Source organism: Pinus tabuliformis, chromosome J (genome assembly GCF_031772625.1).
Source record: "Pinus tabuliformis cultivar Carrire ecotype Pingquan chromosome J, CPIR1, whole genome shotgun sequence".
NCBI classification, from domain to species: domain Eukaryota; kingdom Viridiplantae; phylum Streptophyta; class Pinopsida; order Pinales; family Pinaceae; genus Pinus; species Pinus tabuliformis.
Genome location: NC_142295.1, coordinates 1,086,930,910 through 1,087,002,998, shown reverse-complemented (window position 1 = coordinate 1,087,002,998; position 72,089 = coordinate 1,086,930,910). Strand labels below are relative to the sequence as shown.

General features: G+C 37.5%; 1 pseudogene; it reads right to left on the bottom strand.

The window, feature by feature from the left end:
* Window positions 1-30,732: 30,732 nt before the first annotated feature.
* On the bottom strand, window positions 30,733-51,082 carry LOC149230783 (importin subunit beta-1 pseudogene; annotated as a pseudogene).
* Window positions 51,083-72,089: the final 21,007 nt, after the last annotated feature.

Genomic DNA, 72,089 nt, shown 5'->3' with positions numbered 1-72,089 from the left:
CATCCTTCTTTGTGGTTGCCTAATAGGTCTGTTGTTTTCTTCAATATAGATGTGATGAATACAAGTCTTAGGATCGATTCCTTTCATGTCAGTGTATTCCCATGCAAAGGCAGTGGAATGTTTTTGCAACAGTTTAGTTAATTCTTCTTGTTGTGGTCTTTCCAAGTTTCTGTTAATGTTCAAAGTTTTTCCTGGAAGGATTTCAACTGTAGAACTACCAAACTCTTCCATTGAGAAGAGAGACATCTGTCTAGAGGAGAGATATTCAATGTCTGCATCTATCTGAAAATGTGTAGAGTCATATTCTAAAGATACTTCAAAATTTTCTAATGTATTTAGAATTTGACTGTCTTCACTAATCTCAGAGATGGTTAAAACAGGTTGAATAGTATCCTCATCATCGACCCACTCATCTTCTCCTATTTCTGTTATTGCCTTTGCTGGAGGATACAAGTTGAATTTCTTGGTAGAATTACCATCTGATATATACATGTCCCCAGACCTACAACTGATGAAGGCATCAGCTGTTGCTAGCCAAGGTCTTCCTAAGATAAGAGGATGTCCTCCTAGATTGTTCTTGGGAGTTAGAATCATAAAATCAACTGGATATTCCCAAGAATCTAGAGAGACTGGAATGTCTTCCAATACACCATCAGGTTTAATGATTGATCTATCTGCAAGTTGCAGCAAAGTAGGTGTAAAGAGAAGGTTAGGAAGCTTTAACTGATCCATGGTCTGTCTACTCATGATGTTGATAGCGGCTCCTAAGTCAATCAAAGTATTTGGGATTTCAACCCCATTAATATGAGTTTTGACAATAGGACTACCGGGATCCACATACTTTTGCATGGTAATCTTACCCATCATAATGTCTGCAATTTTTCCAACTAGATGTATCCTTTTGGTATCTCTGGTTCTTTTTACTGTTTTCTTCAAACTCAACTCCTTTATTGTCTTTGCTAGAATGGGAATTTCCTTAATGGCTTGTAACAAGGGGATCTTGATACAGACATTCTTCAATTCATCTAGAAAACTATAGTCAGGCAACCAAATTTGCTTCTCCACTCCTTTGTCAATTTGTAATCTTTCAGGAAAAGGAGGTGTAGCTAAAGATGTAGGTTGCTCAACTATGGGAGTTGTAGAGGTTAATTCTTTTTCTTTTTCTTTTTGGATATTTTGGTTTTGAAGTGATACTTCAGAACCTTTATTGACTTTGAGAGATTCTTCCTCAGAAATGCTTGGTTGTTGAACACTTGTAGAAGGTTGATCTAGGATTCTACCTGATCTGAGTTGTACTTCATTGAGAGGAACAACCATATAGGTAGGGAATGGTTGACCTTCCATCATGTAAGCATTTTGAGGGTTCCTATTATTTGGATTTGGTAATGGCTGAGAGGGAAGTTGATTTGACTTCTGCTGGGATTGAAGCGAGAGTTGAGAATTTTGATTTTGTGGAGGAGGTTGTTGTTGTTAAGGGTATGGCAATGATAGTTGTTGACCTTGATTTGGAAGTTGTGGAGCTTGCTGATTCTGAAATGATGGAGGATATTGATAGAATTGAGCAAGTCTCCCATAAGGATTTTGCATGCTTTGCATCCATGCTTGAAAAGCATTTTGAGGTTGAGGCCAAGATTGTTGCCAAGGATTCCAATTTGGTTGGGATTGAAAATTTATAGAGTTGTTAAACCCTTGATTCTACTGCCCTTGCCAAGGTCTCCTTGCAATAAAACAGAGAGATTCAAGTGTACTTGGATCCTCTTGAAAGACTGCTTTGAGGCCAGGAATTGAAGGACAATCCTTGGTCTCATGAGTTTCTGAGCAAATTACACATGTTTCTATAATGTGTGCATCCAAGGGACATTCCCTTAAAGCATGTTTCTTTCTACATTTCGGGCAAAAGATGGCCAAAGCCTAAGCTTATGCTTTTTGTTTATTGTGAATCTTAAGGGTATCTAGTTGTTCACTAAGACTCCCTAAGATATCAGTTTTGAATTCATCAAGCATATTGCCGATTTCAGCCCTACTTACTGATCCTGTTGCAGATTTATTTGCTCTAAGGAGAGAGGGATCTCTAGGCCCTTTTTGAGTTTTCGATTTGCCCCTTAAGAGATGGATACAGAGTTCTGCTATATCATTGAGTGAAAGTTGAGAAATATCCCCTTTCCCCATCATGTTTAAGATATCTATCCATTCATCCCTAATGGCTTTTAATAAGAGGGCTTTTAAGGTCTCTTCATCCAAGCTACTCATTTTTGCTCTTTTCAAATTATATTGAAATCTTTAAAGTAAATCTTCTAAGCTCTCATCTTCTCTTTGCATCATTTTAAATACCTCGTCCTTGTGATTAGTAGGCATACAATAGTCCAAATACCTATCCAAAAAGGTTTGTTTCATTTCATCCCAAGACCTAATGGATTGAGTGAGTAACCCCATGAACCATTTCAAAGCTTGATCTTTTAATGTTGAGAGGAACAATTTGAGTTTCTGAGTATCATCCAGATAGTCATAAGTTCGACACACAACTTCAAATTCAAACAAAAATGTTTTAGGGTCCTCAGTTCTTAACCCATGGAAATTTGGGAGGACAGATGGTGATATGTTTTTCATAGTGGCTCGGGAATCCTCATTAACAATGGGAAACCCAAATGAATTATCCCCATCTCTATTTCCTCCTCCAATGGGACCTCTACCTCCTCCATTATTATTGTTATTTCCTCCTCCTCCTCTACCTCTACCTCTACCACTACCACCTCCTTCTTCCTCTGCCATGATGGTTCTCCTAGGGATTTCAAAATCTTCTGGTTCCTCTACAAAGGGTGAATGAGAAGAGATTTCTCCTTCTTCTTCAGGTGATTCTACTTCCTCAATTACAATTGGTCTTCCTGTAGGAGAAAGAGAAGAGTCTCTTCCTGGTTCAAACTCAATAGAAGGTGTAGGAGAGTCAATTCTTGGCTCTTGAATTTCAGGAATTCTAGGACTAGGAGTTTCGGTTGGAGATAAGGGAGGTGTCTCTTGTCTATCCCTTGAAGCAGATGGACTTGTAAAAATTGAACTTCGAGCTCTAGCTAAAAACCTTCCCCTAGAATCTCTAGCTCTATGCATACCATTTTTTTTATTTTTCTTCAAGTCAAGTTAATAGTTCTTTTTCTGATCTTCCAGGTCACTCTAGGTGCAAGAAGAGAGCATACTCAAGAAACTACTAAATTAATAACTTTCTCTTTTCTGATCCTCCAGATCACTTTGAAGTGCAAGAGGAGAGCATACTTTGATAGGTTATCAACTTCTTTCCTTGAAATTTTATGTTTTTTTTTTTTCTAAGAATATGGCTACTTAATTTCACTTCCCCGGCAGCGGCGCCAAAATGTTTAGTCAATTTAGTGTTCCTAAATTGATATCATTAATTGTCAACCCAGGGCTCGTAAGCTGATGAAGTGAAGGTGTACTATATGTACTTAAGCAACCTCTTAGAGCTTTTTGTCGTTTGGGGTGTTGTTTGTGGTTAATTTATCTTCCTAAGATGGAGTGATGATTTATAAACAGATGAGTGATAGTGTGTGTAAGGTGAATTCTAGATGAGTGAGGGTGTGTGATTAGTGGTTTCTAACTACTTGCTGAAAAGGAAAAGCTTGAAAGAAATAAATAACTTGCAATGAACTGAAAGCAAAGAACCACTTTCTAATGGCATTAGACACCATTCATGCTGCTGCAAATAAAAAGTAAGAAAATCACTTTAAAAACCAATGATAATGTTTATCTCTTCCTAACTCTCTGCTTCTAACACATAGTACTATGTAAAACACGATTAGGAAGTAGCTAAAGATGAGTTTAAAAAGTGATCAAAAATGAGAAAAATCTAATTTAAAGACTAGTTATAATGTTCAGCTCTTTCTAACTCTCTGCTTCTATCATATGGTACTATGTAAAGCACGATTAGAAAGTAGTTAAAGAGTAGTCTAAAAAGTACTCAAAGCCAGCTGTAAGTTATTAATATTCTGATCTCTAAAAAAAATAAACAATTTGTGATAAAGAGACCATTCATATGTTAGCAGACAACTTTGAGAAATTAAACTAAAAATCAGCTATGAAAATAAAGTAAAGGCAGCAACTTTGAATCTGTCAACTGAAACTACCATTAGATATAAAGCAAATACATAAACACAAAAACAATCCCGGGTTAAAAACCTGCAAAAGAACAATACTGATCAGCTTAAAATAAAGGCTGGAAATGAAATGACATGAAACCAAATGGTATGCTATTATACATGATGAAAGAAATAAAGATTGTTGAAAGCATGAAAATGAAACCAAACACTATGTACACGGGCTGTCACAGATGGGGGCCCTCCATCCACGCAGCCAACTTGAAAGATCAGCTACTAAAAAGTGAACAGAACAGTCTTCTTTTATAAAAACAGCATGTCAAAAATACAGTGAAAAGTGCTGTAGGAACAGCCTTCTTAAAACAGAGTTTTTATACAAAATCAGCGCAGCAATTACAATAATCCAAAAGCTAATCTACAAGCGTTGGCACACGCTTATTTATAAGCACAGAGGCAACTACTCTCTGCGTGAACTAAGCAACTACAGCTTAACCTATTAACTACGCAGCAACACGCAGTCATAGCTAATTAACTTGTGCAGCAAACACGTAGGTAACCCCGTGCACTTTTAAGGGAAACGGTCATCATGGGAGACAAATCTATGCTCGGATCCTGTCTTTAGCTGTCCTCGTGGCAGGGAAGAGGTGCCAGCGACAGTTCCGTGTCCCAACTGCTCACGGCTCCCGTGCCACCATTCAGAACTTGACCGTTTGACTGAGGGAATACCTGCGTTGACCAAGGGCATACATGACTGGTTTGGCTCAACCAATAGCATACGATCCATGTGTACATCCAACCTAACATGCCCATGTGGCTCGTTCCTTGAGAAGACACGTGGAGCATATCAAACAACAAAAAGGCTGCGGAATCATCAGATGGCTGCGGAATCGCTGAATGGCTGCGGAATTGCCAGACAGCTGCGGAATATCTGTAAATATGTCAAAATCTAAACAAAACAGTCACACATTAGCAAAGTTCACTTGATCATGCTTAAAGACATCTAATGTAATGATCTGGGTAGGTTTACAATGAAAATGAGGCAAAAGAGAGGGATAAGTGAGGAAAAACAGTAGGTAATAATGAATGATGAGGTGCAAGTTAGAGGCTCTACACTCACAAGCAACAATGAAGCAGAATAAGATATGAGTATGACTAATCACAAGGAATCCACTAGAAATAATCATGTAAGTGTTGAACAACAAGGAAACATGGCTCCTCCAAGAAGTAACTTTAGAACGTTGATATTTCATTCTAGGTTCATGTAACAAAATTATTTCTTTGGGTATTGTTTTTTAGGTACTAAGTTTGGGAACAAACTATAGGATTGTTAGACCCTTGATATGGTCAAGTATAGAGGATATGATTAAGTACCTAGATGGAGACATGTGGACCTGATCAATAAAATTCCCAGCCATATCTACAGATATTGAAGTCCCATGTTGAATGACACATATGTCACAATCAAGGTCATATAGCATCAAATTTCAAACTCAACTCTAGATGGAACAACAAAGAAGGATTTGCTATCAATGATGGTATATGGAGAATAGGTCAAAGAGTACCTATATTAGGTCTAACTCCCTAGATCTAATCCTTGGAGAAAGTTTCTTCAAGATCATAATTCATCAAATCAAAACTTGAAGAAGCATCTATTGTATGAGGGAAGTGATTCTTACATTGATTATCATGACACGATGATGATAAGTACGGTTGGTAGCAGGCATGTTCGATCTACAGGTTTCCAATACAATGACTCTTGCATACTTTACTGATGATATCTCATGTGTAAAGAAAGGATAAGTGAAGTTGGCATGTTCCAGGATCAATTAGAGGATGCAATGATGGAAAGCACAGTGGATAACAAAAGAATGGTCTCAAGAGATATTTTAACAATATAGCAGTGAAAGCGTGGTAAGGGGGAGTATAGGAACAATTATAAGAAACTATGGAAGCATGGTCTTAGGGGGAGACTTTGTAAGAATAACAATATAGGAGTAGGAAGGAAGCATGATTTAGTTAGGTCCATAGGAACATCCAGGAGAAGGCTATGAGTGGATATTTATGTAGGATTATTAGCATGTCAATATTCAACAAATATCTATGACCCTTTTCCATTGATGTCAAGGGGGGGAGATTGCATACATTGATGCAGACACTCACATTGACTAAGGAAGGCATTTAGGCATAAAGAGATACATAGAGTGACATTGACATAGGAAGGCATTTGTGTAAAGCAAGTTTGTGATTGAATGACATTAATGTTAATCAATGTTTAATGGTGTTGTTGTCAATGAAAAAGGGGGGTATTTTTTCACATTTTTTTGTCTTTGATGACAATAGGATGCCATTGATGTCAAAGGGATGTATGGGATAGCAACAATACAACCTATGATGACTAAATAAGCAACAAGACTCTCGATGAATCAATATGATAGGTGGTTCTCTTATAGGTTCTCATCAAGAGTAGTTGAATATGGTTGAATTTATTTTAGTGTTTGATGCATTTATGATTTCTTAAACATCTTACAAATAACATGGTTTTTTGGGTTATCATTGGTACCTTTCCAACAATATATCTTTCTTAGAAAAACTCCTCTAGGATGAGAAGTTATGGCGAGATAAATTTTCAGTATTAAATTGAAGGAACAAACTTTAGGGAAAAAACACAAGTATTAAATCAGTTAACTAGTGCACATGATCAGAGCCTATCCATCATTCATCAGGGGAATCTATGGCCTTGGGTGCATAAAATTTCCAATTATTTAACAACGTTAAATGGCATGCATCTCTCGAGCCAATCAACAACACTTCTACTAGTTCAATGGATAGATGATGGTGAATATGCGCAAGGTTTATTCAACCCTATCAAACCAACTAGATGATGACACATGGAAACATATCATTGATGATGTCGTGGACATATTCATGAATGACACATGGCACTATTTCATAATCAACATGACACATTATCAATATGACATCATCTTGGTGAAGTGGTGCCACTAGACACTGCCACTTGGCATGGTGATTTGGCAAATTTAGATTGGTAGAAAGTTTGAAAAGAGGTGACATGCATCACCCTCCCAAGCCACCATGTGGGATGATGACAACATGTTGAGATCATCATGTGGAGGACGAGTGACCCCAATTCACATGGGGCGGTCACATGGTCGTATGGGGCCAAAATTAAAGGTGCTATGGTCGGTTCAAGATCATGGTCACATGGAAACATTGAGAAGGATTACATGGTCAACCTTGTCTATGGTACAATACACAAAATTTTGTTTGTGAGCCCAAAACAACATGGCCCCTGGTCGGCTTGACCAATTCTCAGTACCACTCACATAATACATATGGGAATCCCCGCCCATCATTCAATAGAAAAGACTTAGTCACTGGAATGAGAGAATCTCTACAGAAGAATCCAAGAAGTGTTTGTTCGCGAAGGTGTTTTTTCTTATTATTTTAGTTCCAAGTCTGGAGTCTAGCCACTATTGCATGGTCTTTTTCACGTAAATGTTTGTACAAATGAAAATGGGTTACGAATTTGTGTTTGTGCGAAAGGTAGTTAGCGTGGTGGCTATCTCTATGTCCATGTAGACTTGTATGGGCAACATCGATCTTGTTTCGAAGGCATGTTCACGTGAGAGACAGATGGTATAACCATGTTGGTTCTATCCCCATCCACGTGGACTTATGAGAGGGACACCATCCCTATTCCGATGAGACACAAAGGGCTATTCATATGAGAAGCTACAAGTAACAACACGATGGCATTGTCCCTGTAAATGATTGGGTGAAGGATTGTCTGAATAAATTACTTAATTGACATGGAACCCATGGACACAGTGTGACACAATAGTGGTTTCACCCGACACACATAATACAAAACTATATGCATAACCAAGTATCACAAGTGACATTGAGGCATTTGAGTTGGTAAAGTGTGCATCCTATTCTCATAAGGTCGCTAGTTTGACTCTTGCAAGGTGACAGGTCGGTTCAAATTTTTTATTTTTTAATATGAGGATGTCATTTGTTGCATAAATAACATATTGATGGTATGAAAACTGTAGCATCTACACTGTATTTTGGAATTTTTTCGAATGCACCTAGAAAAGGGAAAACTATAGCATATTTAACTTAATGTAGAGTTCTATATGGTTATTTTGGGTTTTGGGAGCATTATTTGTCCAAAATGAGTTTTGGAAGAAGTTGGATGACCAGGGCTCATAAATGAATGTAACTAGAGGGATATATTTCTATTTTGACATTTATTTGATGGCCAAAACCAATTGTATTAGTTTCAAGGGTCTATGAGCATGTTGCAGTCATTTTGGATACATGATGTAAACAAGTTTAGAGAAGGGGTTTGAATGACCATATTGAATAATTGGTTGAAGCAGAGCATCGAAAATAGTATGACAACCAACAATAGTGATTGTTGGACCCCGTTTTTGTCTCTACTCATACACTTTTCATACTGCTTTTTGCCCTGGTTTAACCTACAGTTGAACTCTTTTCATGTATTTTTGACCTCCTTGTGCCTGGACTATACCCAATTCTTATCCAAGGTAAAAGCATTACAAATGGTGTTGTTTTAGCTATTTTGATGATCAATATTGGGAAGTTGAATGTGTGCTTGTTTGTTTACTAATCATTATGGGTGATAGATGTGAATTTCTCTCACAGGGACCTAGGACTTCAGTGTCAAAAGAAAATTTTGCACTTAAAAAGGAACTGCACTTAAGGCAACAATCCAGAATTGCACTCTAGGAAATTGCACTTGAAGACTTGCACTTGAGGATGAGCACGATGGTTAACATGACCTCATCGAATTAAACAATGCATAGCCAGCTTTCAGCCTCCACAACGGAATTCAGTGTTATCATTTAGAACTTGTATGGCAAATTGTTGGGTGCTAAGCCTAGATTAGAATGGAAATTTGATTGGCATCTCCATGATCTGATTTTTACTAAATTGTAATATGTAGAATGGATTATAAATCCTGTAGAAAAAATGTAGAACCGAATACATGCATACATACTAAAGGATTCAAAATCTTTTGTTATTGTTCTACGGATTTCATCGAATGGAAATTATCTTGGCTTTGGTTTTGTGTTGAGGGAGAAATTGTGTTTGCAAGAGCTGTAAATGTTTAATATAGTCATCTGATTCTCTCCATTTTGCTGTAAGTTTCATACCCGGGACAATTTAATTCCGTAGTTAGTAGTCGATTTGACTGCTCTAAGTTTAATTTATTCCTCTCAATTTTTCTAAAAGGAATTTAAATTTGGTTTCCAGCATTTGACTGATTTGTTTCCATAGCTCCAAATTCGTTTTGCTTACCTAATAGCGTTTTGGGATTTGTGACATATTTTGTTTTGATTTATGAGTGAGTTAGTTTTCAGAAGACTGGATTTGGTTAGATGGCAAAAGAGTAGATTAATTAATATTTACAGTTGATTGGATTGCACAGTGCTTTACAAGTTGATCTCAAACAAAAACACATTTCTTTAATTTCTCTTAGGCATTCTTTGTTTCAAAGCGAGTCAACGGTGAATGTAGTAGCCTATGTTCATTACATCTTCAACCCAACATGTTCATTCTTTACTTTCGATTTAAATGCCTTTCCTAGCCTCTGCTTGATCGTTATATTTCTTGCTATATAGAAGCGTTGCCCAATCATAGGCGCAACCCAAGTCACAAGCCTGAATTAAACAACAAGTGCATTTCACAACGATCATCTCAATTCCTCCATAAAAGTCCGATTATAGATACTGATATGAATTCAAGAAATATTGTATGAATTTGGTGTGTGAGGTTTATACAGCAAGAGGATTAGAGTCACAGAGTGGAATATCAACTGATCAATCTCATCAAATCATTAAAACTTAACATAAAATCCCAGAACTGGAAATTGAACTTGGTTTCATAATAATTGAGTTGCTGAGATAGCTAATCCCACTTTCGATTTTCCATTTATAACTTGTAGAGCATGTGTTAAGCCTTAACAAAATTGATTTCCAGAACAAAATTTAAGAATAATTAGTTACTAGAGGATCGTTTCTTTCTTTGATTGATTGAATCAGGTAGAAGACTGCTTTTAACTCAAATTTCTATTATTTTGGAAACAGAGTATAAGTTTGGAGAGTCATAAGTTTATCAGTTTGCACACAAGCTTTCATTGGGTTGATAAGGAGAGTTGGTATTTCGTTTAGTTTTCCTTCCATGATGATTGAATGCTAGAAGATTGTATTTTGTTAAGTGAGGGTTTGATAGCATATTTGAAGTTATTGTGTCTTTTTAATTTTAGGTACAAGATTTAGATTTGTACTTAGTCAAACAAGCAAGAGGATTGAATAGGTTTTTAGTTGGAGATTCTTCCGAGTTGTGTCCAAAAGTGAAGTTTATCACAGAGTCCTAAAGATTTGAAGTTACCCTTGGAAAGTTTAGTTTCAAGTTTACTTGCCTTACGAACACGCTTGAAGTATATTAGAACTTGCAACTTTTCATTCAAGAGTAGGATAGGTAATAAAATTAGGGTTTCTTAGGGTTTTCATGAGATTTGAGTTATTTGATAAGGTGTTTTAATTAGAAGTTTTTTCTTAGCATATATCTTGTGATTCAAATTGGGATTTCATTTAAGTCAAATTCATTAAGAGTTTCAAGTTAAAATTTTATTATTGATTCTGCTTGTTAGGGTTTGATGAATTGTGTGTTAGATTCAGCTAACTCATTTCATAAAGGAAACCATTAGAAATCTGACCAAGAACTGAATTTAGAAAGTGCAGTACAACTCGTGTTTACGATCCCAGATTGACATATAGATGCAGGGAAATTAATACACCCATTAAATCTCTCAACATTTTGGCGTCATTGCCACGGAAGTTGTAATTTCTTATTCAGGTAACTATTATTATTAGAGTTTCAGGATCTTGCAGGATTATCAGAGGGTGGAGAGTGTACGTCAAGATGTGAGTGAAGATTCACGTATCCACTTTTGTGGGGTTGCTCCAAAGTTTGACGGATCACTGCTTGTTCTTTAGTTTCTATTTCCTTTATCTTTATGCGTAGGAGTACAAGTAGACCTAGAGATAGCAAGGGTAGATTTATTCTAGTTATAAATTTCTTGAAACCTTTCGATAAGTTAATATACCTCTTATTAATGTTGCTAATCAATATATAGGACTGAGACAAGAAGGAGGAAGTGTTGATACTACCTTGGTTTCGGATCGAGAATTCTTAGATCAAGGAGAAAATGCCATTCAACAGGTTGTCTTTTACAACACTGAAAGGATCAAGGTAGAAGAACCAGTAGAACTACAAGATAACGTGGATGAGCAATCAACCAACATCAACTGTGTTCGAATACCTCTTGTTCACACCATAATTAGCAAACCCCTTCGGGTGCCCATCGCATATATGGACCACCACGACAGGGAGACCAAAAAAAATGAAGAACACTATGGAGAGGGAGAAGGCCCTCGATGCAATGTTAACTTCTTTGGAGGAAACAACCTGGAAGGACCAAGGGGAGGCCCAGATGAAGATGAAGAGGAAACTACCTTTGGGTTCCCTATCCTAGATGTGACTCGCAACATCAACATGAAAAACATCCCAATGACATCTCTTCTGCGATTCTACGGTAAATCATCTGAAGATCCCGATGCATTTCTTTTTGAATTTGATATTTTATGTCACAGTTATAATTACTATGAGGATGCACATAAAATTAAATTGTTTCCCGCCACTTTAAAATATGCAGCCCTTAGATGGTTCATGAGTCTAGGGGATCACACTATATACTCATGGGATGACATGAAATCAGTCTTCCTTCTTAATAATTATCAATATTTTTGTAAGAGTGGGGACATCAATGATATCCTTAGGATGCAACAAATAGAAGACGAAAACCTAGAGGAGTATCTTGAATGATTCCTATACAATTTTCACAAATCTCGTGGGTCAAACTTAGACAAAAAGACTGTCAAAATTATGTTCCTAAAAGGGCTGAGGGATGACTGCATTGAAACATTAAACCTTCTTAGCGGTGGGGACATCTATAAGAAGCCATTTGCTGAAGTGGTCGAGCTTTGTTGTACATCTTATAGGAGCCAAGCTAAAGTAGGCAAAAAGCTTCACGAACTTAAAGATAATTCTAGAGACTATGTGCTAAAGAAAATTGTGGCTAATTTTGTTACGAGAGTCGAGCTGGGAAACCTATTAGAAAACTTTAAAACTGACATAATCAACACAATCAGTGACCAGCTAAAGACTATGAAAATAAAAAAAAACAAGAGGTTGAAAAAGCAGCCATGGCAGTCTTTTGTCCCAAGTGTAGGCGCAAACATCCAGATAGGGAATGTCCTTTAAATGCCATTGGAATTTGTGGGATCTACACTCTAGAACACCCGACCAAGAAGTGTCCATCACTTCCTAGCCTACAGGTTATCTACAAAGGGAACGTTGAAGCCATTGACCAATCTCAAGCCACCAAAAGACCATCTGGAGAGGCCAAAGCCAAAATGTGTTTCCAGATCCAAATTCCCAAGGTTATGGTCAAACTCAACCTTGGACCTTCCAAGCATATTATCCTCCTTGGGCTACTCTACAATGGCAAAACACTCCCTGGAACCAGAATTGGAGGACAAACCCCTATGCCAATGCCTATTAACCCCAAACCCAATTCTATGCACCTTACCCAAACATGCCAAGCACCTCGTATAATCCAACCATGCAACCCTATCAGCAAGGGCATAACCCTAACATGTATCAACAACCCACGCTACCACCACCTCCTTTGCATCAGTTGTTACCTGCACCTGCTAACCCGTCATCCTCACAAGCACCTGCTACCTTGAACCCACCCGACCTACACTGTTGCCTGCGCAACCCGTACCTAACCCAAGTCATAATAGGCTACCTCAACCTATGCAAAACATTGATATCCAGCCTTTTCCTACATATATGATCACTGCCATTCCTATGAATGAAATCCAATTACGATCAGGAAAGATAGTTAACAAAGGAAAATCAGTTGTTGTTATCTAAGAAGAGGTACCCTCCACATCATCCGAAAACCATTTTCAAAATGAAAAAACAACAACAACCACAAAAAGAAGAATCAAATGAACCACCATACCTAGAAAGACTAATTGTAAAGAAAGAAGAGATCTTGCTTGAATATGATTTGGAAAATGAACTAAGGAATGTCTGCATTAAAATTCCACTTTTACAAGCAATTAGAGACATTCCTATTTACACCAAAATTGTCAAAGATCTCTGCATTAAGAAACCGGGGAGGAAGGGGCATAAGAACCAGAATGTCAAAATCATAAGCCAAATGTCCACTATGATTTTTGATTTGCCTGCGAAGTACAATGACCCTGGGAATCCCATTGTCACCATTGAGATAAACGGAGTACTTCTGCCAAATACCCTTGTGGATCTAGGGGAAGCAATAAATGCAATGACCTATGAAACAATGACATCTTTACAACCACCTGGACTTAAATCCACCCCTATCCTTCTAGAAATGGTAGACAAATCCATCGTCAAACCAATGGAAACCTTAGAGGACATAGTAGTCATTATTGTTCTTGGCAATATCCCATAGATTTCATTGCCATTTCCCCAAAAACCTCTAGGCATGGACACCCTGTGGTTCTAGGACGACCGTGGCTGGCAACTGCTGATGCCGTCATAGAATGTAGGAATGGAGAAATGATTATTTCTAATGGTCCCCACAACCAAACTTTGTCTATTCTTCCCCCTGCTCAGACAACTGTTGAAGTATCATTATGGCTCGAAAACCCATATGGAGAAGAAGACTGTATGTTTCCATTGTTGCCATTAGATCAATATAGAGGTCTCCAGGAGAATTCTGATGAACATGTTTTGCAGCAGCTTTTAGCTGATAGCTCTTGTATCGATTATCCTATCTCTTTTAATGGTTATAAGCATGTGTTTAGTGATGAGTTTAAGGAAACCTTCCATCCAACTGTCTTTGCCTCTTTTGCAGCAATGGAGGAAAGCCATGAACCCACCACAGAACCTGTAGAAAATTTTGAAGGAAAAATCTTACATATCGGTACAGGATTGACTGTAGAACAAAGGCAGCAATTGATGAGTATGATTCGCGAACAAACTGGAGCTTTCACCTAGGATTACTTGGACATGAGGGGCATACATCCAGACACCTGCATCCACCATATCTATACAAATGAAGAAATGAGACCTGTTTGGCAACCACAAAGGCGTATGAACCCAACATTAAAAGACATTGTCAAAGATGAACTTCAGAAACTTTTGGTTGCAGATTTCATTTACCCCATTTCTGACAATAGGTGGGTGTCACCTCTGGTAGTGGTTCCAAAGAAGAACGAAAAGTGGGTGTCACCTATGGTAGTGCATTGTAGTGCTAATTTATCTTGGATCAGGGATATATTTTATACTAGGCCATACTTGATTATGAGGCGGTGTGTGCAGGAAGATGAAATGTATAATGTGTTGAGAACCAGTCACAATGAGCCTTGTGGTGGCCATTTTGCCGATAAAAGGACTGCATACAAAGTTCTCCGTACTGGATACTATTGGCCTACACTTTTTAAAGACGCTAAGAAGCTTGTTTTGAGTTGTGACGCTTGCCAGTGGATGGGGAGACCATTTGCCTCCGATGAAATGCCTCTTCAACCACAAATTGCCATTGAACCTTTTGAGAAGTGGGCATTGGAATTCATAGGGCCCATCTCCCCAATATCAAAGAAGAAAAAAGATATCTTCGTGTGCACTAACTATGTCACCAAGTGGGTGGAGGCTAAAGCATGTTATGCTGCCACTGAAAAGGAAGTAGTAGAATTTTTGTTCGAAGACATCTTTACAAGATTCAGTGTGCCTCGTGAAATTGTCACTAACCAGGGTACACAATTTACATCAAATTTGGTCAAGGCACTCACAAAGCAGTATCAAATTAAGCATCACAAATCGACTCCTTACCACCCCTAAGCTAATGGGAAAGTGGAGTCCACGAACAAAGTTTTGGAATCCATCCTCACAAAAAATATTCAACTGCATCATATGGATTGGGCGGATAAGTTACTAGAGGCACTATGGGCTTACTGGATCACTTGGAGAAATGTGACAGTACACACACCTTACGAGTTAGTCTATGGTAAACAAGTGCTCTTGCCCATTGAGTTCCAAGTAAAAACATTTAGGACTACCACCCATTTGGGCATGAATCTAAATTAGGCTCAAGAGCAGAGGCTGATGCAATTGAATGAACTTGACAAAATCCGACAAGATGCCTACCATAGAACTGCATTGGTACAAAACTAAAGAGTGCGATGGCACGACAAAGTTATCAAGAAGAAAGTCTTTCGCCCAGGTGACTGGGCCCTGTTATATGATAGTAAGTTTAAGCATTTTAAAGGTAAATTTTATACCAGATGGTTAGGACCGTATGAAGTAACTGAAGTTTTTGATAATAGTTCAGTTCATATTTGTACTATCGATTATGATAACTACTTATTTTGTAGTAAATGGTCATCGACTTAAAGTTTATCACAAACCACTTTCACATGATCAGTTTTTGAAGGAAATATGAAAGGATCCAGGGTTGGAGCTGATTCATGCAAATGGCCAGCTCCTTGCTGGTTCAGTTGATTATATATATATATATATATATATATATATATATATATATATATATATATATATATATATATATATATATATATATATATATATATATATATATATAAACTAGTGGGCTGTTATTTTTCATATCTACAGGTGGTTCTCCCCAAAATCCACGTAGAATAAAGGAGGAATTCACCAGGAGCAAGTTTATTCCTTTATCCAGGCCTAGTGGATTACTTATAGAAAAGGAACCTGTGGAGTCTTCTATGAAGGCCTTCAGACTCTCTAAACATGAATCTCCCGAGCATTGACTGATGCAGGCTCGCAAAATCATATGGAATTGTATTAGTCTAGGGATTCCTTGAGTATATAATTGTTCTTTTCTGGGCTCAAGGAAATGTTTATGGAAAGGAAACCCCCTGGAGTCTACTATGGGCAATTCAGACTCTCTAAACATGAATGCCTCAAGCACAAACTACTTTAGGCTCACTAAAACAATAAAATAGTGGTAGTTTAGGGATCCTTTGGGCATTGAATTATTCTTTTCCGGGCCCAAGGGAATAATTATGGAAAAGAAGCTCCTTGGAGCTCTCTTTCTGGACATTTCCAGCTCCCTAAATAAGAAATGCCCCAGGCAATTGTCATCTCAAGCCTGGTAAAAAACCATGAGATGATAGATAGGGTTCTAGTGCTATCCCACAGTAGATTTGATGCCAATTTGTCAAAAGAGTTGCAAATTTGTGTTCTATTTCCTATGTTTAACTAGCTGTGTTCTCAAGTACTTAATGTTGGGCTAGAGCTTTCTTGAGAATCAGTTTGTTTCAATATTCTACAATATTTGTAAAAATATGAATGTTCAAGTGCTAATCCTAACAACAACATCATCAGCTTCTTAAAACATAACAGTCTCTAAAATTTTTATGTAAACTCTGCTGCTAAAGCACCAAGAAGTCCTCTAAGATGATTGGATCTCTCAGTTCACTGCAAAAATTGATGTTCTTTGCACAATGAGGAAACATGTTCAACTGATGGATCTAGAAGGCGTTCATACTATCTTCTATACCCAAGATTAGTATAGTAACACAGGTATTGCACTTAACTTACCTAATTTGGTCTTGGATAGTTCTAATGTTCACCAGATGTAATTGTATTTTACCTGATTTCCTAGAAGTCCAGTCTCTATTCCTATTTTCACCCCCACTTCCTAACGTATTCCTGGATTTGATTAAACCATCTTTCATTTTATTTTCCTCATGATTATGATCCCTACCCTTTCTGCACGTATAATCATAATTCAGCATGATTTCCATTGATGGGCACGACATGCACCGATCTGTGGCTGGACGCAAGGTATTATTCTTCATATACGCACAAGTGTTGGTATGATTGGTTCCGTTGAGATGAGCAGTCTTTGGTGGAGATCGAAGCTAAGGCTATTCCAGATTAGCGGTCCTTTTCTGTCTTTTTCTCACAGGTATGATGCGTAATGATGACCGATTGACACCTCTCACTCTAGAAGGTGGCCAACGTATTATTGCTCTCGATGCCCATGACTCCATTATTAAATACATGTTCCATTCCCTCATTTTTAATTGATGATGTCGTAATTATGAAATGCATGTTCCCTTCTCGATTTTTAATTGTTGCACCATTCTTATTTATTCACAGTCACTCCATACAAATCGTTCTCACCACAAAGGTGTCCGGTAATTCGATTGGGTGTTAATACTGGAGTGACATTTTCTATAAGAGAGTCGGTTCTTTGGTTCAGTTTATCACTTGTCTGAGCCAGCGCATTCTATAGGAGCACTCAGAATTTCACCATGGGAGTAGATAAGCACGAGCCGACATTTGGCCAGTTCTCACGGACCCTTGAATATCAGTCTTGTAAGGCGGTCATTGAAGAGAAGGGATGGACAATTTTTCTCCAAAAATTTCAGGGGTATAATGATGCAGTTGCTTTGGCCTTTGCCCAAACGTTTGATGGAAAGAGAGCCAAAGTTGGAAACTTGCAACTCAAGATTACAGAGCAGTCTCTCAATGAAGCAATAGGGCTACCTTCAAGTGGGGAACATTTCTTCAAGGGCAGCCAATTACACATTCCCAATGGTGCAACATTTCTAAAACTGGCTTATTAGTCACTGAGCTGGGCCAAAGGAGTCTTGCGTACCTACATTCAGGATCAATGGCATCCCATGTTAATTATGATCCAACATTTCTTAACCTGCGAAGGGAGGTACGAAATTATTTTTCTATCTCATATCAGGCTCTTGATGCATTTTACAGAGGACTGCTCCATAAATATTTCACATTTCTTGAAATTAAGCCTCCACAAGATGGCCAGGGGAGTGCAATCTGAGGGTAAGAAACCAAAGACTTCCCTCTACCATCATAGTTTGATTAAAATTTTGATTGTGGCTGAACTGAGTAAGAGAAAGAAGTCTTGGGAAGACTTTCTCATAGAAAACTTTCCAAGAGAAGAGACACAGGTCAAGTGGAGACAGAGGCCTGTGGGTAGAACCTTGAAGTCTAGGAGGGAAACCCTTGCACCTACCTCACAAACCACCCCCACTTCCCCCACTTTTGTTGCCCATTTTGTGTCACCTCCTCCCAAGAATCTTAAATTTTTTTATCCTTCTTCTAGCCAGGCTGTTGAGCCTTCAAAGATACAGTTAGAAAAGAAGCAAAAGGAGAAGAGGGTAAGGGAGACCTTAATTGAGCCAGCTGAAATTCCATCAACAGGTTAACAAAGTCACCAGCCCAAGAACAAGGTTCGGAGAACCTTGTTTCCTGCTCAAAAAACTCCAGCTCCTACTATAGAAACTCCTATAGAAGGTAGAAGAAGGACTCGAAGCATGAACAAACCTCCTCACACCTCATTTGCATTTCGAGCTACCAGTCCTCAACAAGTGTTTGTAACCTCATCCCCAGAGTTCATTGCTCAATCCCCATCATCTCTCCCTCAGTCTTCTTCACCTCCATTTTAGTCCCAAATTCCCGATGATATTGCTCAGGATTTACATACTTCCACTCAGCGTTCAACTAATCAACAACAATAATTCTCTTCACCTAAACATAGTGCAAGTTAGATGCCTAGAGGAATTACTTCCCAACAATCCACAGCTCCAGCAAGGACACCTATTTTTGAAGAAGAGGAGAACCTAAGAATTAATTTGATCAAACTCCAGAAAAGGATTGATAAACTCAAAGATCAGGCTCGTACGTTTAAGGTATTGTTTCACTGTGTCAAAGGAGTGAATGATCAGTTGCGTGATAGTAACTTGAGACTCTTCGCTCAAAATGATGCCTTGAAGAGAAATAATATACAACTTTTGACATGGAAAGCATCCAAAACTCGTCCTGCTAAAAGGATCAATGCTAAAAAATTAGCCAGGCAATTCACCAAATGTTCAGTGCCAGTGAAAAGTGGGCTTGAAGTCTTGGTCAAGGCAGCTTGCCAGACACTTAGGTGATTCGATCTCTTTTTGGGTTGAGATGCATGAGGACATGCGTCACCTCAAGTGTGGGGGAGATTTTGGACCCTGTTTTTGTCTTTACTCATACACTTTTCATACTACCTTTTGCCCTATTTTAACCTACAGTCGAACTCTTTTCATGTCTTTTTGACCTCCTTGTGCCTGGACTATACCCAATTCTTATCCAAGGTAAAAGAATTACAAATGGTGTTGTTTTAGCTATTTTGATGATCAATATTGGGAAGTTTAATGTGTTCTTGTCTGTTTACTAATCATTATGGGTGATAAATGTGAATTGCTCTCATAGGGACCCAGGACTTCAACATCAAAAGCAAATTTTGCACTCAGAAAAGGAACTGCACTTAAGGCAGCAATCCAAAATTGCACTCTAGGAAATTTCACTTGAAGATTTGCACTAAAGGATGAGCACAATGGTCAACATGACCTCATCGAATTAAACTATGCATAGCCAGCATTCAGCCTCCACAACAGAATTCAGTCTTATCATTTAGAACTTGTATGGCAAACTGTTAGGTGCTAAGCTTGGATTAGAATGGAAATCTGATTGGCATCTCCATGATCTAATTTTTACTAAATTGTAATATGTAGAATGGATTATAAATCCTGTAGAAACAATGTAGAACCAAATACACACATACATAAAGGATTCAAACTCTTTTGTTATTGTTCTACGGATTTTATCGAATCGAAATTATCTTGGCTTTGGTTTTGCGTTGAAGGAGAAATTATGTTTTCAAGAGCTGTAAATGTTTAATATAGTCATCTGATTCTCTCCATTTTATTGTAAGTTTCATACCTGGTAGTGGCAAGGGCCCACCATCACTGGGAAATTGAATTCCGTAGTTAGTAATCGATTTGATTGCTTTAAGTTTAATTTATTCCTCTGAATTGTTCTGAAAAGAATTTAAATTTAGTTTACAACATTTTATTGATTTGTTTCCAGAGCTCCGAATTTGTTTTGCTTACATAACAACGTTTTGGCATTTGTGACATTTTTTTTTTTTTAATGAGTGAGTTAGTTTTCATAAGATTGGATTTGGTTAGATGGCATACGAGTAGATTAATTAATATTTACAGTTAATTGGATTGCATAGTTCTTTACAAGTTGATCTCAAACAAAAACATATTTCTTTAATTTCTCTTAGGCATTATTTGTTTTCAAAGCGAGTCAATGGTGAATGTAGTAGCCTTTGTTCATTGCATCTTCAACCCAACACGTTGATTCTTTACTTCTGATTTAAAATTCCTTTCCTAGCCTCTGCATGATCGTTTTATTTCTTGCTACATAGTAGCGTTGCCCAATCGTAGGCACAACCCAAGTCACAAGCTTGAATTACACAACAAGTGCATTACACAACGATCATCTCAATTCCTCCATAAAAATCTGATTATAGATACTATCTGAATTTGAGAAATATTGAATTAATGTGGTGTGTGAGGTTTATACAACGAGAGGATTAGAGTCACAGTGTGGAATATCGACTGACCAATCTCATTAATTCATTAAAAATTAGCATAAAATCCTAGAACTGGTAATTGAACTTGGTTTCATAGTAATTGAGTTGCTGAGATAGCTACTGCCACTTTCGATTTTCCATTTATAACTTGTAGAGCATGTGTTAAGCCTTAACAAAATTGATTTCTAGTACAGAATTTAAGAATAATTAGTTACTAGAGGATCGTTTCTTTCTTTGATTGATTGGATCAGGTAGAAGACTTCTTTTAACTCAAATTTCTATTATTTTGGAAACAGAGTTTAAGTTTGGAGAGTCATAAGTTTATCAGTTTACAGACAAGCTTTCATTGGGTTGATAAGAAGAGTTGGTATTTCGTTTAGTTTTCCTTTCGTGATGATTGAATGCTAGAAGATTGTATTTTGTTAAGTGAGGGTTTGATAGAAGATTTGAAGTTATTGTGTCTTTTTAATTTTAGGTACAAGATTTAGATTTCTACTTAGTCAAACAAGCAAGAGGATTGAATAGGTTTTTAGTTGGAGATTCTTCCGAGTTGTGTCCAAAAGTGAAGTTTATCTCAGAGTCCTAAAGATTTGAAGTTACCCTTGGAAAGTTTAGTTTCAAGTTTACTTGCCTTCCGAACATGCTTGAAGTAGATTAGAACTTGTAACTTTTCATTCAAGAATAACCTAGGTAACAAAATTAGGGTTTCTTAGGGTTTTCATGAGATTTGAGTTATTTGATAAAGTATTTTAATTACAATTTTTTGCTTAGCATATATCTCGTGATTCAGATTGAGATTTCATTCAAGTACAGATTCATTAAGAGTTTCAAGTCAAAATTTGATTATTGATTCTGCTTGCTAGGGTTTGATGAATTGTGTTCTAGATTCAGCTAACTCATTTCATAAAGGAAACCAGTAGAACTCTGAACAAGAACTGAATTTAGAAAGCGTAGTACAACTCGTGTTTATGAGCCCGGATTGACATATAGATGCAGGAGAATTAATACACCCATTAAATCTCTCAATGAGTGATTGATAACAATGTTGGTAGTATAATGGTTGCAGGGTATGTGGTAGTGCAATGGTTGCACATTTTATGGAAGTATGGTGATTATAGGTTGTGTGACAATGTGACGGTTGCAAGTTTTGTACTGATAGATCTTGGAGGTTGTGATTGAAATTTGTGACAGTCCTTTAATAAAAAATTCAGTGATATATAATGGCATTGGATCCAGTTTGAAAATGAGATAAAATAAAGCTCCATAAGGAAGTTGAAGAAGGAGGTTGGTGCCTCCACTCAAGTTGAAACCACAATTAGTTTGGATTCTAGAGTAGGTTAGAGCCCATTTAAGTCCTGAGGTTGTGATCTAATGGCTATGTGTGGAGGTTTAGTCCCCACAAGGCCCACGGTCCAATCCCGGGCATGAATCCCGGGCATGAATATGTATGCCTGTGAGTTGTTATAGGCGCAATTTCTTTAGTTGAAAGAAAAGGTTAGAGCCCACTCATTCTCAAGGTTGGAGTGTTGGGCATGGAATCCCCCCAAGGCATGTTTTGGGGCTCAAAGCCCAAGTTTTGACCAAATCTTGTTGTAAAGCTCTGCGAATTGCGGGCGCGGGACGCGATAGTATGATAGAGTCACAGAGTTGTCCGCCTTAGTTTTGTAATGTAATGTTGGCTAGATATACCTACCCATGGTCCGTAGACCATGGGATTGTATAAATAGAGCAAGGCTCTAAGTGTAAAAGGGGAGAAGAGAGAAGAAGGAAAGAGTGTAAGTGATTGAGTCACAAGTTGAAGTGTGTCTTTGGGTCGTAGAGTAGGAGAAGGCTCTGCAGCTAAGTGCGCAAAGGCCTAATAGTCCACAGCTGAGTGCACGGACCCCTGTAGCTGAGTGCGTAGGGCAAGTCGAGTCTGTAACCAAAGAAGGAATTAATAAAGAGAAGTTTTGTCATAATTATGTGTATCTGTTCTTGGGTTAATGCATGTTTGATATAATTTGCAAATATACTGTTTATTTACTGCGTGCACCTGTATGAATGGTTTATGTTGTTAAGTATAACTTAAAGCACGCAAGTAGGCTAAGATAATCAACTAACATTGGAATACTAGTAAGGTCTTGGGTAATAATGCAGAGCGTAGCATTTAGCCCCTGGGTAGTGTTGCGCGAAGGCAGTATATCAGGCTGCGAAGTACAGGAAATTGCGCGAAACAACCTGGGTGCAGGGTCAAACCACGAACGACTTGAACTCATCAAACATCTCTAGGGTGCAGAAACCTGGTTCTAGCACCCTCCCATACTACTTCGGGTGAGACCTCAGTTCGTGCTCTACGGACTGTTGCCGAAAGGGCCAGTAGTACCGAGATTTGTTTGGCTAAATTAACTCTGAACCTGGGTCAGGCCCCAATAAGCCAACAAATGGTTCCGTTGCCGGGACCGGGATCTGCATAGAGATGTCTGATGTTGTATCACTGGAATCCGAAAAAGAAATGAATTGAAGAGTGGTTGGATAGAAAGATTCACAAGTTCACGGCGTAGGAAAACAGGAATCTGCAATTATCAAAGGAAGAGTGGTTAGATTGCTACTTATATACAGAAATCCACAAAATTTTCTTTGCATCCTTCCCCTCTGAGTTGTATGAGTGGATCGCGAAGCTAGCAGACAGTCAAGGAAGGTGTAGGCTCGACAAACCTATTGTGTGGACTCTAGAGTTGGTGCACAGACTGGAAGCATCGGAAGATAAGATCGCGCGCATTGTGGATCACTGGATCGATCAAATTACATGAGGATTTATCAGAGAGTTGGCAATAGATACTTTAGTTAGCTATAGCGAGGCAGAACGACGCTTCCTCAAAGGACTGCGAGGTAAGTATGTTAAATATTTGAACACTTGGATTAAAATGATACTATGTGAAAAGCGGGTTATGCGAATAAATTGATGTTTGGGGCTACGCGAAGTGGGAGGATCTATAGAAATGAAGAACTAGAAACTAGCCCCTTGATTTCACCTCTGCGATAAAGTGAGGAAGAGCTCGCGAAGGTTTCACCAAGAAGTGTGATTAGTTTGATAAAGCAGTGAATTCCGCACATACCACTCCCACCTACACCACCACCACTTTCACCATCTTCACCCCCGTCTTTGCCCACACCACCTCCGCCACCACCACAGTTCAATATGGAAAGTGCAATAAAGTTGCTAGTGTTCAAAGTAGTAGGGAATGAAGATCTGGACCAGTTTTGGTTCATGGTAAGGGCTGTATGGGAAGCGTAGGTTGTCACGGATGAAAATATAAAGAAAGTAACGCTGGTCAGCGCTCTGCGAGATCGCGCACTAACTTGGTAAATTAAGCATTCCAATGACAATCCGAACGTAGGGATCACGGATATCTAAGATGTGCTAAACAAGGAATTTAGCAGGCTAAAATCAGAGACACAGTCGATCATTAGATTTAAGGAAATCGCGATGCTTCCAGGTGAGACCCCGTGGGAGTTGGATCAGAGATTGAAGTGTGCAATTTGTGAAGCCTATATGACCTTGATGGATGGGAAACACCGCGCATGGTTTGTAGCATCGCTAACGCTACATCTAAGGAACACGTTGTCATAGCAGAAGCTAACCACTTAGGCCGAGGCCTTGGATATCGTGATGAGACTACACGAGACCCCAATACAAGATCCTAACCGGGGAGTTCAACAAATCCACGTGCAGTTGAAAAACTTGTGCCTTGAGATGCAGAGTTTGAAAAAAGACAGGACGGCTTGCCCAGAAGCACGCGAGGAGGTATGGTGCGTAAAGTGCAAAGGCCAGGGACATGACAAGGACCATTGTCTAGTCTTCGCGAACTACTTGGCGGGAGGAGGACTAATGCCATTGAGACCGGAGGCACAAGCAGGACCGAGCGTGACGCCTGCATTATGGTGCACGATTTGTCAGATAGGAGGGAAGCATGCTACAGATAACTACCATCTATTGCAGAAGTATACGCAGAATTCCCAGCAGTTGTTCTGTAATTTCTGTAGGTCAGTAGGCCACGATGAGCGCACCTGTAGAAGTTATGAATTGATGATGGATTAGACTCCTACCTACAAAGTTCAGACAGAAACACATGCCCTCAATCAAAATGCAGCTATGACACACACTGGATTTCAAGGGCGTGGACGAGGTCGAGGTGGAATGGGACCAGGAAGAGGTCGCTGACAACTGATATGCTACAATTGTGGAGGATCGAGGCATTATGCCTGCGATTGTACAAATTTGACGAGACCATCATGCTTATATTATACCCAGTTTGATCATGAGAGAGAGTACTGTCCCATGCTGATAGCGAGGTTGCGCAATAAAGGAGCACTCCAACCTCCCCCGACTCAAAACCTGCAAATGATGAGGTCTGAGTCGCGCGAGGAAGACCTGAATGTAAATATCGTGCTCTGGAGTGGTATCACAACAAGAGATGACAAAGGCAAGTAGCCCGAAGAGAGTGCCTGGGTTCACAAGGCTCCAACAAATGAACCAGAATTTGATTTGGAGCGCACTAGGGACACATTCATGGAAACTAAGAAGAGCTTTACGGATGCCTCCAATTCAGGAAGTAAAGACAAACTAGAATTGGAAATGGACCCATCAATGCTCTCTGCATTTTTGGAGACATGCATGCTACATGACAACAAAGCTGTGAAGGGACTGCAAGAACTCATCCTAGATGTGCTAGAACCATGCTAGGAGAACCCCGCGTAGTCCGGAAGCTCGGGAAGCACACAATGCGAACATGAAGAGAGATGATATTGACTGCGCAGATCGGGGAATATGAAATGGATCAAGTGATTTTGGATCTAGGATCGGACGTGAACGTCCTACCAAAGCAGACATGGGAGTGCATGGGCAGGCCTGCGCTGCAATGGTCTCCTATTTAATTGTGAATGGCGAACTAGTAAAAGATCCTACCTATGGGAAGATTGCAGGGAATAATGGTAGATATTGAAGGTGCGAGCGCACTAGCAAATTTTGAAGTGATAGAGATTGTTGATGACAACAATCCCTATCCTATGCTACTAGGAATAGATTGGGCCACTGACATGAATGGAGTGATAAATCTAAAGAAGCACAAGATGATTTTTGAAAAAAAGTCACTGCGCGTAGTGGTACCTTTAGACCTTGTGGAATGATCGCGCTACACAGAGCCAGTGCATGACTATGATAGCGACAATGATCTGCATCTACAAGATAACCGCGTGGGAGCAAGACTGGGTAAATCCAACCGTAGATGGCAAGATCTTGTGGGAGTGTGAAAGCTCTTACACCTCATATTTGGACGAGGAAATAGAACAATGGCAGAACCGGTTACATGAGGTAACCACGCTCAACTGTAACATGATGAAAAGGTCGCTGCACTACGTGGCAACCGAGGTAAGAGATCTGCCTATGTATGACGGGTTGAGCGAGGTGGATGATTTCCTGAACAAATTTGAAAAGGAAGTACCAGAACAACAACGTTTAGACGCTCTGAAATGGGTACTGTGCGCTACGCCCGCAAGATGGTGGGGTACGCACCAAAGAAGTTTTAAGGACTGGCATGAATGTAAAAGGATGATGTGCATTTGGTTTGGAAAGCCTCAGATGCGGATGAAAGCTGAGTATGACGGATGAAACAGCCTGCGCGCCCACCTTTCTAGATGGGTACAGGCGTATGGTGTGCAACCTGCACGAAAGCACACCGTCCTCGCGATAGGAAACACGACCGATAAGCAGGAGCGGGCAAGACAATGGCGCGAACGACCCCTCTAGTTGGGGCCAAGAAGTATGGTAAGACCAAACACGCAGAAGCATATTCACGTAGAATCTTTTGACAATGTATGCGAAGCATTGAACATGGCCCACCACGTGAAACGAACTGACTGGGACCTGCGAATAAAGCATATCTCTGGGCCTATAGGACCATGTGCAAAACCCTGACCGTGCGGGCACTTCCAAAACTGAAGTATGAAGCGAATGATGTAATCCCCATGAAGCATGCAAATCCTGGTCTGTGCATAGTAGCACCAGTAGATACGATGGTTCACAAAGCCCGGAAAGAAGGGATCACATAGTCGTAAGAAGCAGCACGCATGGGCTTGAGGAAGAAATCCAACAGGGAAACCTTAGACTCCACGAACTTGAAGAAGAAAGGGTATGGTTAAGGAAGAAAAGTGCTTTGATGTACGCGGAAGTCAAGAAGTTGGAGGACGAAATAAAGGAAGATTTTCTCGACAAAAATACTAGAGTGGTAAGGCAGGGTGCATACGATCACGATGACACAGTTAAGGCCTATTGCCGCGAATTGATCAGTCTAATGCCTTAGCTTGGACCGCATATTTCTAAGCATAGTGACCATGGTAGCGCATTGGAAATAACAAAGTGCGCAATGCCGAACATAACAAGAAAAGGTGGGGATACCCCGGGAAATAGGATGATTGCTCGGCTGGAACTTTTCACGGGTGGTGTGACCACCTAACTAGCTGAAGGAAGGATAGTCTTAGTGCTCCAGGCAGTTGGAAGGGAGCGTGAGACTATAAAATATTCTGCCCGGGAGCTGCACAATATTGGAGATACGCGTAGCAGCAAAGAGTCACAAGGTCCACCACCGTGCACGGGGGGTTGCGCTGCTAGCCTAAAAGTGCGTGTCCAACCTTGGATCGGCGAGGCCTTCACTATCACAACAGACATCGAACGCAAGCTCACACACATGCAAGGGATGCACACATTGATGCAGAGAAGCACTCCTGACACAGAGGTCTCGGAATAGCGTATGCAACAGATCCAACAAGCAACAGCTCAGTGCGTTGCTGACCTCCGCGCAGTTCGAGAACAGTTGGAGGGACTCCATGCAAAGATCACTGCGCCGATATAGTGACTCGAGGGCGAGTCACGATGTTTGTGTTAGGGATTTGTTGGGCATGGAATCCCCTCAAGGCATGTTCAAAGCCCAAGTTTTTACCGAATCTTGTTGTAAATCTCCGCGAATTACGGGCGTGGTGCGTGAAAGTATGATAGAGTCACAGGGTTGTCCGCCCTAGTTTTGTAATGTAATGTCGGCTAGATAGACCTACCCATGGTCCGCGGACCATGGGACTATATAAATAGAGCGAGGCTCTAAGTGTGAAAGGGGAGAAGAAAGAAGAAGGAAAAATTCTAAGTGATTGAGTCGCAAGTTGAAGTGTGTCTTTGGGTCGTAGAGTAGGAGAAGGCTCTGCAACTGAGTGTGCAAAGGCCTAATAGTCCGCAGCTGAGTGCGCGGACCCCTGCAGCTGAGTGCGCAGGGCGAGTCGAGTCTGTAACCAAGGAAGGAATTAATAAAGAGAAGTTTTGTCATAATTCTGTGTATCTGTTCTTGGGTTAATGCATGTTTGATATAATTTGCAAATATATTGTTTATTTACTGCACACACTTGTATGAATGGTTTATGTTATTAAGTATAACTTAAAGCACGCAAGTAGGCTATGATAATCAACTAACATTGGAATACCAGTAAGGTCTTGGGTAATAACGCAGAGTGCAGCGTTCAGCCCCTGGGTAGGGCTGCGCGAAGGCAGTATATCAGGCTGTGAAGTACAGGAAAGTGTGCGAAGCAACTTGCACGTAGGGTTAAACCGAGGACCACTTGAACTCATCAAACATCTCCAGGGTGCAGAAACCTGGTTCTAGAACCCTCCCATACTACTTCGGGTGAGACCTGAGTCCGCACTCTGCAGACTATTGCCAGAAGGGCCAGTAGTACTAAGGTTTGTTTGGCTAAATTAACTCTGAACCTGGGTCAGGTCCCAATAAGCCAACATGGAGCCTCAATCAAGTTGGAGTCTAGAGCAGGTTCGAGCCTCAACCAGGTTGGATTCTAGAGCAGGATGGAGCCTAGAGCAGTTTTGAGCCTACTCATCATTGTGTTTGGAGCCTCAATCAAGTTGTAGCTTACAGTGAGCAGTTGCTTGCATCTTTCGATGTTGGTTCCTCAATCACATTATAGCCTATTGCAAGTGATAGTTTTCATTTCTTATTAGTATTTTTCTCCTATAGGTTTTAGTTTGCAAATCTATGTAAATGAATTGAAGATGAAGAATAAAAAGATTGGTGTTTTTCTCCCATATGAGTTTCCACCTAAAACACTTGTGTCTCTTTGATGTGATGGCCTCTTGATTCATTGTTGATATCATGCATTGTTATGTTTATTGATATATTGGAAGTGGTTGATATTAATTACTACATTGCTAATTCGTCAAAGGTTGTAAATTGGTAAAATAACTAAAAGATTGATTCAACACCCCCCCCCCCGCCCTCCTTAGTGTGTTCTTGGGTATAACACTAAGGGCTAATGTGGCCCAGGATGGGTGCAATCCCTGGATGATTTTGACATCTTATATCCTCTTGGGTCGCAGTTACTCAAACCACAAGTTAGTTGTACTAGTCATTTTGGGACCTACATTACCTAACATATAAAAACATTTTTATTTTATTTTTTATTTTTATTTTTATTTTTATTTATTTATTTAATTATTATTATTATTATTATTATTATTATCATGATTATTATTTTTTAATTTAATTAATTTTTACAATTTTATAATTACATCGTAAGGCATTCCCGTTTGAAAACAACTCCCCTGCTGCCCTCCTATCCTCATCTGCGTCATTCAATCTTTCGTTAGACAATTGGATTCTCCTGACCCGTTGATTTGAATTGTGTACTGCTTGGTGAGTTGGCAACAAATCTGACCTGGGTTACTAGTGCATGGATCCAACAACCCTCATCGACTAACGTTAGTTATGGGCTTAAGCAATCCTTCCTCAACAACACTCACCCACCCCACTTTGATTCACCGTACATCCAACAGAGCTCAAATCTGGTGATTTGATCCCTCATTGAATTGTTATGGAATTCTTGCAACCAACCCTGGGGCATTGATCCAACATGTATTTTCTCCTTAATTTTTTCTCTCTGGAATGCATGAAGAAACCTAGTTTCTGTAGCGCTTTCCCTAAACTATACTCTCGATTAATAGCAACATGCCACAATTCTCAACTCCAAATAATTTTCAAATGGTGAAATGTTGATAGTTTGTCTTGTTCTGGGTCCTCCCATTCTAATTAACATTTTCTTTCCACGGATTTTGCATCGATGCTTGATTTTTCACGAGTCTATGCTAATAGCTTCTTGTTTGGCATCTTGCCTCTAATGATGGCTTGGATCCATCATTACAAATATATGAACATGTATGTTCTATAGCACTCTTTGAAATATAGTCATATCTTTGGATTTTTTTTATCCATCGGTTGAGCATAACTTTATGGAGGTCTATGAGATTTATGAACTTATTTTTGTTCCATGAATATCTATAGATATCAATCTAATGCATAAATTTCTTTTGAATTTTGTTCACCTACATTTCAAGTGATTGAAAAAGGGTTGTCACAGTGGACCCTCCATCTGTTTAGGGTCTACAACATGGTGTTAATGATTTATCAATTGCAGAATCTTCCAAAGAATACTCGTTCTGCTATCAATATTTTTCTCCCAAAACTAGATGTAACTTCCTATTTAATATGCAAAGTTTCATTAAGCTTAAGCATGATGACAGGAACAAGATGCATAACAATATCAACTGTGTATTTACTTGAACATTGAACGACCTGATTCAATGTCTTGTATGCTGCAATCCACATCCTAGATTCACTTGCGTCCTCCCTAGGTGCTGCATCAAGAAGAGCCTCAATAATGTTCTTAAAAAATAGAGAGTGGGGAGGAATTTTCCCCTACATCTTCATAGCCATGGGCTAGGAAATACAATGCACCACAAACTTTTTTAGCAACATTCGACTTTCAAGTAGCACTAATAGGATATTTGGGAAATTTAACTGCATGAATCAAATTTGCATATCCTCTCAACCAAAACCCTGACTCTCAAGGTGGAATCATCATTAACATAATGATAATTATGATATCCCAAACTCCTTTAACTTGACACACCCAAATAATTGCATGCATTTCTAAACTTTCTGGACACATTCAACTCAAAACAACTCGATGCTTGGTCATCTGAACCCATTCTGCAGTCTCCCTAATCATTTGATCGTTAGATGACAAGAATTCATCAATAAAATCATTGTAAAAGGCATATTGTCACAACAATGGTGCAAAATTTGAACCCAATGTATCAGCCAAGTCACCTAGGACCCCAACTGTAGCCTTTGTTACTTTCTCATCCCTCCATTAACATGTATGAAAATATAAATGTTTATCAAAATTATTAGAATGAAGCTTAGGTAAACATAACTGGCACTGAAGACCTTATCTGTAATTTTGATAAAAAAAATAAGGAAATTGAAAAAACTTAAACCAATGATAATTACAAAAATGACAGCTCATCAAAAATTACCGAATACAAAAAACCTCTAGTTGAAATAGAACTTGATTCTTACATGTCTTTTTTTGATAAATATTCCCAAGGAATTGCAAAATGTGACTTGCATAAGGCATCAACAACTCAACCTTCTGTGAAATTTTTAAACCTTGGAAAATCCCTACATAAGATTCTAGAATTCCATTATGTAGATGAATAATGTATTCAATTATTTCATCATCTCTACTGCACTTCGAAGCATATGCATCACATATATTAAGTATTTCTCAAATTGGAGTCCAATAGCCAATGCAATGTCTCAAAAGAATGAGAATATTGGAGGCTTAATGGATTGATGCAATTGATTGATTGACATATATTGAAGGTAGGTCATAATACCATCACAAAAAGGGAGAACATTGTCATGCAATTCCCTACATATATCACCAACCACACCAACAATAATAACACAAACTTGGTGTTCTTCAAAGTTTTGAAGACCCATCTCTAAATATTGGTAGAATTCTTGCATGTATTTTCTGAATTCCACGCATATTGCATATGCAACAGCTCCTATTGCCAACATTGCTTCCTCATGAACAATGGCACTCTGATAGGAAAATACCCTCAAGAAAAGATTGATCATTTGATCAACCTATTTTAGAATACCATACTTAGTTGACTCAGAAGCACACAATTTTCGAATGATCACTTTCAAGCAACCACATAGAAGTGCTTTCAAATCATTCTGTTTTTATTTGCCATTTGATGATAGTTTCCGCATCTCCAAAGTTTCATTAAGCTTAAGCATGATGACATGAACAATTTGCATATCAATAGCAGTTGGGTCTTTAGTTGAACATCAAACAATCTCATTCAATGTCTCGTATGATGTAGTCCACAACCTAGATTCACTTGCGTCCTCCCTAGATACTACGTCAAGAAGAGCCTCAACAATGTTCTTAAAAAACATAGATAGTGGAGAGGAATTTTCCCTTGCATCTTCATAGCCTAGGGCCAGGAAATACAACTACACCACAAAAAATTTCAGCAACATTTAGTGCATCCTTCAAGCTTTCAAGTAGCACTAATAGGATATGTGGGAAATTTAACTGTGTGATTATGGGTGTCTCCATTGTTGAACTGTGTAAAAATTAAAATATTCTTCCAATGGTCCTTGCAGTTGTGTCCTTAACGTGACTATTCTCATTGAAGAAGGGTTCACCAAAACATTGTTGGGGCCCTTCCTTTTTTCTTTCTTTGTAGTTTTAGGTTTGAAAATTGCTATAGTATACTAGATAGCCTTCATCAGTGCTTCATACCTCTCATTAATAATTTTAGGTTTGTAAATTTCTAGAGTAGAGTGGATAGCCTCCATCAGTGCTTCATACCTTTCATTTATATTCACGAGCTCATAAATCTTGGTTGCATGGCAATTTTCTCAATTTCTTTCCTACAAATTTCTTCATGCTGGTTAATGCTCTAGGCTAGCAAGCATTGCTAGTTTTGTTTCTTTTTGTTGCTTTTTGGGTATTATTTATTTCTTATGATGAGTTTCCATATCTTATCCTAATAAAAACTATTGTACAACATACTGAGATGCCTTCTGTTATTTAAATCCATGCCTTTGTGGTTAATAACTCTGGGTTTCATATGTATGTTAGCTTTTTTGGAAAGAACTATTTAGCACATGGAACATTGTATACCATCGTCTGGAATGTTTTGAGCCTCATGCAAGATCTTTTAGAGGTTTTCTAAACGTGTTTTTAATTTCATGAAGTTTTTTGACCTTCTGATCAATCTAATCTATCAGGGAAGGGGCCTTTCATTAATTTACTGTTATCAACCTTGCTTTCTCCATGTTGGGGCTCTGGGGTTTATGTGTACTCACAAGATTATTATATGTAGTTATCCCTTGTGATAAGTATTTTGTGAATCCATGGTGGACTGTGGCTCCTAATTTCAATTAGCGTTGCGAGTTTTGGAGTGATTGTGGACTTTTGACCCTCTTCTTTTTAAAATTTAAATTAATTTTATTTTGGCAACTTTACAAACATTGGTGTATCTTCAAAAGAAGTGTAAAGGGGAATTTGGTGTCAAAATAAGGTTGTTCAACCAGTAACTGGAAGGTACAGGTCTTGTGAAGTGCAATGGGGCATTTGGGTTAATAATAATTTTGTTCATTCAATGACTATAGGGCCCAGGTCGTGTTCTTGTAACAATTTTTTCAGGGCGGGTAGCAAAATTGAGGTTGTGCTTTTATTTATTATTTTTATTTTAAATTTAATTTTAATAATTTTTATCCATTCTTATATCCCTCCCAAAGTGACCTCCCTGGAAAGAACAAACTTCCTTTGGCTCAGGTGCCAATTTTGAGGAGGAAATACTTATTCTCTACGACTTCAAATGATAAATCTATTTTATTTTTAACCGCTGAAACTGCTTCAACATGACTACAATCAAATGTCTTCAATGTATAAATTTAAAACAACATAACTTGAGGCATTAAAATTGCTTCAACATGACTACAATCAAATGTCTTCAATGTATAAAGTTAAAACAACATAGCTTGAGGTGAGTGTGCCCTTTGGTTCCTATCTTGTCCACTTTCAGTACACCCCTTCATCTTTCAGGAGCCGAACAAAAGTGAGAACACATTTCAGGCCCCACCAAAATGCTTACATCTTGCTAAGAATCATAATTATTCAACCCAAAGACTTGGTAACTCCTTACAAAATAGTATTTGGGTTGTTTTTCATTGTTTTCCTAAAAAACATATGACATTAACAAGACAAAACAAACAGGTTGGGATTTGAAAGAGGCGAAATTCCTTCAAGGATTAAGTTGTTTGCAGATTAGAACATAATTGGTAAAAGGTATGTTTAGAATTAGATGCATCGAATTCTATGAAATCCTTTTAGTTTCCTTTGGAATAATTAACTTAATAAAATTTTAAATTTGTTAATCTGGGGTTTGTACTGGCAAATCTCTCGCTAGTAGCAAACATGAAGGGAAAAAAAAGTCTTTTATCGAATGTTGAATGGAATTAATCAAAGTAATGCTTCTATTAACATTGCTAACTCATTAAAGCACATAATTTATGGTTATTTTTTTTTTAATAGATGGAGGTATTGACCATGTCAAAACATTACATATGACCTTTCTATTGAAGTCAACAACTCATCAAGAGAAAATGGGTCTAGAAATGAGGATGCCTCAAGTGTGAATAGGTAACCAAAATAGGGTATTCATTGACATTATCTCACTCAATACCTTATACTTACATAGATTGAGACTTAAGTTTCGTTGATGGTTCCATATACTTCCTCACTCTTGGTTGAATATGTTGATGTTATTATTGGTAGTTCATTTTGAGATTGATTGAATCTTGTGAATAATTGAACTTAAATAATTAAGAACACATGATATCAAATGGTAGCCATCTAGACAATAGTAGAGATTCAAAACGAGATAACAACCTTTGCACCAATGTTGAACCAAAATGATCAAAGTAATGCTTCTTTTAGTGCAACAAAGACTATCGAGGAAGTTTGTTCCAATAACTCCATATTTGAGCAGGTGATATCTTGGGTGTTTTATTACTGCCTGCATATTTTGACCATGTCAAAACATAATAGAGTTTAGGCTTCTGTGATCCATATCAAGTTAGAGAAAGATTTCGGCGATGAACCACACTGGTTGGTTCGAAACGCGTCGACAAATGAGATTCCATGTGATTTTCGCCGAAATCTTTCTCTAACATGTCAAAACATGACAGGGGACTTGCCTAATGAAGTCAAAAACTTATCAAGATCAAATGGATCCATAAATGAGGAAGCCTCAAATGTTAATAGGTAATCTGAGCAGGGTGGTCAATGACACCATCTTATTTGCTAACACATATTTAAATAGCCTAGGATCTGAGTTTCGTTGATATTTACATATACTTCATGACTGAATATGTTGATGTTAGTATTGTAAATTCATTTTGAGATTGATTGAAATTTGTTGAATAATTGAACTTAGAAAATTGTTAATGCAGGGTATGTTTTCGTAGACGTCTTGCCAGTAACAAAGAATCAAAACTAGCTACAAAGCGCAAACAGGAAGGGAAACTAATCTTTACTCCAACGCTGAACCAAATTCTCAAGTCAATTTTTCTTTAGTTTGGTTTGATGGTTGTTGCTTCTAATGCTAAGTGAGATCTATTTCTCTCTTTCATAGTTTTAAATGCTAAACTTTATTGAAGGATAGGTTTTGTGTTTTACAAAGAGGTATTAATGATATATTTTTCCAAGGTTTCCCAAGAATGGTACAAGTTCCCAATTTCTCTCACCTAAATTATTATTGATTCATTTTTACGCTGGATCTGGGAGCATAAAATAAAATATTGGGTGGAGAATATTCATCTCAAGTTTTTGCTGGTTTATTTTATTATAATATAATTTTGTTTATATATATATTTAGTTGTTTATATTTTAAATTTTATTTATTTTTAAAAAATAGTATAGGTATTATTTAGATTAAAATAAGACTAATAAAGTTTTATGTGTTTATTTGATTAAAATAAAAGATATTTCCGAACTGAATTTAAATTCCTAAATGTGTTTTTAAAGGTGTCTAGTGCAGAAATTGGTAAAATACACACACTTAATGTTTTGGCCTGTTATTGAATTTGATTAAACCTTGAGATTCTTGTTCTTATTTCTTGTCAGATAACACTTTTCTTATGAAAAACCTTGAAAAAATCGTTAAATTAAAACCTTTTCGGTGATTAGATAAGACATGTGGCATACTTATTAAGTCGGTTATCCCTCGCTCAGTACGATATGCTCAAGCATCCGCATCCACCATCTAAGTTGGTCGCTGCTGATTTTTTGTTTATATATTATATATTTAGAAAGATAGTGCCCCATAGTTATCTAGCTTCCACAATTACCCAGTATAACATAACCAAGGTTTCTTATCATTATTATTGAATGAGGGTTTCAAATTAACCATTGTTGACAAGTCTCTACTTAACTCATAATAAACAGAGGCAATAATAATTACAATTATTAATCTTGTCTAACACTATATGGCTAGCTTATAATGGCAATGCTAAGACCTTCATGTACAGTGTACATGTTTAGCCATTAAAGACAAGGAAAAGCTATGAGTAAGTATTATTAGATATAAAGATCAATACAATTTTTTGCATTAATGTTTCCAACTTATGGTGACATGCTAGTTATATGTATTGACGAAATTACTAGTTTAATTAATCTTTTGATTATAGATTATAAGTTGAATTTGATTGTTTTGGGTGGGAGGTTAATCAAATTTATGTTGTTTAATATGGGCATCTAAATATTTTATTATGATTAAGAGTGAAAATGAAATATTTTTACATTTCTTTTATAATGGGTTTCAATGGCAACAACTAACCAAACACAATGAAAGTAAGATTATTGATGTTTTATAATTTTTTTACTTAAAATAACCAAATATGTATACTTATTTTCATTTTTATTTCATATTATAAGGAATATTTTATGTTTATTTAGAGAAAATTTAATTTTAATTTAAGAGGGACACTTGTCAATTCAGAGTTGAGCATGGAGAGAATTACATTGGAGGAGGGAGGAGATTCGCTTGGGTATGCCCTTCAAATTTAACCGAATCTGGCTCGAGGATGCCGATTTTAACAATCTGATTAAATCTTTCGGGACACAACACAAGGCAACATATATTTCACCCATGCAAGCTATATATGGGAAACTACATGCATTAAAATCGGAGGTCCGAAAGTGGGAGCGAAATAAGAAAAGATCCATGATAATGGATTTAGTTGGTATCAAGAGGGAATTGGAAAGACTCGGCAAGATCCTGAATATTGGAAACTCTTCCCCAGATCTCATCAACAGTGTAAGGAGTTGGAGGAAAAAAAGAGAAAGATCCTACATATTCAAGAGGTCACCTGGCGCTTGAAAAGTAGAGCACTGTGGCTTAAAGAGGGGGACAAAAACACCAAATTTTTTCACATGTATGCAAATTACAGGAGGAACATCAATACAATTTGGAAAGTTAAAGATTCAAATAACAATGTGGTCCATTCCACTTCAGATATCCAGAAAGAAGTTGTTTCTTTCTTTGAATCCTTCTACAAGGTGCGAGGGGGTACATAAATTGAAGACCAAATTTGGGGTTCAGACTCCTATCCCACCATGTTCGATCTGCCTAAAAATCTAGAGTTATACAAGCCTATTGATTTGGAGGAAATACATAAGGTACTAAAATCCTTTGCAAAAGATAAATGCCTTGGACCAGATGGCTGGACGGTCGAGTTCTTCATTCATTTTTTTGATATGGTTAGGCCAGATTTACTGCAAATGGTGGAGAGTCCAGGATTGGAGGACACAACACAAGCGCCATCAACTCCATGTTCATTTCTCCCATTCCAAAGCAAAAGGAGTTGGAATCCTTTAAGGACTAGAGACTCATATCCCTATGCAATATGTTATACAAGCTTATTTCTAAGATCATAGCGATTCGAATAAAGTTGACTCTCTCTTCATACATCTCTCAGGGACAATATGGGTTTTTACATGACAAGTTGATTCATGATGTTGTTTCCACACCCAAGAATTCCTACATTCCATCCACACGAGGAAAATGGAAGCATTTGTCATGAAGGTGGATTTACAAAAAGCATTCGACTGTGTATATTGGGCTTTCCTCCACATCATTCTCTTAAGGATTGGTTTGGATATGAAAAATATTGAATAGATTATGGCCTGAGTATCTTTTGTACAATATGTTGTAATTATAAATGGATATCCCACTAAATTATTTGGTGCTGGAAGAAGACTACATTAGGGCTGATCTTTATAGCCACTGCTATTTATACTTGTCATGGATGGACTTAGCCATAAAATCAAAGCAGCCAATATGGAGCAATAATTCCCTAGACTCACTTTGGGTCATGGTATAAAGGTTACACATAGCTTCTTTATTGATGAAATTTTGATATTTGGAATGATTTCCAGGTTGCAATGGTCCGCACTTCACTACATCTTTTGCAGGTTCGGTAATGCTTCAGGGCTTATTATTAAAAAGGAAAATCAATGTTACTATATGCTGAAGGTCAACAGGAGGAGATAGATCACATTGCCAATCTATTTGCATGGCCACACAACCAATTGGTTCAGGATTAAAATATATGGGTTTCAACATCAAACCTAATAATTATAGAGTAAATGATTGGTTATGGATCATTGATAAATTCCACATGAAAATCTCTGGATGGGAGCACCGGTGTTTGAATCTCGAGGGCAGAGTCACACTCACACAGTCTGTTTTGCAACAACTCGTGGTGTACTAGGCACACCTATAGTGTCTCTCATCCACTATCATCCAAAAAATTTGTCAAATTATGGAAAACTTCATCTGAGTTGGCTCTGGAAAATGCTTCACATTCAATTTAATCATATTGGAAAAACTCGTGATTCCAAAAGAAATTTGGGGGTTGGGGGATCCTGAACTTGAAAATATTTGGATGGGATCTATTAACTAAATCACTATGGCGTGCCTTATTTGGCAAATTTTTGTGGGGAGACATCATTCGAACAAAATACATAGGTGGCATTAAGGCAGAAATGTGGATGACAGATGGCCTGATCAGGAAATCGACTGGATCCACCATATGGGCAAGCTTTAACAAAATCAACATATGGCTACTAAAGTGCTCTTGTTGGTCTTTTGACTCGGGGAATAACATTATTATAGGCAAAGATCGAATCTTGGGTATGGATCAGGATACTTTTTGTTAAGATGATTTAATTGCCAGATTAAATTCCAGGGGAATAATTTACCGTGCCCATGCGATCAATACATGGAACGGAAGTTTCCAATTTTGGGATAGAGCATAAGAAATTGGTTTTATAGGTGAAGCTGCTGGGAAATGGGATACATTTACTGTAGCATTACGTAGATCGGGCATTTGCAAAAACGATGATGATAATGAGATTACATGGGATGACCTATTTCACTAGGGATCCATATCAGTTGCTAATACATACTTGTTCATTTTTCATTTGTGGTATCTCATACAATCAACAAACTATAAGCCGGTTCAATAGATTTTGGAGAACACAGGTCCCATACAAGATTATATTATTTACATGGCTCGCTTGGAAGACCTAAACACTAACTTGGGAAAACTTAATGAAAAGGGGTATGTATGGACACAGTCAATGTGCAATGTGCAGGATGACACCGTAAAATAATTATCATCTCCTATTGGATTGTCCGATTGTTACACATGTATGGTCTAGGCTCTCAAACTAATTTACTTTTACTCATATGGTTCATGATTCAATTGATACTTGTTTGATATGGTGGTGTGGGAGAACCAAATAACATATGACCATTCCCCTTGTAGTTTTTTGGGAAATTTGGAAGGCCAGAAATTCCATCATATTTGATGAATTACCTCTTAATATAGATCATAGTGTCAAAAATATTGTATTCTGGATGAAGCCCTTGATGTAGAAGAAAACTGTGGTTAAAGCAATTGGTTCCAGGAAATATGCTCCACACATCTCCTACCATGCTGGTTATTTTGATGCTGCTGCATAAGGTGGATCATGTGGATGTGGCGTGTGGCTTCACATAAATCCAGAACAATAGTATAAAATTTTCTGGTCTAGGGGAAATGACACAAACATGAGGGTTGAATCCATCAGTCTATGGGGTTTATTATGGTTTTCCAGGTTTCTCGACAAGCAAAGCATCTAGATCTTTGGGGACTCACAAGCTCTAATAAACCACATGTTGGGTATCTCTTCTATCTCTCATCCACATCTATAGGGTTGGTTCCACCATATAGAATATCTTAAGAGGCCTTTCCAACATATTTCCTTCCGGCACATCCATCGGGAACATAATTGCAATGTCAAAAACTGGTTTTTCAGCTGCAATGGGTTGGTTACATTTCACTCTGCTGGTAGACAACATCATCATGGCTGAGGATACCCTCTCCCTTCCAGGCTGCTAATTCTTATACTTTGTCTGTCTCTGGATAGAACATGGTTCATGGTGCTCATTATTTCAAGCCGGCATGACAACCTCTTTTTTTTTTTCACACCGCGATTATACTTTCTTGCTATTGCTGATCTTTGGACATATGCTTTTGTTAACTGTTTTTCTTTGATGGTGGTTACTATGATTATGCATTTGAGTTTTGAGATACAACACACTAGTCTGTTGTTTCTGACATTGTATCGCCTTCTAATTCTGCACTATTCTCTTGGAAATTTTGGGACTTGATGTATTGGTATTTATAATAAAAACCAACGTTTTTTTTCCTTCTGAAAAAATGATAGGAATTACAGATCTTCCTCAAAATTGGCTGTAGAATTTGCTAATTACAGATCTTCCTCAAAATTGGCTGTAGAATTTGCTAATTACAGATCTTCCTCAAAATGCAAAACGAATTGTATAATGTGCATCTTGGCGTAACCAATTTTCACTGTCCCGACATAAAAATATTCTACCACCACATTTATCAATTTTAAGTTTATTTTAATTTTTCTTTATCTTTGCTTTATTTTTGAAAAAAATGTTTAGTAATTTAATTAAAAAATATAGTTATTAATTAATTGTTAAAATAATATATTTAACTTATTAAATATGTATAAATTCATTCTCTTGAATTGGCTTATGACTTCAAATCTATTAAAAAAAATAACTTCACTACTATAAATAATAATTATTTCCAAATTTTTAATATAAATTTATCTTTATATTAAAAATAATTTTAACAATATGTCTCTACCAAAAAAAAATTAATTATATATATATATATATATATATATATATATCTAATAGCAACGTATATGAACTATAACATCACAAAACTACATTTTTATTATACACTATGAAATCACTCGACTCTGTTACCAATTTTACGCAGGGGCTTCTACGAAGCTTGCAACAACAACACAGCTGAGTCTCTTTTCTGCTTTTGCCACTTATTCTGATTTACACGAACCTACTAGCACATTTCTCGCTCTGTTGACCTCTTCAATGGCATCCTCGCCTTACACGGTTTGGCATCCCTTCTATGCGTTGGCAAACCTCTAGTGAACCTCAATACAGAATAACTTAAGTAGATACTACCTCAGCAGCTCATTTATAATGCACAAGTACTCAAATGCAGAATAAATAACACTCTCTTATATTAATTCAGCAAATGGATTACAGAAGATTACAATCTGTTCATTCCTGAGATAGACTGTGTTCGCATTTACCAGACTTTTGCTACTCAACTAGGAGATAGCTTACTAGAGGCTACCTGGCAAAATCACAGACTCAGTCTTTGAACACTGAAAACCAACACTCTCATAGACAGACTCTCTAAAGATCTGGCCACTTTAGGTTCTCACCTGTGCCAAACACACAGATGCGCAGGCTTCTCAGATCACCTAAGACTTTTGAGATCTCTTCGTGATGCAAGCATATCAGACAATAGTCCGCAGTTGCAGAGCAGAAAATCTCTTGACTCTTAAACACAACAAACTCTCCGAAATACCCAACTCCGAATGCTCTGAATGAGCCTTTCCCCTTGCTTATATAGGAAAAGGAGGGGACAAACATCCGACACTCGGGCATACAAATTTAGTACTAATTATTATGTCAGTCCGTGAGATGTGGCTCAAAGCGCACCAAAAGTTGGAGAAGTGCTCCAAGTCTCGTGACTGAAGAATCTTTGTACTATAATACATAGTGGAGATTACCAAGAATCCCACGGAAAGCTTAAATCTTTACAAAGTGGATACTTTTTTAAACAGTGAAGCCCACGAGAACACTGGTCACATTCAGTCCGTGACTGGACATCATAATTACATTGTGGATGCTTTATGGGAAAAGCCCACGAGAACCAATTATGTAATGGGAATACCAAGAGGGGTAATCCCTGGAAAGTGGATTCTAGGATATATCATCCCATCCCATGCTTTAGTATAGATTCATCTGACGATCATGGGTTTATTGAGTACATATTGGTGTTTTATTTTAGTCATAACTAGCCATTCATCATGTCTAGCCATGAGTTGTTGTAAAGTTGCATGGTTAGGATATTGAAATAAATATCTGACCTTTTTACATGGTATATGGAAACATTCTACAATATTTCTTTCTCGACATTTGTCACACTGCATTTGGAAGTAACTTTCATAGAAAACTGGATCAATTGCAGTTGTATTTACTCCATAATCTTTCCACCAGTCTCTTAGCCATTCTGCTTGCTGATTTATTTGCATGCTTCCTGTGGATCCAAATTTAAGCTTTGTGAAATGAATTTCGTCTTTTCCATCAACATTTAAAATATCCCACCATAATTTCTTGTAACTGGAAAAATTATAAATGGTTTATGGAAAAATGAGATTTGGATCATTTTTTGGCCAAAGTGTAGCATTATTTCTCATGATTGACCAATTTGTATTTCTGGTTTTATTAATCGAGAAAAATCAATGAAAGATTTTTCTTTTGTCTCCTCCTTCTGACCATACCATTGCAATGTCATGGAAGGCATACTGTAATGCTTCTTCAACCTAGTGGGCTGCGGCCATACTGTTGTTGTACACCATATCATGTATCCACCGATTTCCTTTCGGTAATACTCTTCTTTCAGGAACAAGGTGTAGGATGTCAGTATGAGGCTGCAAGTCTGCATCTAAGACCTTTGTATTTCTGAGTTGCCATGTAGGTTTCCAATTATTTTTGTATTCATCCCAACTCTGATCTTCATTGATTGTTCTCAATACTTCTTGCTATTGAGATGGGTCCCACTGTGTCACAATGATCATTACATGTTCCTAATGCTGGTTCTGGATATGTTCTCTACTAAGAAAGTCTGGCAAACAATTTTCTTCCCCTTTTATATGCTCAACTTCAAAATAGAAGTTAGCAAAGAGAGCTTGCCATCTTGCGAATTTTGCTTCTCCTGGCTTTTTGATGTCTTTGGTTAAGACTTTTTTGAGGGCTGATGCATCTGTTCTGAGGAGAAAAGGCTTATTGACAAGATGTATTTCAAACTTATCTATACAGTTCCATGCTGCCTTAACTTCTTTCTCTATAGTAGAATAATTTCTCTCAGCAAAATTCCATGTACCTTAAACAAATTGGACAATTTGTTCTTCATTGTTTTTCTTTTGCTTCAGAATTCCTCCCCATCCAATGTCACTGGCATCGGATTCAACAATATTCTATGCGTCATCATCGGAGATGTGCAAAATAGGAAGGGATTTAACCTTGGCTTTTATATTTTTAACTGCTCTGGTGTGTGCTTCAGTCCAAGGTTCTGGATTCTTTCTAAGACGTTGATTTAACAAACTTCTATCTTTAGCACAGTCTTTATAGAAGTTGCTAACATAGTTTAAGCATCCAAGGAATCTTTGGAGCTGCGTCTTATCTGTTATAACATCTGGAAATTTACTGGAAAATTCCAGAGCATGTTTTTGGAGAGAGATTTGGCCATTAAAAATTGTATGGCCAAGAAACTTAATTGAAGTTTGAAAGACTTCAATTTTCTTTTTGCTAAGAACAAGACCATTTCTTTTAATGGTTTTTACAAAAATATGTATGTGTCGAAAATGGTCCTGGACATTCTTGGAAAAAATAAGAATATCATCAATATATACAATTAACCAATCAAAGAAAGGTTTAAAAATGGAATCCATCACCTTTTGAAATTTGGATGGTGTGTACTTGAGACCAAAAGGCGTCACGTTCCACTCATAGTGTCCTGCTAGCACACTGAAGGCAGTCTTAAATTTATCTTCTTCTGCAATTGCAACTTGCCAAAAACCTAAGTTTAAATCAAACTCGGAGAATACCTTAGCACCTGCAATCCTAATGATAAGATCCCCTTTATGAGGAATTGGGTAGGTATTGTCAGCTAAAACAGAGTTCAGAGGTTTATAATTGATTACCAATCTGGGAATTCCTCTTATTTGTTTAGCCCTTTTGTTACATAGAATCCATAGTAATTCCAGGGGCTATCAGATTCTCTGATTAGCTTTTTCTCCAAAAGCCTCTATATTTCTTTTTCACAAATATCTCGGTACTCTTTATTCACTAGTATGGCTTTGTTTTTGCAAGGCCTTCCTGTACATTTTGCCTTGTATGGCAGTTCCACTGAAAATTTCTTTCGATGCCAGAAAGCATTTGGCTCTTCAGCACAACATTCTTCTTCAATTTTCTTTTTAATTGCAACAATCTTCTTCTGGTTGTCTGGATGTTTTAGCTATTGTGAAACTTGAATAGTGGATTTTAGTTCTTTAAGATCTAGAAATTTTGACTCAGTTTTATCCAACTCCTTCATGCTTTGTACCATTGTTGAGACTTTGGGATTTGAGATGTAAGGCATCTCGATCCTTTTAGGAATGCCACTGGAAGTTGGAAGTGTAATGAAATATCTGCCTCTGTTTTTCTTCAACCTGATTGACCCATGAGGCTCTACTGCTGCTAGAAAGATATTACCTAAAATGTAGTCTACTGGGATGTCATCGACTGCAAATTTCAACTTTATACAATGATTGTTGGGTCCCTATAATACTAGTGATTACCCCATTACTATTGTATTTATACCCCTTATTTATATTGTTGTGCCCCTATTACCCCCATATTGTTATTTCTGTGCCCCATAGAATCCCTCTACTGTTATTTTTGTGGCTTTATATTATTATTGTTAGGTCGGTTGGATTATATTGTGACTCCTTAGACTCCTATATATAGAAAGGAGGTTTTGTCATTTGAATCATCGAATAATTGTTCATTTATGTAATATAAAGGAGGTTGCCCCCTCGAAGAGGCTGAATTCTAAGGCGTTGATCTATCTTTTCTATCTTTTCTTGAGCTGGTTTCATAACATTTGGTATCAGAGCTTTGGATTCTAGGGTTTCGCTGCTCCAAACAGGTCATCGTGGCATTTTCGCTATAACATTTTTTCTGTGGCGTTTCAGAAGTCGCAAGAAGAAATCGCGTTGAACCTTGGGTCCGCATTTCAGAGCTTTTTGCATGATATTTTCGGAGATATGATCTGAGGAAGTTGGTCTTTTTGCAAACTCCTGAATTACATTCAAAACAGGTGACCTGGGGAAAATCGTCATAACTTTCTCTCTGGGAATCAGATTGAAATTTCATAAGAAGTTACAGAAAGAGGACGAACTGTAGTTTCTTGTATATCTTTTTCAGAACCAAAGATTGAAAATTGTACACGTGGCACTTCATACAAGTTCGCCCTTCTGGAAAGGTCTATAATCAGGTCATCTTGGGAGATTGTGCATAACTCTTTCTTGGAGAATCCAATTTGGATCAAACTGGTGGCATTGGAAATAGGACACAGAGAGCTACTACAGGTCACAAATTCAGAACTAGATGATTGGGAAGTACAGAGATACATCAGAGGCAATATCGAGCTCCTACAAAGTGAAAAAAGGCATGTAGAATTTTTTAAATTTTTGCTTAAGCTTGGTTTGAAAATTTATTTTGAAGGAATTCAAAGGGCATAGTAGAGAATTATTATCGGTAACTGATGCCCCGAGGAAAGAAAATGCAAAAACCTAGTAAGGAACCTGAAAGCTCTAGCATGACTCATGAAGAAGAGGAAGAAATGCTAAATGATATATCAAAATTACAAGAACAAGTGCAACAAATGTCACGCTCACAAAGTTAACAGAAGCTAAGATAAATGGCGTGGAAGCTAAGATGAATGGCATGGAAGCTAAGATGGACAATTTGAAGATAGATTTGAACACAAATTTGAAGACAGGCATGGCAGATTTGAAGACAGATTTGACAAATTTTCTACAAGAAATACTTACTAATGGTGAAAAGGTAGTAAAGGAAACTCATGATGAGAACAAAAGAAATGTTAATCATGATTCCATAGATGCTAATGTTGGATCGAAGAATCACCATATTCCAAAAATCGATATGAGGAAGTTTGATGGCAAGGATCCCGCCACATGGATATTACAGATGGAGCAATTCTTCGATCTCAATAATGTGCAAAACGCACAAAAGGTACGTATGGCAACTGTATATTTGGAACCAAATCAGTTTGTATGGTATCAATGGCTTTGTTCTCGTAAAAAATTTATCACTTGGGCAATTTTTACGGAAGAATTGATAGCACATTATGAGGATACAAAAAGCAACACTTTTTTTAGCCAATTGATAAGTCTCAAACAAAAGGGTTCAGTAATGGAGCACATTGAGGAGTTCCAAAAATTGAACATAAGGGTAAAAGATATTCCAGAGGAGCATAGGATTGATGTGTTCATAGGGTCTTTAAAGGATAATATCCAACATGATGTTCGCCTTTGGGAACCTGATTCATTAGAGAAGGCATTCAGGTTAGCAAGAAAAATGGAAAGCAAAATTATGGCAACTAGGAAGCATACCACTCACAACTATAAAGACGGAAGTGTTGTTGCCCCTAGTCTTCCACAACCTACAAGGTTGACACCACAACAATTGGAAGAAAAAAGAGCAAAGGGCTTTGTTACAGTTGTGATAGCAAATACACAAAAGGTCATAAGTGTGCTGAGAAGAAATTATTCTACATAGATTGTGAAGAGGAAGAAGAAAAGGAGCAAGAAAGGTCAAAAGAAGAGGATATACTCCAGGAACAAAGCCTAGATGAAGAAAAAATAAATCCGACCATATCTTGTAATGCATTGGCGGGAATTACCACTCCTCAAACCATCAAGATAGAAGGACAAATCAAGAAGAAAAAGGTAATAGTGTTGATTGATTCAGGAAGCACCCACAATTTTATTCATTGTAGGGTAGCAAAAGAATTGAATTGCTTCCTATATCCAGCACCAGAGTGTCAAGTGATGATTGCAAATGGAGGAACAATAAATTGCTCTGGAAAGTGCCATAATATCAAGCTATCCATGGGAGAATATGTATTGACTAGCCCAATGCTTTCCATTCCAATGGGAGGTGTTGATGTTGTACTAGGAGTCCAATGGCTACAATCCTTGGGTACAATAGCTTTTAATTTTCAAGAACTTTTCATAAAATTTTCTACGGAAGGAAAGGAAGTTGAATTAAGGGGTATTGCAGGGAAACCAGGAAAGATAATCAGCTCTAATGGCATGACAAAGCTTCTAAAAAAGGAGAAAAGAGGTGTAATTGCACAATTATGTTCGCTAGATGTTTCCACATTGGAATCATCTATTTCTCCAGATCTCCAAAAAGTCCTGGACAATCATTCCAAGGTATTTGAGACTCCCAAAGGTCTCCCACCTATGCGTGATCATGATCATGCTATTCATCTGATTCCAGGAAGTGTTCCTCCAAACATCAGGCCGTACAGATATCCCTATGTCCAAAAAAGTGAAATTGAACGTATGGTTGCAGAAATGCTAGAGGCTGGTATAATTCAACCGAGTCAAAGTTCTTTCTCAGCTCCAGTAGTATTGGTGCACAAGAAGGATGGATCATGGCGCATGTGTCCAGATTATAGGGAGCTCAACAAGCTCACTATTAAAGATAAGTTCCCCATTCCTGTCATTGATGAATTACTGGATGAATTGCATGGATCAATTTACTTCACCAAGTTGGATCTTCGTTCGGGATATCATCAAATCAGAATGAAGATTGAAGACATTCCGAAAACGGCATTTAGAACTCATGAGGGTCATTATGAATTTTTGGTCATGCCTTTTGGCCTTACCAATGCACCTTCAACATTTCAAGGTTTGATGAATTCAATTTTCAAACCATTCCTTAGAAAATTTGTGTTAGTATTTTTTGATGATATACTAATCTACAGCAAGTCTTGGAAGGATCATGTTGAACATGTTGACAGGGTGCTACAACTATTGGAGGAGAAACAATTATATGCAAAAAGATCCAAATGTTTCTTTGGAGTCCAGGAGGTGGAATATTTGGGTCATATTGTATCTCATGAAGGAGTTAAGGTAGACCCTAGCAAAATTAAAGCCATTAAGGAATGGAAAATCCCCACATCCATAAAGCATCTGCGAGGATTTCTTGGGTTGACAGGGTATTATCGCAAGTTTGTTAAGAATTATGGGAGAATAGCAGCACCTCTAACAACATTATTGAAGAAAGATTCATTTTCATGGACTCCGGAAGCAACAAAGGCCTTTGAACATCTTAAAGAGGCAATGTGCCAAGCACCGGTCTTAGCTACACCGGACTTCACAAAAACCTTTATTGTGGAATGTGATGCTTCAGGAAATGGAATTGGTGCTGTTCTAATGCAAGATGAAAGACCCATTGCTTTTGAAAGTCGTCCAATCAAGGGAAAGTTTTTAAGCAAAGCTATTTATGAGAAGGAAATGTTGGCAATACTCCATGCACTTAAGAAATGGCGACCCTACCTAATGGGAAGACACTTCAAGGTAAAAACGGATCATGATAGCCTTAAATACTTTTTAGAACAAAGATTATCCTCTGAAGAGCAACAAAAGTGGGTCACAAAGATGTTGGGTTATGACTTTGAAATCATCTACAAAAAAGGGAAGCAAAATGTGGTGGCAGATGCACTCTCAAGAAAGGATGAGGATGTGGAAGCATTGTTGTGTGCCATTTCTATTATCCAACCAGATTGGATAAACGAAGCAAGGGAGGAATGGAAGAATGACGAAGAAGTGTGGGCACTTATTCGAAAGCTACAACAAGATTCCAGTACTTCTGATACATTTAGCTGGCAAAATGATTCGTTATGGTACAAAGATCGCTTATACCTCTGTAAGAATTCCCAGCTAAAACAAAAGATTCTTATGGAATTGCACACTTCTCCCTTAGGAGGGCACTCAGGATTTTTAAAAACTTACCACAGGGTTAAGAAGGAATTTTTTTGGGATGGCCTTAAATCAGATATTCAAAAGTTTGTGGCGGAATGTTTGGTTTGCCAACAAAATAAAGTTGAAACAATTAAGACACCGGGTCTATTACAACCTTTATCCATTCCAAGCCAACGTTGGGAGGAGGTTTCAATGGATTTTATCACAGGTTTACCCAAGTCTGAGGGAAAGAGTGTCATCATGGTGGTAGTTGACAGACTTACCAAGTATGCACACTTTTGTGCATTATCACATCCATTTAAAGCCAGTACAGTTTCTACTGCATTTATGGAAACAGTTCAAAAGCTACATGGAAACCCAAAGATTATTGTAAGTGACAGAGATCCCATTTTCACTGGAAATTTTTGGACAGAATTATTTTCTTGTCTTGGTACTCAGTTAGCTCATAGCTCATCTTATCATCCTCAATCTGATGGGCAAACTGAGATAGTAAACAAATGTTTGGAAGGATATCTTCGTTGCTTTGTATCTGATAAACAGACACAATGGGTCAAATGGTTGCCTCTGGCTGAATGGTGGTATAACACTTCCTTCCATACAACAACAAAAATGACCCCATTTATGGCACTTTATGGGTATCAACCACCATCCATCACATCATATTTAAGAGAAAATTCTAAGGTTCAGGCAGTGGAACATCACATCGAACATCAACAACAAGTCCTCCAACTCTTAAAGGATAACCTCGTGTTGGCACAAAATAGAATGAAACAACAGGCAGATCAACATCGCAGTGAAAGAAGTTTTGATGTAGGTGATTGGGTATTCCTACGGCTACAACCATATAAGCAAATGTCCCTAAAGCAAGCTAAGAAGGATAATAAATTATCACCAAAGTATTATGGTCCGTACAAGGTGTTGCAAAAGATTGGTACTATGGCATACAAATTGGAGCTTCCTGCAGCTTCTCGATTGCACCCAGTTTTCCATGTTTCATGTTTAAAGAAGGTTATAGGCGACAAGCTCCCAATTCAAACAATATTGCCAGAACTTGACGAGGAAGGAAAAATTATATTGGAACCGGAAGCAGTCACAGAAACAAGAACTCGACAGCTACGAAATCGATCAATTTCAGAGTATCTTATCAAGTGGAAGAACTTATCCGCTGAAGATTCCACATGGGAGGATGAGATTTTTATGCAAAAGTATCCAGAACTACTCAAGCGTTGAGGACAACACTTTTTTGAAGGAGAGGGGCATGTTGGGTCCCTATAATACTAGTGATTACCCCATTACTATTGTAGTTATACCCCTTATTTATATTGTTGTGCCCCTATTACCCCCATATTGTTATTTCTGTGCCCCATAGAATCCCTCTATTGTTATTTTTGTGGCTTTATATTATTATTGTTAGGTCGGCTGGATTATATTGTGACTCCTTAGACTCCTATATATAGAAAGGAGGTTTTGTCATTTGAATCATCGAATAATTGTTCATTTATGTAATGTAAAGGAGGTTTCCCCCTCGAAGAAGCTGAATTCTAAGGCGTTGATCTATCTTTTCTTGAGCTGGTTTCATAACAATGATTTTCAAAACAAATTGAAGCCTTGGGGACTTCATAGTTAAGTGTTTTGTTGCCCAAACCAATCACATTTCTTTGTGCAGACATCCAATACTTAGCTGGTATTACTTTGGTGCTTAGGATATTGACATCTGCTCCTGAATCAATGAGAGCAGTTAGACAAAACATTTCTCCTTGAATGCATATGTTTACCTGCACATGGTGTTGTTGATACTCTATTGCAAGTATCCTCATTTCTTGAAAACCCGCAGAAGGATCCTTTTTGCCTTCAAATATCTGAATATTTGATCCATGGAATTCTGGTGGATCATATTCTTCAAATGGATTTGCTGCAATATTTTGTTTTCCCTTTTCTAACCTTTCAACCTGAATTTTTAATGAAGAAATTTCAGATTTAAGGTTATGAATTTCTTTACTTACCTCCCCCAAGGTAAGTGCACGAACCTTGTCTTGTTGTTTTTGCCTTTGAAAGGATTTGCGTTGTGTTCAAATGAGGCGTCAATGAAGAGGGGCTTCTTTGAAGTTCCTTTACTGTGGCTGGAAGATTTAAGCTGGTCCATGAATGCTTCAGTAAGATGAGTTTTCATCTCGCCATCTTCCATTGCTCTTATTTGTGACAGGATTTTCATTTCATCCTCTTTTGTCGCGACCATTAAAACTTTTTCTTTTTGCGGCTTGTCTTCTTATTCATCAACAGAAGAATCATCAAAAGAGTCAGAATCTGTATTTAAAATATTACATTGACATTCTTCAGAATCTGAGCAATTACAAGCCTGGGCGTGAAGATTCAATTCTTCATATTCTTCTTCTGATGTATAAACAGAACTAGAATTGGAATATTCAGTAGAAGAATAGAGTAATTGTTGTTGTTGAATTTGAGGATGGTCTCTGATGACTACATTTTGACAGTGGTCTATTTTATGTGATCTAGATCCACATTTCATACAAAACATTGGGGTCTCTGTTTTTTTCTATTTTTACAGGCTTTTTCTGTGATAGAGGTTGAGACTTTGTACCTCTATTTTCCTTGGATTCTTCTCCTACTGGACATCTATTTGCAGTGTCTCTAGTTTTACCACAAAGCCAACATGTTAATTTGTTCCATTGTTCTTGCTTAGCACTGTGCAAGTGAATATCTGAAGGCTTGTAGTAGTGAGTCTTAGGGACATACCTGTAATATCCATTTCTTTGTTGCTTCTTAGGGGCGAGAAGATTGGCTTCTTTTATTGTAATGAAATTTGGTTGTCTTTCTTTCCTTTTTGGCTCTTCTCTTGATCTTTCTTCATCTGTCCAGTGGATCATCAATAGATAGTCCATATTTACTACAAATAGACTTATTGTCTGGCAACTTAGACAGTTTTTCAAGAGATTTGTTAACTTTTGAGCTAGTACATAAGCCAACCAAAGCTTTTGTTATATTAGAATAAATATGTCCCCATGTGTAAAATTAAAATGGCATTTGAAAAACTTCTTGCAGGCTAATGTAATCAACAAACCTTGAAGGTAAGGCTGCTAGATATACCTGCTTCCAAAGAAGATTCTTTGAATCTTTTACCTCATATATGTGTTGCATCCAATCTCGATGGAAATCTTCAAACTAGGACATCATATTGCATTTTGAGTTCATTAAGATGACTTCATGTTTATCATCCATCTCTGCTTTTGAGCCACACCAATTCTCTACGATCATGGAGGTCAATGCTTCAATGCTCCAATCATAAGAGGGTTCTTCTCTAATGTCAATAGAAGTAATTTTCTTTATGGCAGGAGGCTTGGGATTAGATACCACCCAGTGTTCTGGGAAATTAAGATCTTCCCACCTTATATTTTGGTGTTCAATCTTTTGATTTCGAGAATCTGTCAACACCACTACACTTGCTTTTGACTCTTTGTTGAGGGCATGTAAGACTGTAGAATAAAGGGTCTTTGTATCACGGAAGCAGCCTCTGGTTTGTATGGCAATATTGTGTCTCATTTTGGCAATATTGTGTCTGAATTTGTAACTGAAGAATATTTTCAAGTGTTTCATCGAAAACATATACAGATAAATTAGGATAACAATCAAAATAGACAGGGCCATTGGACAGAGGAGCTATAATCCCACCTATCAATGAGTTAGTGTATTTGTTATGGGTCAGATCTTGAACAGTGGCTAAGACAAATGTGTTTAGACTCGATGCATTAAAGCATGTATACCAATGCGGATGCATCCCAGATGAAGATACTGAGTTTTTAATCTTTTTGCCTCGACCTGGAGTTGTTTGGAATTTAAAAGAGGAATGGATTGTACACAGTCAAAATTCTCTTGAATTTGACTTATAGATTCCTTAATAGAAATTCTAGTTGCGGCTTTCAAATGAAAAGCAGACAGGTCTGAGTAAACTTCAGATGCATTTATTCTAGGTAGCTGCCATCTAGCAGAGGGCTGTGTTTCTTCATATTCTAATTCAGCAGAATTTAAAACACGGCTAGATGCTGATGAGAACATATCCCTAAGGGGATTATCATGAACAGATGATTCTTTCTCTTCTATTTCGCTGAAAGAAATAGACTTTATGTAAGGCTCCATTTAGATTTTGAGTGTTTCTGAGTACTAACCTGAACCAAACGCTTTGGCTTTGATACCTTCGTTGAAGCCCCTGCAGGTTTTCAAGAAATGAGGATACTTGCAATAGAGTATCAACAACACCATGTGCAGGTAAACATATGCATTCAAGGATAAATGTTTTGTCTAACTGCTCTCATTGATTCAGGATCAAATGTCAATATCCTAAGCACCAAAGTAATACCAGCTAAGTATTGGATGTCTGCACAAAGAAAAGTGATTGGTTTAGGCAAAAAAACACTTAACTATGAGGTCCCCAAGGCTTCAATTTTTTTTAAAAATCATTGTATAAAGTTGAAATTTGTAGTCGGTGACATCCCAGTAGACTGCATTTTAGGTAATATCTTTCTAGCAGCAGTAGAGCCTCATGGGTCAATCAGGTCGAAGAAAAACAGAGGCGGATATTTCATTACACTTCCAACTTCCAGTGGCATTCCTAAAAGGATCGAGATGCCTTACATCTCAAATCCCAAAGTCTCAACAATGGTACAAGCCATGAAGGAGTTGGATAAAGCTGAGTCAAAATTGCTAGATCTTAAAGATCTAAAATCCACTATTCAAGTTTCACAACAGCTAAAACATCCAGACAACCAGAAGAAGATTGTTGCAATTAAAAAGCAGATTGAAGAAGAATGTTGTGCTGAAGAGCCAAATGCTTTCTGGCATCGAAAGCAATTTTCAGTGGAACTGCCATACAAGGCAGAATATACAGGAAGGCCTTGCAAAAGCAAAGCCATACCAATGAATAAAGAGTACCGAGATCTTTGTGAAAAAGAAATACAGAGGCTTTTGGAGAAAAAGCTAATCAGAGAATCTGATAGCCCCTGGAATTGCTATGGATTCTATGTAAACAAAAGGGCTGAACAAATCAGAGGAATTCCTAGATTGGTAATCAATTATAAACCTCTGAACTCTATTTTAGCTGACAATATCTGCCCAATTCCTCATAAAGGGGATCTTATCAGTAGGATTGCAAGTGTTAAGGTATTCTCCAAGTTTGATTTAAACTTAGGTTTTTGGCAAGTTGCAATTGCAGAAGAAGATAAATTTAAGACTGCCTTTAGTGTGCCAGCAAGACACTATGAGTGGAACGTGATGCCTTTTGTTCTCAAGCACGCACCATCCAAATTTCAAAAGGTGATGGATTCCATTTTTAAACCTTTCTTTGATTGGTTAATTGTATATATTGATGATATTCTTATTTTTTCCAAGAATGTCCAGGACCATTTTCGACACATACAGATTTTTGTAAAAACCATTCAAAGAAATGGTCTTGTTCTCAACAAAAAGAAAATTGAAGTCTTTCAAACTTCAATTAAGTTTCTTGGCCATACAATTTTTAATGGCCAAATCTTTCTACAAAAACATGCTCTGGAATTTTCCAGTAAATTTGCAGATGTTATAACAGATAGTACACAGCTCCAAAGATTCCTTGGATGCTTAAACTATGTTAGCAACTTCTATAAAGACTGTGCTAAAGATAGAAGTTTGTTAAATCAACGCCTTAGAAAGAATCCAGAACCTTGGACTGAAGCACACACCAGAGCAGCTAAAAATATAAAAGCCAAGGTTAAATCCCTTCCTATTTTGCACATCTTCGATGATGATGCATATAATATTGTTGAATCCGATGCCAGTGACATTGGATGGGGAGGAATTCTGAAGTAAAAGAAAAATAATGAAGAACAAATTGTCCAAATTGTTTCAAGTACGTGGAATTCTGCTGAGAGAAATTATTCTACTATAGAGAAAGAAATTAAGGCAGCATGGAACTGTATAGATAAGTTTGAAATACATCTTGTCAATAAGCCTTTTCTCCTCATAACAGATGCATCAGCCCTCAAAAAAGTCTTAACCAAAGACATCAAAAATCCAGGAGAAGCAAAATTCGCAAGATGGCAAGCTCTCTTTGCTAACTTCAATTTTGAAGTTGAGCATATAAAAGGGGAAGAAAATTGTCTGCCAGAGTTTCTCAGCAGAGAACATATCCAAAACCAGCGTCGAGAACATGTAATGATCATTGTGACAGAATGGGACCCAACTCAACAACAAGAAGTATTGAGAACAATCAATGAAGATCAGAGTTGGGATGAATACAAAAATAATTGGAAACCTACATGACAACTCAAAAATACAAATTTATTAGATGCAGAGTTGCAACCTCATACTGACATCCTACACCTTGTTCCTGAAAGAAGAGTATTTCCGAAAGGAAATCGGTGGATACATGATATGGTGTACAACAACAGTATGGCCGCAGCCCACCAGGCTGAAGAAGCATTATAGTATGCCTTCCATGACATTGCAATGGTATGGTCAGAAGGAGGAGACAGAAGAAAAATCTTTCATCGATTTTTCTCGATTAACAGAACCAGAAATACAAATTGGCCAATCATGAGAAATAATGCTGCACTCTGGCCAAAAAATGATCCAAATCTCATTTTTCCAGATACCATTTATAATTTTTCCAGTTACAAGAAATTATGGTGGGATATTTTAAATGTTGATGGAAAAGAGGAAATTCATTTCACAAAGCTTAAATTTGGATCCACAGGAAACATGCAAAGAATCAGCAAGCAGAATGGCTAAGAGACTGGTGGAAAGATTATGGAGTAAATAGAACTGCAATTGATCCAGTTTTCTATGAAAGTTACTTCCAAATGCAGTGTGACAAATGTCAAGAAAGAAATATTGTAGAATTTTTCCATATACCATGTAAAAAGGTCAGAGATTTATTTCAATATCCTGACCATGCAACTTTACAATAATTCATGGCTAGACATGATGAATGGCTAGTTATGACTAAAATAAAACACCAATATGTACTCAATAAACCCATGATCGTCAGACGAATCTATACTAAAGCATGGGATGGAATGATATATCTTAGAATTCGCTTTCCAGGGATTACCCCTCTTGGTATTCACATTACATAATTGGTTCTTGTGGGCTTTTCCAATAAAGCCTCCACAATGTAATTATGATGTCCAGTCATCGACTGAATGTGACCAGTGTTCTCGTGGGATTCATCGTTTAAAAAAGTATCCACTTTGTAAATATTTAAGCTTTCCATGGGATTCTCGATAATCTCCACTGTGTAATGTAGTACAAAGATTCTTCAGTCACGAGACTAGGAGCACTTCTCTGACTTTTGGTGCACTTTGAGCCACATCTCACGAACTGACAGAATAATTAGTACTAAATTTGTATGCTTGAGTGTCGAATGTTTGTCCCCTCCTTTTCCTATATAAGCAAGGGGAAAGGCTCATTCAAGGCATTTGGAGTTGGGTATTTTGGAGAGTTTTTTGTGTTTAAGAGTCGAGAGATTTTCCTACTCTGCAACTGCGGACTATTGTCTGATCTGCTTGCATCACGTAGAGATCTCAAAAGTCTTAGGTGATCTAAGAAGCCTGTGCATCTGTGTATTCGACATAGGTGAGAACCTAAAGTGGCCAGATATTTAGGGAGTCTGTCTATGAGAGTGTTGGTTTTCAATGTTCAAAGACTGAGTTTGTGATTTCGCCAGGTAGCCTCCAATAAGCTATCTCCTAGTTGAGTAGCAAAAGTCTGGTGAATGCCAACACAGTCTATCTCAGGAATGAACAGATTGTAATCTTTTGTAATCCATTTGTTGAATTAATATAAGAGATGTTGGCATTAGGGGGATATTGTTGGCATTATGGCACAGGTTTGGAGCTATGGCACAGGTGTTGTCCTTGATGGCAACTGTGTCTAGTGACAAATCTCAGTTCCAGATCTCAGTTTAGGTTTGGAGCTATGGCACAGGTGTTTTCCTTGATGGCAACTCTCTCTGGTGATAGATCTCAGTTCAAGCTTTCAGAATGAAGAAAAAGATATATACGCAGGTTCACCTAGACGAAGGCGCGTATACACGCGGGTTAGACGTTACAAAGGCACGTATGCGTATACACACACTTTCACGCAAGGAAAAGCGCGTATATGTTGGAGAACTTAATTTTGGTCCGTGGTAGTTAGTCCTTGGTATTTGAACCTATGGTTTTGGACCATGGTATCTCGTCAGAAGTGTTGATCCCAAGTATTGGGTCCCTGGTATTGTTTTATTATGGTTTTGGACCGTGGTATTGTGAAAGGCCTAAGTCTATAAAAGAGGAAGGAGATCACTTGGCAAAGGATCATCTGAATGAATTGAATATCTAATACGTGCTAGATCTGAAATATTGGTGATTGGGGTTATGGTGCAGATCTGGATCTGAATGAAGGAGGAACCTTAGCGCAAAGAGAAGGATAAGTTCTATTGATGGGTCATAATCTTTAGGCTTGAATGATAGTATCTTTGTATGATTTTGATCTGTTATATATGGCGCATGCTTGATCTATAAATCTGATAATCTTGGCTAATTAGTGTCTGAATATTTGAAAGAGTGAATTATCCTTTATAGATCTGTACGCAGGTTCAGTGAAGCTAAGGCGCGTATGCACGCTAGTTCAGTGAATAAAAACAGCGTATACGCAGGTTGGTCCAAACACAACAGTGTATGCACACAGGTTCCAGGTTATTGAAGTAGCGTATATCTTTTGAGTTGTGATCTAGCTGCTTCTATTTATTGCTGCAGTGTTCTGGGTTCAGAATTTGGTGTGTGGTTACTCTTACTGTGCTTTGGGTACAGCTGTCAAAGAAGTATCTACTTGATTCAGTTCTAATTGGTGAAAAGGAGATTGTTTGATGTAGAAATTCTTGATGAATGATTGTTCATGGATCCAGTCTGAAAATTTATGAAACGTGGTCCCTAGAAGAGAGAGAAGGTTGTAGCCTTCTGTAGGCCAGCACCTACGTACTAGTATCTTGGCTAGTGCAAGAGCTAAGGGGGTTGTAGCTCCCTTCCAGGAGAAGCTGGAGAACGAGAGAGGGTTGTAACTCTCTGCAGGTTGTAGCCTGCGTACTGGTAAAGGACTGCACCAGTACATTTTAAAAAGAAGTTTCTAATTAAAAGAAGATAGAGACGAATTGCATTAGGTGGTTTTCACCCACATTGGGTTTCCACCTTATATCTTGTGTTCTTGTGTGTTATTGTCTTCAGCTCTGTTTTACTGTTTATGGTTACTGTTTATTTGATTCTAATACACAGATTAATGATCAACATTTGTAAGATAAATTAAATTATAAGTCTGCATTGCATACACGGGTTTCCTTCTTTGTAGTTGCGTATATACACGGTTTTATCTAACTGAAGTAGCGTATATGATCTGGGTTTGAAAAAGAAAATAAGTGACTTGATAATACTGATTCACCCCCCCTCTCAGTATTATTTCCAACAATTGGTATCAGAGTAGGTCCTTCTGAAGAAGCTTGATCGCTTGAAGGAAGATCCATCATCATGAGCAACTACGAGAGAGAAGCATCAATCAGGCCACCAATTTTTGATGGGACCAACTTCGTCTATTGGAAGGTAAGAGTTACAGCCTATCTTCAATCTCTTGGTACAGAAGTCTGGGATATCATAGATACAGGGTACACTTTTCCTTCAGCAACTCCTACAGATCCGGCTGATAAGAAGCAATATGAAACAAATGCAAAGGCTGTCAATACTCTATTAGGATGTCTATCTCAATCAGAATTCGTCAAGGTTATGCAGTATAAATTCGTAAAAGAAATATGGGACAAGATTGTTCTGAGCTATGAAGGAGATGAACAGGTAAAATGAGCAAAAATTCAAACCCTCAGAATTCAGTATGAAAATCTCAGAATGCACAATGATGAAAGTGTGGCTAACTATTTCCTTCATGTAGATGAGATTGTTAATTGTATGAAAAACTTGGGTGAAGAAATAAAAGAGGCTGTTGTGGTTGAAAAGGTTCTAAGATCTTTGTCACCTAGGTTTGAATCTAAAGTTTCTGCAATAGAAGAAAAAGAGAATCTATGAAGCCTTACCATTGTCACAGCTGCACGGAATTCTGACTGCTTATGAAATGAGGAAAGGAGGACCATCAGATAGGAGAGAAGCTGCTTTCAAGGCTTCAGGCAAAGGAGATTACTGTGAGTCGGGACACGTGTCAGAAGAAGAGGAAGAATCAAATTTTGTCAAGAACCTTCAACGGGGTGCTGGAAGATTCAGAGGTAAGTTACCTTTCAAATGCTTTGCTTGTGGAAGAGTCGGTCACTATGCTACCAAATGTCCTCATAAGGATAAGATTGACAAGGGTAAGGAACCTGTTAGATGGAACAAGAAACAGAATGTAAATAAGAAAATCTATTACACTCATGAAGATAGTGATGGACTTTCAAATAGTGACGAAGATGAACAAGGTAATAAATATAAACTTTTAATGGATTTTGAAGATGATGATTTTGTGGATGTTATAGATGAAGAAAGTCTTTATGAAGAGATTTCTAGACTCAAAATTTGTTTAGAAGAGAAGAATGTGATCATAGATACTCTACAATTCCAACTTGCTGAAAAGGAAAAACATCATGAAAAGTTAGAATGTGAAATTGTGGGACTGAGAAAAGAGATTGAGAAAACAAAAGCTCTTAATCTTAGATTTGTTAAAGGATCTGACACGTTAGATGAGATTATCAAGGTGCAACGCTCTCCACTAATCAAGACAGGTTTGGGATATAATGAAGAAACAACTCAAGCGCAGAAACCATCTACCTCCAAGAGTTATCTTGATGCTGCAAGAAGAAGTGAACAAAGACCCAATGGAAATCACCAGGTAAATCGGGGGCAATCTACTTTAAGGACAAACAGAAGCTACAACCAGCCACAGGTAAAACCTTCTCAATTTGCCTCAAGAATGGATGTCAATAGGAACTACAATCATTTGGCTGGTAGATTTGATAATCACAGGAGTTTCTTCAATGGCCAATGTTTTTCTTGTCATAACTTTGGTCACAAAGCAGCTCAATGTGTTGCCTATAAGACAATCATGACTAGAGAAGCTCATAAACAAAGGAGTATGACTGGGATCATGAAAAGGACTTACAACAACTTCTCTGCTCTTGAAAATGAAATAGAATGTTATATTTGTAACAATTTCGGTCATGAAGATTCTGAATGCAGTAGCAGGTTTCAACATACAACTCAAAAGGAGCAAACCTCAAGTGCCAAATCATGGAGAATAAAAGAACCCCAACCAGAAAGATGTGGTATAGCCTTATATGCGAAAGGGCAGGAAAATCAATGGTACATCGACAGTGGATGTTCGAAACATATGACAAGTGATAAAGAAAAACTTCAGTCATATAGTGCCTTAGAGAAGGAGAAGAAGGTTTCTTTTGGAAATGACACCCCTGCTCTCATAAAAGGTAAAGGTTCTGTTCAGTTGAAAGAAAGGGTCAAAGCTAGAAATGTCATGTATGTTGATGGCTTAAAGCATAATCTATTAAGTGTCAGCCAGATGCGTGATCAAGGAACTGAGGTAATATTTCGATCAAATGGATGTAGTGTTCGTGATCTTGATACAGGGAAAAACAGTGATCAAAGGCGTAAGGAATCCAAATAATTTATACATATTCAAAGAAGGACAACATCAATGCTATCTGAGCAAGAATGATGAACACTGGCTATGGCACAGAAGATTGGGGCATCTTAGTTTCTCACAGATAAGGAAAGCATGCAAATACCAGGCAGTTCGTGGTCTTCTAGACATCAGAATCCCAAACAATACAATATGCAAATCATGTCAGTTTGGTAAGCAAACCAGAACTAACTTCCCTGAGAAGGAAGGATCAGCCAGCAGGCCGCTTGAACTTGTCCATACTAATGTATGTGGTCCAACTAGGAAAATGTCACCTCAAGGAGAAGAATACTTTATATTATTCATTGATGACTATTCCAGGATGTGTTGGATAGGACTTATGAAGCACAAAGACGAAGCCTTTGAAAAGTTCAAATCATTCAAAGCCTTGGTGGAGAATGAATCAGATCTCAGAATCAAATGCCTCAGGTTTGATCGAGGAGGAGAATTTACCTTGAATGAATTTTTCGATTTTTGTGAAGAACATGGAATAAGAAGGGAATTCTCTACAGCTAGGACTCCTCAGCAAAATGGAGTAGTGGAAAGGATGAACAGAACGGTTCAACAAATGGCTCGTGCAATGCTTGATGAGTCTGGAACTCCTGCAACTTTCTGGGGTGAAGCCGCATTTGCTACAGTTGTTATTCTCAACAAGACAAATGTCCAGGTGAACAGCACTCAAACTCCTCATGAGCTCTGGTATGGTGAGACTCCTTCGGTAAAATATTTCAAAATTTTTGGAAGCAAATGCTATATTAAAAATAATGATGAAAATCTTGGCAAGTTTGAACCTAGAGAAGATGAAGGCATTCTCCTTGGTTATTCTCCCCACAACAAAGCATATAAGTGTTACAACAAAAGACTTGGAAGAATTGTTGACAGCATTGATGTAGTGGTTGATGAAGAAGGAAACATTCCTAGGCAAGTGAATTCCGAAGATTTCGAAGATGATGAGGACTATCCTTCAACATCAAATCAGAACTATGATGAAGAAGAAGCTCAAGAGGCACCAGAAGAACAGATAAGGATAGAAGATAAGACTCCATCTAGGTACGTTCAGAAGAATCATCCAGAATCTCAAATTTTGGGGCAAAAAGAGGCAGGTATACAAACAAGAAGAACAATTGCAGAAGCCTCAAGCTATTTGGCTTTGCTCTCCTCCACTGAACCACAAAATGTAAAAGAGGCATGCAAAGATGAATGTTGGGTCAAGGCAATGGATGAAGAACTTGAGTAGATCGAAAAGAATAACACTTGGGAGTTGGTTCCTAGACCAAAAGATAAGAATGTCATAGGGACAAAATGGATCTTTAAAAACAAATTGAATGAAAATGGGGAAGTTATTAGAAACAAGGCCAGACTTGTTTGTAAAGGGTATGCTCAACAAGAAGGAATAGAATTTGAAGAAACTTTTGCTCCTGTTGCTAGACTTGAGGCCATCCGAATGTTCCTTGCTCTCTCAAGCTTTCAGAAGTTCAAAGTATTTCAAATGGATGTGAAATCAGCTTTTCTGAATGGAGACTTAGAAGAAGAAGTGTATATTGAGCAACCAAATGGATTCATCCTTGGAAATGATCCAAAACTTGTATGCAGACTTAAGAAGGCCCTCTATGGTATTAAACAAGATCCAAGGGCTTGGTACTATCATTTAGACAAATACATTCATCAACAAGGTTTTTCAAAAGGATCAGTAGATAGCAATCTTTATATAAAAATTGAAAATGACAAATTGTTGATACTTGTTGTGTATGTAGATGATATTATTTTGGTAGCAATGAAGAAGCTATGAGTCAAAACTTTGCCTTGGTGATGTAGAAAGAATTTGAAATGTCATTACTTGGAGAGCTGACATATTTTCTTGGTCTTCAAATCCAACAAAATGAAGGCGGTATCTTTTTGTCTCAAACCAAGTATCTCAAGCAGATCTTGAAGAAATATGGCATGGAAGATGCCAAACCAGTATGTACCCCTATGGTTACAGGATGCAGCCTCAGTGCAAATGATGAATCAGCAGCAGTGCATCAACCAACCTATAGATCCATGATTGGAAGTCTACGTTATCTGACAGGTACCCGACCAGACATCATGCATGCAGTGGGAATGGTTGGAAGATTTCAGGCAAATCCAAAGGAAACTCATCTTCAGGCAGTGAAGAGAATTTTCAAGTATCTTCAAGGAACTCAAAATTATGGCTTATGGTATCCTAGAGATACAAATCTCACTCTTCATGCTTATACAGATGCGGATTGGGCTAGAAGCGTGGATGACAGAAAGAGCACAAGTGGTGGTGCATTCTTTATGGGTTCCAGATTAGTATCTTGGTTCAGCAAGAAACAGAGTTCGATTGCTTTATCTACAGCTAAAGCGGAATATGTGGCTGCTGCATCTTGCTGCACTCAACTCCTTTGGAAGATGCAAACCTTGCAGGGTTTTCAAATCACTTGTACACCACCTATCTCCATCTTATGTGATAATACAAGTGCAATCAGCATTTCAAAGAACCCAGTCATGCATTCAAAGACCAAGCACATACCTATCAAATATCATTTTCTCCGGGAACAAGTGCTGGAACAAAAGGTCAAGCTGGAGTATGTTCCCTCTAAGGAAAAAGTTGTTGATATACTCACCAAACCACTGCCCAGGGAAACTTTTGAATACCTTAGACATAAGCTGGGAGTAGTTGATGCATCATCTTGCTGTTAAAACTTGTGTGTTTCAAAGAAAATGGGTGTACGCTAGTTGCCTGAGGAGGATTGTGCAGAGACAGTCGCGTATATGGAGGCTTGATGGATATCAGTAGGGACAGGCTCTGGTTGAAGATAGTTTGATATGGGTCTGGCAGAGACCATCTGGCACAGGTTCAGAGGGAGCGGATAAACTTCTAATGATGCATTGTTGGCATTATCTTAGAAGCTTTTGGTTCTAGTTCATAGCTGTTGTTGGTTTCAGGTGGAACAAAGGCAGAGGGAGAATAGAAGGAAATCTTGGTTGCTAATCTGAATGGTGATTGACAGATGCTGCTGATATCAGTTATTGGTGACTTTCATAAGTCTTGCTCTAGATATTTCGTCTCTATGTCATGTATCTCTTTTGTGGTGTCAAGGTCATGTAACGGCCTATTTTGGTTTCGCCACTATGCCCGGGATGAAGATGAAATGTACTTGGTTGTCATATGTAAATTTCTGATGTATCCCCACTTGGTTGGGTGATGGATGTATGTATTGAGTCTTTTGGTGATAGGAAGGTCTTTTATGATGTATAAGTCATGGTTCTTCTTGAAGAACATCTTTTTGCAAATCTTTCCTACAGTCAGGGGGAGCATGGTCAGCACTGCAGGGCAGAGATTTCAGCATGTACTCAGGGGGAGCACCACCCTTTGCCCTCGATGACAAAGGGGGAGAATGAATTTGAGGATCTTGGGGTTGCCATCAAGTCCAAAGGGGAAGATTGTTGGCATTAGGGGGAGATTGTTGGCATTATGGCACAGGTTTGGAGCTATGGCACAGGTGTTGTCCTTGATGGCAACTCTCTCTGGTGACAGATCTCAGTTACAGATCTCAGTTTAGGTTTGGAGCTATGGCACAGGTGTTGTCCTTGATGGCAACTCTCTCTGGTGACAGATCTCAGTTCCAGATCTCAGTTCAAGCCTTCAGAATGAAGAAAAAGATATATACGCAGGTTCACATAGACGAAGGCGCGTATACACGCGGGTTAGACGTTACAAAGGCGCGTATGTGTATACATGCACTTTCACACAAGGAAAAGCACGTATATGTTGGAAAACTTAATTTTGGTCCGTGGTAGTTAGTCCTTGGTATTTGAACCTATGGTTTTGGACCATGGTATCTCGTCAGAAGTGTTGATCCCAAGTATTGGGTCCATGGTATTGTTTTATTATGGTTTTGGACCGTGGTATTGTGAAAGGCCTAAGTCTATAAAAGAGGAAGGAGATCACTTGGAAAAGGATCATCTGAATGAATTGAATATCTAATACGTGCTAGATCTGAAATATTGGTGATTGGGGTTATGGTGCAGATCTGGATCTGAATGAAGGAGGAACCTTAGCGCAAAGAGAAGGATAAGTTCTATTGATGGGTCATAATATTTAGGCTTGAATGATAGTTTCTTTGTATGATTTTGATTTGTTATATATGGCGCATGCTTGATCTATAAATCTGATAATCTGGGTTAATTAGTGTCTGAATATTTGAAAGAGTGAATTATCCTTTATAGATCTGTACGCAGGTTCAGTGAAGCTAAGGCACGTATACACGCTGGTTCAATGAATAAAAACAGCGTATACACAGGTTGGTCCAAACACAGAAGCATATGCACGCAGGTTTCAGGTTATTGAAGTAGCGTATATCTTTTGAGTTGTGATCTAGCTGCTTTTGTTTATTGCTGCAGTGTTCTGGGTTCAGAATTTGGTGTGTGGTTACTCTTACTGTGCTTTGGGTACAACTGTCAAAGAAGTATCTACTTGATTCAGTTCTAATTGGTGAAAAGGAGATTGTTTGATGCAGAAATTCTTGATGAATGATTGTTCATGGATCCAGTCTGAAAATTTATGAAATGTGGTCCCTAGAAGAGAGAGAAGGTTGTAGCCTTCTGTAGGCCAGCACCTACGTACTAGTATCTTGGCTAGTGCAAGAGCTAAGGGGGTTGTAGCTCCCTTCCAGGAGAAGCTGGAGAACGAGAGAGGGTTGTAGCTCTCTGCAGGTTGCAGCCTGCGTACTGGTAAAGGACTGCACCAGTACATTGTAAAAAGAAGTTTCTAATTAAAATAAGATAGAGACGAATTGTAGCAGGTGGTTTTCACCCACATTGGGTTTCCACCTTATATCTTGTGTTCTTGTGTGTGATTGTCTTCAGCTCTGTTTTACTGTTTTTGGTTACTGTTTATTTGATTCTAATACACAGATTAATGATCAACATCTGTAAGATAAATTAAATTATAAGTCTGCATTGCATACGCGAGTTTCCTTCTCTGTAGTTGCGTATATACGCGGTTTTATCTAACTGAAGTAGCATATATGATCTGGGTTTGAAAAAGAAAATAAGTGACTTGATAATACTGATTCACCCCCCCTCTCAGTATTATTTCCAACAAGAGAGTGTTATTTATTCCGCATTTGAGTACTTGTGCATTATAAATGAGCTGCTAAGGTGGTATCTACTTAAGTTATTTTGTATTGAGGTTCGCCACAGGTTTGCCAATGCATAAAAGGGATGCTAGACCGTGTAAGGTGAGGATGCCATTGAAGAGGTCGACAGAGCGAGAAATGTGCTAGTAGGTTCGTGTATGGGTTCATGTAAATCAGAATAAGTGGCAAAAGCAGAGAAGAGACTCAACAAGGCCTAACAGCTGTGTTGATGTTGCAAGCTTCATTGAAGCCCCTGCGTAAAATTGGTATCAGAGCCAAAGCATTTGGTTCAGGTTAGTACTTAGAAACACTCAAAATCTAAATGGAGCCTTATAGAAAGTCTATTTCTTTCCGCGAAATGGAAGAGAAAGAATCATTTGTTCATGATAATCCCCTTAGGGATATGTTCTCATCAGCATCTAGTCGTGTTCTAAATTCTGCTGAATTAGAATATGAAGAAACATAGCCCTCTGCTAGATGGCAGCTACCTAGAATAAATGCATCTGAAGTTTACTCAGACCTGTCTACTTTTCATTTGAAGGTTGCAACTAGAATTTCTATTAAGGAATCTATAAGTCAAATTCAAGATAATTCAGACTGTGTACAATCCATTCCTCTTTTAAATTCCAAACAACTTAAGGCCGAGGCAAAAAGATTAAAAACTCAGTATCTTCATCTGGGATGCATCCGCATTGGTATATATGCTTTAACACATCAGGGTCCAAACACATTAGTCTTAGCCACTGTTCGAGATCTGACCCATAACAAATACACTGACTCATTGATAGGTGGGATTGTAGCTCCTTTGTCCAATGGCCTTGTCTATTTCGATTGTTATCCTAATTTCTCTGTATATGTTTTTGATGAAACAATTGAAAATATTCTTCAGTTACAAATTTAGACAACTGGATTTGATATGGCCAAAAAGAGACACAATATTGCCATACAAACCAGAGGCTGCTTCCATCATACAAACACCCTTTATCCTGCAGTCTTACATGCCCCCAGCAAAGAGTCAAAAGCAAGTGTAGTGGTGTTGATAGATTCTCGAAATCAAAAGATTGAACACCAAACTATAAGGTGGGAAGATCTTAATTTCCCAGAACACTGGGTGGTATCTAATCCCAAGCCTCCTACCATTAAGAAAATTACTTCTGCTGACATTAGAGAAAAACCCCATTCTACTATTCTTTCCTTTGCTCGAAGATCAACTATTGATAGACAAAGAATAGATCAAATGTGCAGAAGTTCACCATTGTACATAAATCCTGAGCTTGAAGATACAGCTTGCTCTAGCTCCAGTTCAAATTCTTGTAAACACATTTCATTATTTGAATTTGAACAGATAGTAAATTTCTCTTCACTTGAAGTAAAATGTCCAAAATGCCATTGCTCTGTAAATCTTAGCCAGCTTGCTGAAATATTCATGCATGAGAATCATCATCCTAGGACAGGAGAAGCTCCACCTTCTACTTTTGTAAACCCTTGTCCAAACCCTAAATGCTCAGACATAGCATTTCCCCACGAGTCTGAGCATATTCTGATGATGCATGAAATAACCACTTTAGAAAATGAAGTTCCGAGGTTAACAACTATCTTTAGCACCATGAGACCAGTAAAGCCTAGATATGGGCTTGGATACTTAGAGCAGGCAAATGGTTTAATCCCAGATAGAAGATTTGGCAAAATACCTGATGACTGTAAAAAGCCTACAGTCATGGAAATGCAATTTTTTTTACTTTAATGGATGGATGTCCAAAGCACAAAATTAGTGCTCAATGGATGAAGGCTATGCTAAATTGGGATATTTTTACTCACCCAAAGGCTGAAGAGTTTGGTCTAAGCCATTCAGTTGAAGATAAGATCAGACTATCACAAGAATGGAAACAGTTCATGGAAGACACCCATACTTGGATTTCATTCGATTCATGGATGCAGAAGAAACAGTCAGAAATAATCATGATGACTGATTTCGAAGCAATTACGTCATCTAAACACTTCTAGTCAACGCTAAATGGTGACAAGGTTGAAACTCCAACGACATTCCCTCCTTACAAAGGAATAGTCCTAGGAGAATGCTAGAATTCTGCTAAAGCCATCCCACTAGTATTAAAAGATGACAATGCTCTACGCATTGATGGCAGAATACAAAAAGCCAGTGAACAGCTAAACTGGACTAACACAGCTGTCACAAGGTTAGAGATGAATGTAGCCAAATCTGCAGAATTAAAAGAACAGTTCAATACTGTTCAAGTTTCTATTAATGATATAAATAAATCTTTGAATGATGTACAATATTCCACAACAGTGGTCAAAGGTTATCTCAGAGAATCTCCGATGAAGCTAGAAAATGTGGAAGAAAAATTTGTAGACCATATTGATTCCACTTTAGGAAAAATGAATGAACTGGTAGGAAAAGTTGATAAAATGTCTTTATCAAAAGAAGATAAACCAGTTCCATCCTCCTTTTTGCACAAAAGAAGTGTAAAAATACAAGATCCTATCAAACCTATTGACAGGTTTCCCCATCTTTTTCCCAAAGAAGTTGCACCTACATAGAAAGAGAAAACTGAAGCCTCTACTTTGGAAGAACCTAGTTCCTTGGCATCTCTATTCAAAGAAGAAGAAAAGGAAGCAGAAGTACTTCCAATATATGAGCCCTTGGAAAGCCAGTACAGCAAATACTCTGCTCTAGATCTAAGAGGCAAAGGCAAACTCCCAGATTCCCACACATTCTTTGCAGATTCTCATAAAGAGTGGAACATTGCCAACCTTAGTGTTGGTCAAATCAGGCAGATGGTGGACATGATGTTCACTGAGTATAAGCTCATGTGCTTAAGAGGGGAAAATGAAATAGAAGCTTGTAAAACAATAATCCAATGTTTCACAGGAACACTATTAAGGTGGTGGGAAACTGAGTCTTCTCCAGACTTAGTAGCCAAGATGGAAGAACAATTGCTCAAAGATGAGCAAGGAAATATTATACAAAATACTAATGGGACTGTTCAGAATAACATGATTGGAGCATTGACCTCCATGATCGTAGAGCATTGGTGTGGCTCAGAAGCAGAGATGGTTGATAAACATGAAGTCATCTTAATGAACTTAAAATGCAATAAGATGTCCCAGTTTGAAGATTTCCATTGAGATTGGATGCAACACATATATGAGGTAAAAGATTCAAAGAATCTTCTCTGGAAGCAGGTATATCTAGTAGCCTTACCTTCAAGGTTTGTTAATTACATTCACCTGCAAGAAGTTTTTCAAATGCCATTTGAATCTTACACATGGGGACAGATTTATTCTAATATAACAAAAGCTTTGGTTGGCTTATGTACTAGCCCAAAAGTTAACAAATCTCTTGAAAAACTGTCTAAGCTTCCAGACAGTGAGTCTGTTTGTAGTAAATATGGACTATCTATTGATGATCCACTGGTCAGATGAAGAAATATCAAGAGAAGAGCCAAAAAGGAAAGAAAGACAACCAAATTTCATTACAATAAAAGAGGCCAATCTTCTCGGCCTAAGAAGCAACAAAGAAACAGATATTACAGGTATGTCCCTAAGACCCACTACTACAAGCCGTCAGATATTCACTTGCACAGTGCTACGCAAGAACAATGGAACAAACTAACATGTTGGCTTTGTGGTAAAACTAGACACACTGCAAATAGATGTCCAGTAGGAGAAGAATCCAAGAAAAATAGAGGTACAAAGTCTCAACCTCTATCACAGAAAAAGCCTGTAAAAACAGAAAAACAGAGACCCCAATGTTTTGTATGAAATATGGGTCTAGATCACATAAAACAAACCACTGTCAAAATGTAGTCATCAAAGACCGTCCTCAAATTCACAACAACAATTACTCTAGATAACAATATCTCTATCCAATCGAGAAAATTAATTTTATTTTCATACAAAATGAAATAGAAAATTAATAGAATAGAATGTGTACTTAAATATATTTTTTTATATAGAATAATTTATTTTTATGAATATATAAAAAAGTTAATTTTTCATTTTGATTATATTTTATTTTGTTAAAGGATTTTAACATGAGTAGTTTGGTAGGGAATTTATTTCCGAGTTGTGTACATTCAAGTCTTAAGAAATATGTTGTAACTCACTTATCAATAATATTTATGAAATAACTGTATTTACTATTTTAAAATTAAGTATTTAAATGGTTGATAAATGTGGATAGGTAATCTATCCACGATAAACATCTAAACATTTAGTTTATGATACTTTTCACATTTTCAAGATTAAAAAAATCACAAAAATTAACTAAAAACAACTTTATTTAAATTATTATTATTAATTATAAAAGGAATTACTAGCATTTGCACCAGATGTTGCAAAGGAAATGTCGTAAGGCAAGAGATAACATATAACACTATGTAAGACAATAGATAGCATATAATACTAATTAGCTAAGTAAGGCAATAGATAGCATATAACACTAATTAACACTTCTTTGACAATTGTTGAAAGACAAAAAAAAAGATCAACAAAAAGCAAGGACCATGCTATATGCAATACATGCTTCTTAGCCTTACAAATCATGAGTCATATGTCATATAACACTAATTAATGCTTCTAGCATATCACACTAATTAATGCTTCTTTGACAACTGTTGAAAGACAAAAAAAGAGATCAAGAAAAGGAAAGGACCATGCTATAATGAAAACAAATTAATGCTTCTTTGACAAGTGTTGAAAGAGAAAAAAAAAGATCAAGAAAAGGCAAAGGACCATGCTATAATGAAAACAAATTAATGCTTCTTTGACAAGTGTTGAAAGAGAAAAAAAAGATCAAGAAAAGGCAAAGACCATGCTATAATGAAATCTTACTGCAATACATGCTTGCTTAGCCTTACAAATCACGAGTCTTATGTCATATAACACTAATTTAATGCTTCTTTGTCACCTGTTGAAAGACAAAAAACAAAGATCAAGAAAAGGCAAGGACCATGCCATAATGAAAACAAAATAATGGTTCTTTGACAAGTGTTGAAAGAGAAAAAAAGATCAAGAAAAGGCAAAGACCATGCTATAATGAAATCTTACTGCAATACATGCTTCCTTAGCCTTAGAAATCATGAGTCCTTAAGAAGGAAAAAAGAATAATCAAAATTCTTTAACATATTATTTCTATTTTTGAAAATTAGTTAGAGAAGCATTTCCAGATCACCATAGTTTTTCTAGCTTAATGAGTCAAGAAGGTTGGTAGCTTGACATCTATTTTGACAAACTGAATCTTCCCATGTTGTTTTGGGAATAAGCTAATGGCCAGTTTCATTATGAAGTTCAAGAGAATTATTTCTTATCTTAGAAATGTTCACTTTCTTCTTAACACTAGTAAAGATAGATAAATAATTATAGTTTTCAAGATTAGAGTTGATGAACTCCGTATAATATCTTAGTTTCCCTTTTCCCCTTATCTCTTTATCGCTCCATAAATACTAATTTGGGAATCCAAGTCCCGTTTGTAAATTGAAATTGACTTTCTATAAGTCCAACTATGAAACTTATGCTCCTACATCATTATTTTATATTTATAAATATTTTGATTTTAAATTGTATATTTATTAGTTAAATTAATTAAATTTTTAATATTTATTAATTATACCTTTTATATAAATATATGGTTATCAATATGAATTTTTATTTATTTTTTGTTTCTTTTAATGTGATATGTTTATAATTTTATTAATAAAAATGAGATTACAATATAACAATATGAATTGAATCCATATATTATTTATTATTAATATATTTTAATTCAATGAATATTATGTTTTATGATTATTTATTATTATTATTTCACTTAATACTTTATTTTATGGAGGGAAAAATGAAATTAAGTTATTATAAGGAGCTCATAAGTTAAATATTGAAAACAATAAAAAAATTATGTGTTTTGGCTTATGTTTGGAAGAAAACAAACATTTCTAATATAAGAGTTAATTCTAATGAGCTTCGTAGTGAAACCATTTGTTTCCCAACTGACAAAACACCATGGGAAGAAAGAGTGTCATTTGTGCCATATAAAGAGGGTTGAAGAAGAAAATCACTTTCTCAAAACAACATAGGAAGAAAGAGTCTATGCTTGTGCCATACTAAGACGGGTGAAGATGAAATGAAACTTTTCTTAGACTTATGAACTTCCATATTCATTCTGATTTTCAAAATATTTATCATATTACCAACATTCTTGACTTATTAATAAGTCTCGCGAAAAAAGTGAATACAATTCTTGGCCCTAATGTAAATACAATACTATCAAACTCCATTAACCTCTATGAGCAACTCTTTTTTTTTATAGATTGATTAGTAAATGCTACACTAAAAATAATA